This window comes from Gossypium arboreum, chromosome 8 (assembly GCF_025698485.1).
Source record: "Gossypium arboreum isolate Shixiya-1 chromosome 8, ASM2569848v2, whole genome shotgun sequence".
Classification (NCBI taxonomy): domain Eukaryota; kingdom Viridiplantae; phylum Streptophyta; class Magnoliopsida; order Malvales; family Malvaceae; genus Gossypium; species Gossypium arboreum.
Window position 1 is genome coordinate 7,781,484 of NC_069077.1, and position 72,089 is coordinate 7,853,572.

The window sequence follows — 72,089 nt, forward strand, 5'->3', positions numbered from 1 at the left end:
TTTTAAAATTGAATTATTTTATAATTTCTCAAGCAAGTTTGTGATCAACTCGTGAGTCGTGACACCAGCTCTGTTAAAATTATAATAATAGTATAAAATGCAACAAAAATATATTTATATATCAATGTAAAATTCAATTTAATATATTTGTATAAGTTTTATACGATTATTATTGTTACATATTGATTATTGAATGCAATTATAGTTATTGTGTATAGACCTCTTTATGGGTCAAATAGTTCACTTGGCCCAAGTTTGAGCAAATGCTTTTCACATTAATTTTGCATGGTTCGACCTAAATTTGATTTAAATAATAAAAATTTAAATTTAAAATTAATTTTAAAACATATAAAAATAATATAAATTATATTGTTTCAATAATTTATTAATATATTAATAGTGAAATAGGCCATCAAATCTCGAGTTGCAATATAATTCGACACATAAAAGATTTAATTGTAGGATAAAATTTTGGATTGATTTGGAAATTTTAATAATGTTTATATGTTAATATGAAAACACATGATACCACATGGAATGGTAGAAAAGGCCTCTGAAATTACAAGGATGGAATATTAATTAAGAGATTTGCTTGAGATTGATGGAATTGAAATTAATCAAAAATTGAGATTTTTTCCCCTAAATATATTCACATTGTTTTGCACCAAACTTTCATGTGATGTTAAATATAGTCAATTATTCTGTTATTGACCAACTATTAATTAATTAAATTGTTCTTTATTAAGGGAAATTAGGATGATGGGAAGTTTAGTTTAAAGAAAAAAATGGTACAATCAAAGTTTCTTCCTCTCAATCTCGTGTGATGGTCTGATAGTCAGGGTGTTCATTGCCTCAAGTGTGGTTTGCGTTTGAGTCGCACTAGTCACGTTCTTGTTAGAACTTTATCTTCCTCTTATAAGTCAAAAAAAAAAAAAAAAATCTCCCCCCTTTCTCCATATATAAAAATTCAAAGTAAAAGTGTTTATCAATCGAGTTTATGCTTAGTATGGTAAATTATATGTAGTTATTAAAATTTGACCCGTTTAGTTCAATCTATATTATTTTATTCTTATAAATATGATTATTTCAATTATTATTTATTAAATGTAATTTTACTATCGTTATATTTTTTATTGAATTTTTAAACATAAGTAACTTAGTATATTTTTTTAATATTTACATTATAGTAATATATTTTTCTATATTTTAATATATTTAATTTTCATATGGTATAAGCTACATAATATATAAACTTGAAAATGGAATGGTTTAAGCCAAGATCGAATTTAAATATTAGAGTCCGAATCTAGTTCATATTTTAAATAGGTCTAATATTTCTTTATCAATTTCAATTTTTGAGCTCAATATTATTTTCGATAAATTTTTGAAATTGGACAAATAACTCATACCGTTGAACAAATTTAATTCAAAACTTACATTAATCGATTTAAAAAGAGAGGACGTTAGCACCCGAACTCAAACCCCAATTATTGAGATGTCAACACTGAATTTTTAACCATTAATTTATTTGAGTTTGAATCATCCATTCATAACATTGTAAAATTTTTAAATAGAGTTACGAACAAAATTTTATTATTATTATTATTTTAATTTATAAATAAAATTACCCATGAAAATATTAAGCAATTTAAAGTTAATTATTTTAGACTTAAGTTATGAGTACTTAAATTATTATTTTATTTTAATTTATCTCAAAAATAAAAAATCAATAATAATATGATACGTGGTACATTCTTATTAAATGTCAATATTTTTAAGATTAAAATAAGATAAAAATGATAATTTAAATAATAAAAATTTTGAAATTGTAAACAACACATAACCCCATTCTTAAAGTAGAGAATACAAGCGTTCAATGACAAAAACATAATAAGAGGACCCTCCAAAATATGAAAAATTGTCATCAACACTTCCAAAATTTTCAATTAGGTTCTCAAATCTTTTGAAAATTTTAATTGAGCTATCTAAAAAGTTTTGAAAATTTTAATTAAATCCTCTAAAAATTTAAAAATCACACTATTTCTCTCAAATTTTTTAAAATTTTCAATTAAACTCATTAAAATATTTTAAATTTTTAATGAACTTTCAAAAATTTTGGAAATGATTCAATTAGTAGCCATCCAATTTTGAAAATAGTTTGATTGTGCCAATTTAGAAAGTTGTAGGTGAAACTGTGGTCCAAAAATCTTTATCATCAGTCAGCACTATCCATAACTCAATTTTCCAAGACAAATAGGGCAGCTAGATATGAAAGTAACTATTTTGACTTGATTGACTGCGAATTTATTTATTTATTTGATTTGTTTAATTAAATTGATTTTTCAATTTTCCGACTCTTTCAAAATCTTTAATTTAAACTTTTTAGTACCTATAAATGGTTACATGATAAATGTGGATAACATTTTTTTTTTAAATGATTCGTTTAATTAAATTTATCGAGAGAAATAAATTAAAATTACTTTTTTAGTATCCATAAATCTTTTGAGATTTTGTTAATATCAAACTTTTCTTTACGAATTTGAACTTACATTTTCACAATAATGCACTCTCCACGTGATATATACCAAATAAGAAGTATATAATGAATAGAGAATGTCCTATAATATTAACCACCGGTTTCACCTAAAAATTTTAGAGTTAGATTTGTAGCTAAATTGATTAAACTATCGGTCTGTCAGCCTGACCGATTCAATCGATTCAACTGATTTTTAACTTAGACCAATTCGTTTAATACATTTTTTCGAATCGATTCTCTCATTAATTTTTAATCTAATAGACCCGTGCGACTCCTAATGAAAGTGAGAGACAAGACCCTATAAAAGCCAATGGGCCAACGCTAAACTCTAGAGAGATGAGTTTAATAAATGGGTTACAACAAAAAAACACTTAGAAAGAAACAATGGCGATGATCAAAATGTGAATGGGGGACCAATTTGACCAAATTCAAAACCCAACCCTTTCTTCATTATCCACATTCTGATTCTGTTTGTAATAATGTATACAAGAAACTGGAAATCTCTAACCATTGGCAGCTTAGATTGAGGGAATTTTTTTTGCACTCGATATCATAGAGGGTGGTCCGGTTGCGGTCCATGGCCTATAGCCTAAAATGCCTCGATAGGTTTATACCTTACCTCCAAGGCAGAAGCTATTCCATGAGGATTTCACATGGACTGCCAACTCCCCCTAATCATTGCTTTTTCATTTCATATATAGTTGTCGCTTTTTCATCGATAATCTTTTTTTTTATTTGATAATTTATTTAAGGGTTAACTTCTATTTTGGGTTTATAGTCCTTGACATTGGGGCTTAAATATTTTTTTTTCAAATTATAAACTAGGCAAATTTTTTTATATTAGAATTTGAATTTGGTAATTATTCTAATATTTGGACTTGAACTTTAAAGCTTTCAAAAAAAAAATCAAGAATTAACTTAGACAAAAAAAAGTTTAAATTCTAATTGGGAGTAGTTGCTAAGTCTAAGCCAAAAAAATAATTTTTAACCCTTCATTTAAATTAGATTTTGTTGCATCCAAAGTTGTTTAAGCCAAATGTTTTAGATTGGCCAATCAGATCAATTTGATAGGGAATTGGCCAATATACCTATCCAAAGCAAGGTAAAAAAAGAAAATCATCGATCTACGAATCAATAAAAATTAATTGAATTGAATTAAAAATAAATTAAATCGAGTTTTATAATTTTTTATATTTATTTTAAAATTTATTTAAACTTTTAAAAAAACTATTTAATTTGAACAAAATAAATAGTCAATCAATTACCAATTCAATCCCAAAAACATTGATTACATCTATTACAGAATTGTCCCGAGTAAAAAACTATGTAGATGAATATCTGGCGCTCTTGAATGTGACATCCCTTGGTTCTGTAAGTTGGTATATTTGGGAATTACGTAATTTGTGTGGGCTAGCAATGTAATTTTTCAAAACATTTTGGGTGTATAGGATATAAGGTGTTTTTATTCAATGTTTTCTAGGAAGACAATGGAATAACATAGCATGGGATTACAAAATTCATTGCTTAAAGTCCAAAAGATTCCCTCTCTATCTCGGAATATATAGTCAGGGCCAAATTTAGATGAGATTAGCAATAGAAAATTTTTATTTAGATATTTTATAACTTATAAAATTTTAAATTAATAATAAAATTACATTTTAATCTTCTTAAAAATAATAAATATTTTATTTAATCCTCTAAAAATTATAAATATATAAACTATTAAAATGATAAAATTATATTTTTACTATTATAAAAATATATAGTTTAATTCAAACCCCTCACGGCGAAGAAAGGTTGAATCGTGAGTTTTTTTTGCAAAATTTTAGCTTCTTCATATCATAATGTTGATGTTAAGATTACTCAATTTAATGATCCATCTGTTGCTCTTCTAAGACTTTTACAAAATGATTTGTTAGATGTGATAATGTGTGTATTACTTTTTTATTATAGAAAAGATCAACACAAAACGGTTACAAACTTAAAAAACTATTAACTTAGAAAAGAGTACTATGCTCAAGTAACAATATATTTCTAACGGCATCTAGAGGCTCCCAAAACAGTTATACATCACCCATTTCACTTGAATTTATTTTGGCCATATGATCCAACAACCTTATTCTAAAATATCAGAATGTGACGAAATCTTATTTTAAGGGTAAAGAAAAATTAGGATAAACTACTTAAATTATCATTCAACTATTAAAATTTTCAGTTTATTCAAATTAATTTTTAATTATTATTAATATAATTATATTTATTTAATATTAATATAAATTTTAAATTTATTATTATATTTCTTTGAAAATATTTATGTATTTTTATACATTTCTTTTTTTAGAATTAGGATATATTGAGACTATTTGTAAATTTTGAGGGTTAATTTTTTAAATTTTGAATTGTTATCATACCAAAATTTTTAATTGCCACGTCAGCTTTCTGTTTGTGATTTTAACAGGAGAAAAGACCATACTATGTAACATGGTGATTAAATTACAAACTTTCTATTTTGAGTGCCTAAAATGAAAGTTTTTGATAATTGGACAACTATTTGTGTAGTTTACCTGAAAAATTATCTTAATCACATTCATCAATTATAGGGTTTTACTAGAATTATCCATAATCCCTCCCCAACCTTTAAATAAGAGGATAAACGCACTTCAATGCATTTTAATTTACATCCTCCTCCACTAGCAACAATATCAATACCAACCAAGTTAAAATTCAATCGACTGGATTTTTATTTATTGACAAAAAATTCTTATGTAAATTTTTTGGCTTATTGGGATTGAATTATACTATCATGTTGAAGTTATTCAATTTAATAATTAACATGTTGCTCTCATAGGAATTTCATAGAATAATTTGTTATATATGACTCATCCTAAATTATGTGTTACTTAAGCAAATGTTCCTTACCTATATATATATATATTATCAATCACATTCCTCTTGCTTAGCATTCAATTTCATTTATTCATATCATGAAATTTGGGATTTTAGGATTACATGTACCCAATTATGTTATTTTGATTTTTGATATTTATGTTCAACACTCAAATATGAATAAAAAATATAAATATTTTTTCAAATATATAAATAAAATTTAATACTCTAATATTTATATTTAAATATTTTATTAAATTAGTGTCATCTTTAATCATATCGTTAACTTAATTACGAAAATATAAATTTTTTTAAAAAATTAAAATTAATATTTATAATAACATTTTCATATTTTCATACTTTTATATCATTTTAAAAATAAAACTACAAATCCAAAGATAAAAACAAGTATTTAATGATATTAGAATACAAATTTGTTATCACTTCTATCTTTCTCTCATTGAGTGCAATAAAGTTTAATAAAATTAAATATATTCATACCCAATACATCATCTACCCATAATATAAGTAAAAACTATTTATATATTAAATATATTTATAAAAATTGATATAAAAATAAATCAAGAAATGATTAAGTCAATATTTATTATTTTATATAAAAATAAATCTATAACTTTATATAAAAAGAAGAAACATAGAGTAATGAAGAAGTGTGGGTTAGAGCTGGAAGGAAAGAAAGAGGGAAAAAAGGTATAATTATCTATCAATCCCTTATACTTTTCATACTTTTAAAATTTAGTCCCTTTACTTTTACTTTTAAAAATTTTATCTTTTACTGGCTTCTAATTTCAAGAATGTAGTCCATCTACTTCTTTTATTTAATAAAGAAAGTTTAATTGACAACATTGTTAATTGATATCTATTAAATTATATTTAATCTATACACTTAGTGGCTTTCTTTCTTTTTCTTAGTTTTGGGTTTTAGGAGGAGAGAAAAAGGTATAATTATCTATCAATCCCTTATACTTTTCAAAATTTTGAAACTTAATCCTTTTACTTGCTTCTAAGTTAAAAATGGACACTTCCTTTTATTTAATAAATTATTTAATTTAATTGACAACATTGTTAATTGATCTCTTAAATTATATTTAATTTATAAAAAATATTAAAATAATTATTATTTTTTGGTAGAAAAGGACAAGATTAAGCAATTATATTAGATAAAATCATAATCAAGAGTAAATAGACATGTGTGCGATCTCTTCTAACAAATTTGACCAAAATCGATAGAGATCTAAATAAATGTATCAAAGAGCTACTTGTATCAAACATGCCTCATAAATCATCATAACAATTATTATTTTTTAAACAATTTTGCTTAAATCATGCACTTAAAATGACTGTCTCAAACATGCCTCAGAAATCATCTTAACAAATTAAAGTAACCGTAAATTATTATCATAAATTTAATTTTCATAATTTAAAAATTAAGAATATTAATACCAAATAAATTATGGAAAAGATTATAAATTCTTATGCGTAAATGGGAACATAAAGGCTAGTTTTAGTAAATTTTCACATCAAATTAAATAGTGGCATCAACTCAGCCAAATTTATTAATATTTTATTTCTCATATTTCCATCACAACTCTTCTTTGCAGCAAACAAGCATGCAAATACATAGCAACCCACAATAAATCATAAGAACTTTGAATTTTCAATGAAAATAAAGATGGAGGTGAAAGGCTGAAATAGAAAAAAAAATCAAGCATGGTAATAAATTTTTTCAACTATATAAAATATATATTTATATATGCATGTACGTTTCCATAATATGGGGTTGCTTTATACAATAAAAACCCAGGCCCCATATGGCAAAAGAATAACCAATATAAAATAAAATTTAAAAAGAAAAAAAATCAAACCAAAATCGTTGAAAATGCCAAAGAAAAAAAAGCAATAGAAAATTTAATGGATGTAATGGGAAAAAAAAATTATATATCAAGGGTGATAGATGAAATGAAAAATGAATTTACAACAATCATTTTAGTTGGCAATAGGGTTTTTAAGTCTCCATTGCCACAAGAAATAGGGGACGGATCGATTCAAAGCTTCCTTAGCCTTACTCGAGTAAAAATTCGAAGGCTGGATTCTGAAGAAGTTCGTCTGCTGGTTTGACTTCCGAGAATTCTATCTCTTGGAGCGATTTGGAAAGATCGTCAACTGAGAAGGGAATGCTGTATTAAGAAGGACTGATTAGTTCATTACTTTGTTTCTACAATGTAGATATCGAATGCTAGATATGGCTACAAAGTTGTTTTGTGTGTTACGTAATACGAGCTACGAAGAAATGTTGAATTCTTTGCGAATTCACATTTATGTAGAACCGGGCATCGTATGTAGGCAATATGAAGGGATTTTTACCTGGAATTGTCGTCCAATAAAAAGGAACTACTAACCGCATCATTGGAATCCTCTGTCATTAATACCCTCATGCTGGAAATAACCTGGTAACGAAGTGCGGGTTTGCCTATTAATCATATCAGCTTTACGAACTTTGTAAGCAATCAAGAAGAAAGATTGGTATTTGAAACTTACATCTGGAGAAACACTTCGAGTATTATAGTTGTCGTCCCAATACAGGGTACATATTCTGTACAATTGCTGTACACTAAGAATCTGAAGAAACAAAAAGTAAATGTCAAAGAGAATGAGAAAAATGCAATGTTTTCAGAAATGGACTGGTGGTCGAACCAGTCAAGGCACTAGTTAGCTGATCCAACCAGTTCAACAAAATAAATCATTAAAAAATCATAAAAGATAGAAAAAATATTAAAAATCCGGTTCAACCGCCCAGTTCAACAGGTCTGTACCAGTTCCCAGGTCAACCAGTTCAATGCCCTTCTCCGAACCAGCACCCCGGCCAATTTCCGGTCCAACTGGCCGTTCAAACAACCTTGGAAAAATGGGGAGGGAAAAGAGAGAGAGAAAAAAAAAAGGCCTTACAGGGCAGAGATCATTTGTAATGTCATCATATGAAATTCTGTACTTCTGATGTATAACCTGTATAGGATTTAATACGATTCAAGTTAGAAGCAGAACTTTATATTTACTGCTATTAAATATCTAGAGAGATAAGCTGGAAACTAATGTCTTTCTTCAAGTAGTAAAAATAATTTTCTGGATAAAACGACATTTCTAATTAACAACACTCAAAAGGAAATAACGAAGCAATGGTAAATCCAGTCCTTCTAGATTCCCACACTTCCCACATCTGCTCTCCTGAATTGTCATGATTTGGGAAGTCAAAAGTTAAAGCTTTCACTTTCCTATCTAAAATTATTAAATTCAAACTCATATTGGTTTTGCGGAATGGGGCATTTGAGAACTATTAATAATAAATATGATAATGTTTAACTCAAACTATATGCAGTGTCAAACATATTAACAAAATTGAGTTCGAACGACTGCAAGCTGATAGGACTTCAGAAACAAACATACACGAACAACCCATCACATTATCTATATTGTCAAAGAGTGCCTGACATACCAAGAAACCAACAGCCTGTCTAATGTGCTTAAGTTCATCCCAGGACGATCCTGCATACTGCAGCTCAAGGCAAGTGAGGTATAGAATCAGCACAATATGGGCCTTAATTAAGCCAATAAAAGGAAGTAAATAGTCCAGCAAATATGTAGCAACAACTACGTGTACAAACACGGATGAGAAGAAAAATAAAAAAATAAAAACCTTACCTCTTCTTTCACTTGGCAACTCCAGAGCTCTAACTCCGCTAACCCAGCTTTAACATATTCTCCGTTGCTAAACGTACAACACTCACGGCGTAAAAGAAGGCTGGAAAATTATAACAAATTCTAATAAGTACAAAACGAAACCTTTTGAATTAAAACCACAAAGGAACTATCTAAAAGCCACAAAAGATTACCTATTAAACAATTGTACATTTATGTACGAAAATGTTTGAGTAAATATCTTCTGGATAAGAACTTGTGGCACCTGAAAACCAAGCAACCGTAAACATCTCTATATATATATAACTGGATATCAAGATGCAATGACTTTATGAAGAACAGTGAGAGGAAAAAAAAAAAAAAAAAGGCTCCTTACAAAATTTTCTTTCAAAGTACTGAGGAGGGTGTTGAGGCTATCAATAATGCCCTGCCAATGAGTTGAAGGAGAATCTTTGCCAAAGGACCGTCCAGATCTTAGTACATTTCCCTTAGATGTTCTAGGTGCCTAAAATTAATCATGACCAATTGGGAAAAAGAAACACGAAGGAATCAAGTTAAACTTAATTATAGCTGCCTACCAAACAGTTGACGTGCAGCTTCAAACTCTTGACCAGAAACTAAATGAATCACAAGCTACCTGGATGCATAGAGAAAGCAAAGATGATATCTCTTTCTTCAAATTGTCTCTAATAATTCCATAGATCTTTTCCACATATGCTGCAAGCTGCTGCTTGAAAAGCAACGCAGGGTATTTTCCCTCTACCTTGCGAACTACTGCAAGTGCAGCAGCTGCAGCAAGGTTGTTGGATGAAGGGGAAGAGCGAAAACTCTGAATTAAGAGAAAAAAGACTGTAAAATTAGTCTTATTCTTCCTTAAAATTGAAAATTTTAGAAGGGAAAGAAAGAATTTCAGATACCATTGTCATCCTTCCAAACAGAGAGGTTGGAGTGGGTGGTTTCCGACTTGGAGTTGCACCATTTGCACCAGAAACCTTTAGAGTCTTTTGGAGCAAGAACAATAATGCTGATGTGTTGGACAACCAATAAGCCATATGACCATTGTCTTCTTCATTCTACAACCAAAGAAGCTTTCATCACTTGTTAATGAACCCTCGTACTTATTTTACTATAGCTTAAAGAAACAGAAGAAAGTGTGGGCTTCTAAAGAAAGTATTTTACAATTACACAAGCAGGACAACCTAAGAAAAGGGCAGCAAATTATGCAAGTAAAAAAAAATTTTCAACAGTCATGTCTCAAACCAATCACAAGCAAGAACAGTAACTCGCCTTATAAGGACTGCATTTAGGAATTAAATACTATAAAAATAAATACAATCAAAATCCGCAGAAAATAGAAGTCATGCAAGAGGAAGAATAATAAAGGAAAATGAAGGAGATACTCCACAAACAATGACCATGAATTATAATTTTTTTTACCTCAATTGCAGTGCCAATCATCTGAATGAGACGGTCAAACACATTGGTCCTTTCTGCTTCAAAAGATTTCCAGTGAAGAAGACATTTATAAATGGTAAGCGCAGCAACAGGCTTTCCATGACTGAACCCAATGTCCTTTGTAACGCAATTGATCAGTGCATTGACGCTCTCCTGTTTGAAAGAATGATACAAAACAATATCTGACACACTGCACAAAATTATGAGGCTTGAAAATGCATAAGCCAATTATAGCAAACACATACATGTTGGCGTTCAAGATTGGATTTTTGCAACTTGCCATTAGATTCTATGCCGACCTTCTTCACTGGAGTCACACTCTGTGGTTCCTGCACAAACAGGTCATCAATGGCCATACCATAGAAACAACAGAAGTATGATCATATGTTAACAATTATGTAACATACATTTGATTTGTTTGCTTCATCTATATGGTGACCATTTTCCAGATTCTGCAAATTTACAAAGAAAAAGGATAATAGGAAATATCAACATGATGACAAAAGAGGCAGGAAGATTTTAGAAAAAAAAAAATCTAAGTTATATTTTACCGGAGTGACTGGAATCTGTAGATGCTCTGAAATCTTCTTAACAGGTGTACTTAACAGAGTTTGCTGCCTCAGAACTTGGTTTTCAGATTCCATGTCCAAAATTTTTTCTTCAAGCCTGCAAACAAAAGATACAATGAGGACCAGGAGAAGAGAAAAAGGAAAGTGAAAACCAAGAATAACTACAGCTTCACAAATATGCACGCAAAGGTCCATCTAAGATTCTGAAAATTAATAGTACGAATCTATCTCAAAATCTTTGCCCAGTAATGGCACAAGCTAACCTGTGCATAACAGTCTTCAACTGAACTATTTTTGATTCTGCCTCCAAAGCTTGTTTCAACCTTTCTTCACTGATCTTGTTTGTCTCTTCAAACTTTTCCTCCGTTTCACCAATTTTCTTTTCCAATGAACTCACCATTGCCTGTGGATAATCAGCGCACAAGATAAGTACTATGAAACTAGTATTCTACCAAGCTTAGGAAAAAACTCCAGGTTATCCTAAATTATCATATGTTCACCATATCTTTATGCAAAACATAGATACTAGATTCAGCTTCCCCACCTTCAGTTTTTCATTCTCACTTGTAAGCTTCTCCAGCATCACATTGTCCACCACTGGAACCTCCTGAATTACAGGGACCACCTCAGCTGCCCTTCTGGCAGCCTCGCGTTCCTTGGCAAGCAATTCTTTGGTTTCTTTAAACTGAAGTTGCATGTCTTGCAAAGCAGACTGTAATTTTGCGTTTTCTTTTGTTTTAGCCTCTTCCATGTCAACCTACAGGGTAAGAAAAGAATGCATAATTAGGAGAGAAGAAAATTATAGATGCAGTGCCCCACCTGTAAGACCATTATATTATTAAAACTGATTTAGAGGAAGAGACAATGAATACACAATTTTAACATCCTTTCTCAAACTAACATGGCACATTGAATAAAAAAAATAGATTGACACATGCCAAGCACATAAAATGCCTCAGTTCATACGTTTCTCCAGTCAATTTATTAGCATGCTTACCCAACTAGCTTCAGTCAATTTATTATCATGCTTACCCTCATACGTTTCTCCAGCTGTAATCTCCATGTCAGTTCCTCAACTTGCTTTTCCAGTTTGTTCTTGGCAGCTTGCAGGGCTCCAGTTTCCCTAGCAGCCTGCAAATAAAAAGAATAGCGGAAAATCTGAGTGATACATTCATGAAACAAGATATCAGCATACACAGGGTTTAGATATACTAAATTGTTTCAGAGAACAAAATTAGCAGATAGAGAAGAAAAAGGTGTAGGGTTTCTTTATTTCCCCCCATTATGTAAGCTGATAGGATTACATATTGTTATTTTAATAGATAGGATTGCATTTCATTGATTGTTGATAAGAAAGATTTTTCCAGAGATAGGCTTGAGATGACTTCAGCAGTCAAACTCAAATTTGAAGAACTCCTAAATTACTTAGCAAGGACACAACTTTTTACTGTTTTGATATCAAATTTAAGCAAAGAAGAGGACCACATAAAGCAACCATTCCAACCACAAATCATTTTCAAAGATCTAGAAGCAGAAGACAATAGAGATTTCCTAATGAAATTTATGACAAAGTTTTGCCAGAAATGCAAAATATGATAAAGATGGGAATACCATCTTAAGCTTCCGCAGTTCCTTTCGAGCAACTCTTCCTCTCCATGCGCATTGTGTTGCAATTGCTGCTTTCTTCAACTTCATATATTGCAACTGGGCCAAGAACTTGCGGCATTGGCTCTGGTAAGTACAATAGAAGTGATTCCAAGTTAAAGAAAGTAACTAATATAAAACAAAAGGAGGTTCAGCCTCTCAAAGAAAAATTGAAGATTATGACATCTTTTCTAAAAAAATTATCGCATGTGCAGTATGTTATAAGAACAATTTAAAAACTTTGACCAACCTGAACTATAATTGATGCTCTGGTCTGCCTTCTGATGCATAGCTCATTGCGAGCAGCCATCCCCCTCATGACCGTCTGAATGGAAACAGCAGAGGAACACAATTCTTTATAAGCTTTCCTAGCAAGATGCATACGCAAATGTCTCTGGATCCTCAAACTTGCAGCTTCTCTTCTCATGCCACTGTAAACATTGCGAGCAAGTTGTCCTGAAATCATCACAGACAAAAAGTATCACTATCAACATGTGTACATAATACCAAAAGCCTTAGTAGAGAGTAAAGGTTAGTTAAATTACACCAGACACACACAGAAAGGTATAAATGTACCTCTGCAAACAGATTGAATCCGTAGTGCAGACCGACGAAGCATGATAAAACTTCTGCGAGCTAAATAAGAACGGATTTTCCTCTGGATAACACTAGCAGATCTTCCTAAGACCTCACTCCTATGGGTATCTAGTTCAGCCATCTGACCAGCCCTGAGAAAAACCTTTGTCTTACCAATCTGCCAAAGATAAACTGGCATCAGTATGATATTTCCCAGAATTCAACTAGAAGTCAGATTTGTAGAACATTTGAGTGAACAATCATAAAACAGCAGAAGAATATACAATTTGACAAAAGGAATGAACTCCCATTTGGAAGCAGCAGGTACCATTTCCATTTGCACTTATGCTACATGTTGCTCGCAACCACAAGCAAGAAAAGTAAAGCTAATAACATTAGCCAATATAGACCACTTATGACATCAAGTTTGTAGCATGAATCCAACTTCTTAGATTCTGTACATGACAAGTGCTTTGCTCTTTGCTTGCAGTTGCCGGCTTCCAGTAATTTCTCGTCTTGGGGCCTAGTTTCTAGGGTTGTTTCCTAACCTAATCCAAATTTGGGCACTTCCGGTAACATGTTAATGGTCTTCACCCTATAAACAGAAGAGTAGAGTGGGATCTCCTCAGGTTATTATTGCCAGTTGGCATAAACCAAAGGCCAAACATAAATATTTGCCAATTGAATGTCTATGGTAAATTTTATTGACATCTTGATGACATGGTTTCTTGCATAAGATGTATCCTAATGATTCGAGAGGAAATCTAGTATTGGCAAGGAAACTAAATTGACTAAGAAAAGATTGTTTGAATAACCGTCAGACATTTACCTGATAGCCTTGAAGTTTCACCTTCTCTAGAAGTTTCTTGCAAGCATTAACCTCATCAGAACTAACATGTATAGTAAACAGGTCAGAGTAACGTTTTGAAGAAACCTTTAGAGAGCCAAGAAAATTATTAACTGTACCTTCCATCCAAAACTTCAGGTGCAAGGAGGCCAAATCGGTCTACAAATTCAACAAATGGTTTTTTAGTAGGGTATCCAGCACAACTAATCCTAATTGCCTCCATAACTCCCTGAAATGAAATAAACGTGGATAAAATAAGCAAGCAGAACTAATTAAAAAAAAAATTCATATTTCAGCTAAACCTCATAGAACGTCATCATTCTTACCCCACACTGTAGTTGTTGTAGAACATTTTTATTCTCAAATATTGAAGGCTTAAGAAGATTATTGGGCTTTACACAACGTATGTAATGTGGCTCTGTGGAACTCAGGGTTTCAAGTAATGCTTGTAATTGTTGCTGTATAATACCAAAAAGAGCACCACTTTCTAACTCATTAGACTGGAAAGAAAAGGTAACAATCAGCATTTAAGAAATAGAAATACCAGCACACCTTAAATCGAGAACCTATTGAGGAGAACTTTGATGATTTGGAGGACTCCTGAGCTAAAGGTGGAAACAAACCAGAAACAAAGGAGCATTTGGAAGCAGTCAAAAGGGCCTGATGTTCAGCAACAACATAATCTTTGTTCTTGTCCAGGAATAATTGAGTTTGATAAGTGACCTGCAGAGAACATATATTTTCTGTTTGAGTACATAAATAGAAATTCATTCACTTCTTAGTTTAGTTCTCCAGCATTTACTTACGAAAAAGAGAAAACAAACTCACATCACCAGCATAATGGCAGATTGTAAAGTCGCTACGGGACAATTTGGGTTTGCTGAAGCGCTTATGGTTTTTAAACATCTGGTACAGCTTCTGAGCAAATGTTTCATGTGTTGATCTTGGAAACATGCTTTTAAAATTTAATAACGGTCAGATATTATTATTAATATATGGTAGAGTAACTGGAAGAAACCTAAATCAAGTTTTGAGATGTCAAAAATAAGTAAAAAGCTAACTACATCTTACCAAGCCTCATCTAGAAGAGCAATTATTCCACCTGGTTTCTGGAAATCAAAAACAGGGAAACTTTTAAATATATATAATAAATGCAATGACCACAATAAAAATGCACGGAGCATTTAGCACTTTTAATTTGTCTATTTGTTTACTCAAAGTCCATCACCATACAGGGCCACATTAGGTAACAATGTTCAATAAATAAAATAAAAAAATTTTACGATCAAGAATATATTTCCTTGTCTAAAGGAAAAGACAAAAATACAAGCACACAGGAATTCATGGAAAGAAAAATTACAGGCATAATGCTAATCAAGTAGTTCACACCAGAAATTCCCAAAGGGAGGTCCAACAATAACTAATAAATCAGTAAGAACAATCCAACATGAATGACACTAATATAAGATTTAGAACTCAGTTAATATAGCAAACAAATTAATAATTACATAGAATTTATCAACTAAACCATCACTCTTATATAATTTCCACAGCAATTTGATAGAAGCAGGCAGTACTTTCTGGCACTGCTTGCACAAGAAACTCATCTTGGATTTGTTATTATGAAATGAAACTAATATGATTTGGTCTGGTTATAATTCAACAGCTTTGTATTATGCTAGACAACAGCTGGTGGCTTTATAACTATTTCAAGACCTAACAATTAATCCATCTTCTCTCTTCACATTCCTCTTTTCCTATCTTTCTTCCACCAAATTGCTTATCTTGTTTTCAAGCTGAGCATTTTATGACACAATCCTCATCAATCAGGTTTTTAGCATGTTTTAAAATTTTCAATGAGAATAAAGCATAAATGTGCCACTACCACTTAATCTTCTATATAGCATGAAAAATAACTACATAGTTCACGTAACATCTAACATAAAATAGAGAGAACAGTTTGGCACTTTGGCTTGTCAAAAGTAGGCAATTTCATTTGCAACCACAACATTACATAGACTGTCCATTCACCACAGCCTTCCCAAATGTGTTCCATGAAAACAGAGAATGCCAAATGGATGCAACTAAAACTGGAACCACAGGACAAAAAGGAAACAATATCAAATATTTAGAAGCAAGAGTGCATAGTAATAGTAGCCTCTATCATAAATTTCTTTTACTAAAGATATACAGTTAACAACACAAACCAACTCCGGATGATACAATACTAAAACAGTCTGTAAGAAACCAGCCAAATAAATTGCAGAGGTAGATCCGACAGACCTTTTCAATGAGGTCCAGAACATCCTGATTATCAACAAACTCAATGTAGCTCCAATTAATTTCTTCTTTTGTATACTCTTCTTGCTCCATTTTGAAGACATGCTGAGGAGCCAGAGGTTTAAGCATTACAAACTACAAAACAGATAATGAGATATCTTAAGAATGATATAAGCATGTTTGCAGACACAAACCTGGTTGAAATGCTGCTGCAGTTTCTCATTTGTCAAATTAATGCAGAATTGCTCAAAACTGCAAAACAAAGTGGCGCGTCAAGCATCAGATGAACAGAAGCAAATAGCAAACATCCAAAAAGGTCACAATATCTCCAAATTTATTTATCCAAGAGAAGCAAAATTGGAACTAACTTTATCTATCAAAAAGAAGCACAATTGAAACTAACTTTATCTGTCATAGAGAAGCACAATTGGAACTATCACTGCTGAACTCCCAAATCACTACCACACCTTAAAAAGGCAATTTGGAGAAAGAATAGGCTTCCTCTAATCATTGCTTCTTTTAGTATCAATTAATACATGACTGCCACGGTATTCAAAACGTGCCTCTTTAAGACACAACTTCTATTTACATCCATTGGTTTCAGAAAACCAACTTCAGTCAATCATAAAAATAACAGGCATACCAGTTAAGCACCTGTTTGTCTTGAAACTCTCAAATCCATAAATATCCAACACCCCAATTAAGAACTTTGAGTCAGGATCTTGACCAATTGAACTATTGATTTTATCCACAATCCTGTGAAAAATAAAAAAAAGAAACCCACTGTCTCAAAAAAATGTCCACAACTGAACAAAAAACAAAATAATAAGCACAGTAAACTCTGACATATCATATTCAAACAGCAAGATTGAACCATACCAGTCAAACAATCTTGAGTACACAATTTTAGCCAAAGCATCTCTACTAAGTGCAGCAGATTCTGGATCCAACCATTTTGTAATGGTTTCATCACGAGTTACGATTATACGCTTGCATAGGGAATCTTCTAATAACTTCCCATCGCACCTAAACAAAAGTGGGGATTAAAAATGATCCCTTTCTTATCTTACAAAGCATATGAAGTGAACAAATATCAAAGAAGTACGTGTTTCAGTATATGCTAGTGCAAGTCTCAGATTGTCCACCTACATGAGAAGCTCAGCAGCAGTTCTTAGATGGAACCATGATTTTTCATCTTTGGGCACAGATGAGTCTATTTCTTTCCCTTTAGCAAATTCAATGTTCCCAAGATGGAGAATTGCAGCCACAACGCAGAATATTGCATCCTGAAGAGGGGCAAATGCAAAAACCAAAAAGATGACACAGAAATTTCATAAAACATTATATTAAGAATTGTCTAGCAAGTTCATATTTCATTAAAATACCTGCTCCTCAGGACTTATTCCAACGACTTCCATTGCCCTTCTTGTCGCAGTATATTCCTTAGAATCATCAATTCCATCCAATTCGTAGCAATTAGATTGGTTCAGATAGTGAAATGTTCTTGGATTTCCCAGTTTGTACCGCTGAATATCCTGAAAAGTAAAATGGAGAAAAAAAAGGAAGCAGAGGAAGACAAATATCAGAGAATTGATTTTCTGAAGCATTACAGTCTCATGTGTGATAAATTTGCTCTCATTTTTTCAAAGAAATGTGAACAACAAACTACATACTATCCATAACTGATGATATAGGCCAAGAAAATTTTCCTACTCTTTCATTACAGAGAAGTTAAACAAAAGGCTAAAAACTGGGTTTCTAGAAACAAGAAACTGCCTCATATTTGATGTTCTATACCACAACTATTACAAGCTGTGAATGTCTCTTGGGACCACTCGCATGCTAGGAAATCTTATACAAAATCACTAGACACTAAACTTGGAGGATAATAGATTGTATACACCAATGCAGCTTTAGAACCCAAATTAATGATTGGAATTAAAAGAAGGTGAACTAGGTAGGAGCCATAAATGACTCATGTCTATAATCACATCACATGGAAGCCATCACACAATCACAAATAATGCTATCTCAGGGCCTCCAATGTACATCCTAAAAGACCCCAGTTCAACAATAGTAAATTTGGCAAAGAGAATGTTAAAGTGAAACACTTTAACTTGTAAGTTGGTCTTCTGTTGGCTAAGAGAATGACACCAATAAATAAATCAAAGATAAGAGGGAGATGGAAAATCAAATAGAAAAGGGCAATAGATAAGAATGAGAGATAATAAAAATTATCATAGTTCAACCCAAATTACAACCTTCAAGCATTAAGCATATCAGATATATTGAAATCTCAAACTAAAAATATGGGAAAGATCATTTTCACAATAGAACTTCCCGACCCAAATCATTTTCTAGACAGAACATTTTGGTACTAAGATAATCTAGAAATCATTAAAAGTAAACATGGAAAATGCTTAATGGGGGAAAGACTATAAAAGAACACATTGTATCAAATAATTTATAAGCAACTTGATTAAAGCAATCAAAAACTACATACTTCTGGTGGTGCCGCACAAAGCATGTAGAAACAGTGATAATTTCTCTCAGGATCAGACACTTGACAAACACGTGATCTTTCTAATAAATAAGTCCTGATGGCAGCTCCTGAAATCCTTCCCCTCCGGTCAAATTGAATCTCCACAAACTTACCAAAACGACTACATCATTCAAAACATGCATGTAAAGGTAAAAAAAAACGATTATAACATAGAATCTACTACATGCAGGGTGTAAAACTTGTTAAAACAAAATACACTCACCTTGAGTTATTATTCCTAACAGTCTTTGCATTACCAAATGCTTCTAAAACAGGGTTGGACTGCAGATTAGCAGAAAACAAAAATAAATGTTGTTAAACATGGTTACTCAGATGACGGATTCAAACTATCAACATTAAATTTAATGTCACACAAATCTAAATTCATAGCCATGTTTACCTCCAGAACTTGCTGCTCAACTGTTCTCCCCTCAGCAGCTGCTCTCCCTCCCATGTAAGCAAGATACTGCATTAGCAATTTTGTACTTTCTGTTTTACCAGCCCCACTTTCACCACTAACCAAAATCGACTGACTTATTCCCTCATTGATCATTAGTCTGCATTAATGAAAATCGTTTCATTGTCAAACAAGTAATCATATTAAATGAACTTCTGGTCAGAGTAACAGGTACCTGTATGCAGCATCAGCTACAGCAAAGGGGTGTGGACTCAACTCACCAAAGGCTGCCCCTTTATATTGTGCCATCATATGGCTATCATAAAGATGAGGTAGTTTTCTGAATGGGTTCACAGCAATCAATATATTTCCTGTATATGTCTGGAAGCACCAATTGGGGCAATTGCCACCTTGAATCAGTATATATTGAAAAAATGATGAAACATAAAGATCTCACCAACATTCATCGATGCAATATATGTTACCGCAAAGAAGGTAAAACATACATCCATTTCAGCAAAAAAGTATATAGAAAAGGACAGAAATAATGCCGATACATTGAAAGAATAAGATGAATATCTGTTTGAAATCTTACATATATTTCATTCATATCATATCTTGATCTTAAATTTTGAAGGACTCCAGGTTCATGCAAGTAAGCCAGCTTTGTCATATCATCAACTCCACATGGTGGGGCCTCGGCATCTTTAGGATATAAATTTGAAGCCTTAACAACAACCTGTTGCAAAAGTTGTGAAATAAGCAAGTCAAATTAAGCAACTAGCTCATCCAAGATTTTTTATGTTCCCAATGAATTCCAATAGTACCATACTGGACTTGCATGACATGTAAAAGGGGCAGGGAAGATTATAGCAAGAGAATTAGCAGAATATATTTAACATTCACCAAAAGAAAAATGAGATTATTACTCACATAAAATAATCCAATTAAATTTTATAAAGCAACTCACCGTCTTCCCTGAAGTGCACAGAACTTTAATATCTTCACCATTAACCTGCACAACTTCGCCATCTATCCAGGCAATGTCAGGATCCTCCACCCAGACGAGAGATCCAACTGCAAGACTGGTCATGGTAGCCTACAAAAGCCATGAGGGCCCAGGATTCACCAATCCATTTGAATCTTTTATAGACACTTTTCACTCAAGATTCAAGCATTAACGCAAAACCATGTAGATAATAACTTCTTGCTTTTCAGTCTCGGAATGACTTTGAATAGGTATTAGGATAGCACGGAGAACAAGTAAACATGCAAAAGTAAAATAAGGATGGTAGGCAACCACTGTTCCAACTTCATTACAGATTTAATAACAAAATAAAAAAAACTAGGTTCGGATCACAGAGGTGGTTACTCTATTTTTTGTTTAAAAAACAATAACTTAGATGAGGGATTTTTTACAGTAACATGACCCATCTTAAACCCTCATTCTTATCAAATTGGAATATCTTTGAGGGATAAATTTATCTAGTGCATGTTGCCATTCTGGCTTCATTGGAGATATGGAGTCCATTAAGTAACACTAAATCTCTAAACTGGAAAGTCTATGAAGGCCTAAGCACCAGAAATTTCAATTTCATAGCTCTATTATCACATGAGCAAAAAAAGACATTCTAGTTTTCATGCTCCAAAGATAGTTACAACAATAGATAAATCACCAGACCAATCACAGTATCACAACCCAGCATGAAACCTCCACTAATCAAATATAAGCACAAAATCGCAAAACAATGCTCAAAGGCACATTACTTCATATTAGAGTGAAATGTACAACTTCAAGTTCTAGATAACGGCAATATGACTGTCAAAACACCTTAATTTCAACTATTTTCAACTAACATAGCAAACAAAACAGTTAAAACCTTGAAAGGTGGATCTCAACAAACAAAAAAATTTGAACATATCCAAGCAGAATAATAGTTAGCTTCAACACCAGTCCAGATCAGTCAACAACAACAATAACTCCTCAAAATTACCAGAAACAATTTTTTTAAGTCACATAAAATGAAATCAACACATTCCAAAGCGAATAAATATCAGAAATAACGAAAATAACGCAATGCAATGAAAAATCCAAACATATCATCGATAAATTACCATCTGTTTTACCAAAGATTGATCGGATCAGAAACCTGTGTTGCTTCTCGATCTACTCCCAATGCGTTGAACAACAATCACTCAATCCAATCCTTTTAAACAAATGAAACTATTTGAACTGGTCTAATTCGCAATAATAAGCAAAACAAAGCCAATAATAATCGATTAACACTAAAAAGTAATTCCGAAAAAAAGTTGAATCAAAAAATGAGAAGCTTAAACCTCTTCAACAGAAGTTTTTTTAAAAAATAAATTATCTTGAAGGAGAGATTAAGCCTCTTTTGCTATGCTTATGAAAGCAGTTTGGTTGTAGTTTTTTAGTTTTTGTATTTTCTACGTTTTTCTAATTCTTTTCATTTCTTCTTCTTCCCTCTTCTTAGGGCTGGTCTTAATACTATGAAACTCTTTATTTTTAATGTTTATTAATATTATAATTCATTAATTATTAATTATTAATTTGTTTTTAAGTAAACCGTAACCTGGAAAGTCGAATTCCGAAAATACCCTAGATCTGGGAACATAATTACGAACTTTGACGATAACTCAGATTCTTTTGAGGGGCCAGTACGACAACTCAGATTAATTTTTTAAAGGAAAAAGCGCGTCCGGTTTGCGTCCGGTTCTCCCCGAAACAAAATGGATGAGCGGTAAATAATGGTTCGATTTAGTGACGGTAATACATAAATACGTAAATTAAGTCAAATTTATGAATATAACAAAATTTTGAAATTCGTTTATTAAATAAATAAAATGTGAATAAATTTTAATTGGTTTATTTATGTTCATAAATAATTTTTTATATTTTTTAATAGAGCATGTTGATATTCGATTATTATGTATTAATAATATTATTGTTATTTATGTGCTTCTTTCATTTATTTATAATATAATTATTGAAATTTATAAATAATTATTTTTAAATCTAAAAAGTATATATGTTTATTTATTGTATGTTTATAACTCAATTTTTGTCCATAATTTTGATGTTTTTGAGTAGTTAGTGCTTTATGAATTGATCATGTGAGCTTAAAAGTATTAAATTTTGGTAGCTACTAGCTATGATTGGTGCTTTTGTGGTAAGTTTGTTGAATACCTTTTGTTAAAAAGACATGAGAAGTGTTTGATTACTCCATTGTCTGTATTATGAGTCAAAGTGAAAGGCTCAACTGAGTAATTGAGGACAGGTGATTGAGTTGTCATTTGTCTTCGTGTCAAAAGATTTGATATTTCTTAATATATTTTGCTTATATAGATACTAATAAAGTCAAAGGTTGTTTATGTAACACCTTACACTCCGCTTGAAAGACAATCAAATATCAAGTGTCACACCAATTGTCAAAGTTACTCAAAATGAATGTATAAATAATTATAATTAGACAATTTTGAATGTAAAACATGTTATCTAATGCATAGAAATCTTACAAATCAATATAGGTGAAAATTGAATTCAAATGGGTGCACATACAATGATTCGGGGTCAAATATGGTCAAATACGATACTAGATTACAAATTTTAAACAAAAATATCAAAGTGCAATGCTATGTCTTGAGACATGATTTCTCTATTTTAGAATTTTAACTTTGATGTTTTATGCCGTAAGGCATGCACATGAGAATGCTTGAGGAAACAATTTTATTTTTCTCATCTCGAGATATGTTCAAACTTAGAATTGTAGAAAATTAACACTTAAACTATACAAACATGTCCCTAACATATCAAACATATTACCAAAGTTATGTAAGCAAATACGGTATGTCAAAACATGAAAATCCATAACCATAAACTCATTAAATCAATAAATGATTATGCAAGTAAAATGAAAAGCTAAAACATATTGTATACATATAAGATCGTCAACACAAAGTCAATATAAAAGTGTCCAATGTTACCACATAGCATTAACATGCTCTAAAACCTCAAAATAACTAAAATCAACGTCAAGTTCATAATAGAATACTCCAATATCAAACTTTAAAACTTAAGTACATGGCATACACTACTAGAAATATAAAAGAATATATAATAACAGTTGAGCAGATAAGATCCCACAAGATGATGCAATCCAACACTTGAACTACTTCCAGTTCATCTATTGTTAGAATTAAGTGACCCAAATTCTTATTTAAATAAAATACGACGGAAAATAAAATAAAAGTAAAATCCATATAGAACTAGACTTCTTTTATTTTATTTTAGAATAAGGTTTTAAACCTTATTAAACTCCATCTATTTTATATTGATTAGGATAAGGTGTTTCAATCCTACTAGAATATGGCTTTGCAAGCCTATAAATAGACATAGTCTATTCCTCTTGTATGTGAGTAAAAATTTTTCGACATAGTGAATTTTCTTCTCCTCTCCCGTGGTTTTTTTCCGAAAGGGTTTCACGTAAAATTTATGTGTTCTTTATTTTTATTTATTTTATTCTATTTTATTTTTCACAAATTGGTATCGAGCTTAGGGTTATTCATCTCGATCACGGTAATGGCGTCTTTGAAGTATGAAATTCATTGTTGGATCGCAACACCGATTTGCGTTGTGGCAAATTAAGATGCAAGCGCTTCTTGCACGATGGATCTAGAGGATGCCTGCTAGGATAGATAAGATGCCTTGACATTAACAGATGAAGAGAAGAAGCGTAAGGATCGAAAGGCATTAACACAATTACATCTGCATTTGTCCAACGAAATTTTGCAGGATGTGATGAAAGAGAAAGCCGCCATTGCATTATGGAAGAGGCTAGAACAAATATGTATGTCGAAAACTCTAACAAGCAAGTTGCATATGAAGCGGCGTCTTTATGCTCATCGTTTGGAGGAAGGTGCGTCAGACACGAACACTTAACAGGTGTTTAAAGAAATTCTCTCAAACTTGGAGGCCATGGAGGTTCAAGATGATAAGGAAGATCTAGGGTTGATTCTACTTTGTTCGTTGCCCGTCTTATTCAACCTTTAGAGACACGATTTTATATAGCAGCGAGTCTCTCACGGTTGATGAGGTTTATGATTCTTTAACCTCGTATGATAAGATGAAGCATCTTGTGGTTAAACCCAACTCTCGGGAGAGGGTCTCATTGTTCGTGGGAGACAAGACCGGGATGTTGATGATGATCGTGGTAGAACACAGAACGGAATCCTCGTGGTAAATCTAAGGGTAGATCGAAATCTTCAAACAGAGGTAAAACTTGCAACTTCAGAAGAAGAAAGGGCACATTAAATCGAGTGCTATAAGCTACAAAATAAGATTAAAAGGAGGTGCGAATCAAAAGGAAAACAACCGAAAAATTCGGTGAAGTCGATGTTGTAGAAGACTATAGCGATGGTGAACTTCTAGTTGCTTCATCAATGATTCTAAAGTGGCGAGGAGTGGATACTTGATTCAGTGCACCTTCCACATGAGTCCCAATCGGGATTGGTTTACAACTTATGAAACGATGTCTGAAGGTGTTGTTTTGATGGGAAATAATGCTTCATGTAAAATCGCGGTGTTGGAACAATTAAAGTTAAGATGTTTGATGGAGTTGTCGAACACTTAGTGACGTGCGGCATGTTCGAATTGAAAAGAAATTTAATTTCGTTGAGTACTCTTGATTCAAAAGGGCAGATACACAAATGAAAGTGGGGTTTTAAAGATTTCAAAGGGTCCTTGTTGTGATGAAAGGGCAAAGAAAGATTGCCAAGTTATATGTTTTACTGTGGTTCTCTTTCATTCTTGGTGATGCAATTGTCGCTTCCTCTTCCTTGTCGATGATGATATTACTAAACTTTGGCATATCGCCTAGGGCATATGAGTGAGAATGGCATGGCGAATTAAGCAAAGAGGACTTCTTAATGGGCAAGGAATTTGCAAACCAATTTCTGTGAGCCTTGTGTTTTTGGGAAGCAAAGAGAGTTCGATTCACTAGAGGAATCCATAACACGAAGGAAGCGTTGGAGTATATCCATTACGATCTGTGGGGCCGTCCGAGTGCCTTCGAGAGGTGGAGCTAATTATATGCTAACCTTTATTGATGATTTTTCCGAAAAGTTTGGGCATTCTTCACGAAGCGAAAAAGCGATGTGTTTTCCACATTTAAGTCTTGGAAAATTATGATTGAAAAAGCAGACGGAAAAGCAGATAAAATACCTCCGTCTGAGACAATGGCTTAGAGTTACGTTCGATGAGTTTAATAGATTGTGCAAGTCGGAAGGATCATGAGACACTTGACGATTCGTCATACTCTACAACAAAGCGGCGTTGCGAGCGAATGAACAGAACGATCATGGAGAAGGTTCGATGTATGTTGTCAAATGCCAACTTACAAAGTCATTTTGGGCGAAGACCTCTCATCATGTTTTTGATCAACCGATCTCCATCCGTTGCCATTGAGAAAAAGACTCCACAAGAGGTATGGTCTGGTAATCCTGCTAATTATTTTGATTTAAAGATTTTTGGGTGTCCTGCGTATGCTCATGTTGATAATGGAAAATTGGAACCGAGATCCATTAAATGCGTTTTCTTGGTTATAAAGTGGTGTAAAGGCTATAAGTTATGGTGTCCTGAAAATAGAAAAGTTGTGATTAGCAGAGATGTTGTTTTTGATGAAACCGCTATGCTACCTAACTTATCTCTTAAAGACTCTTCCAATAAAGAAAACCAAAAGCGGTGGAGCATCGAGTTAATACTGAAATCAACTCCTCAAGCCAAGACAAAATTGAGAATAGAGTTGCTTCTTCACCGCAATACTCTATCGCCAAAAACAGGACAAGAAGAGAAATTAAACCTCCAAAGAAGTATGCCGAGGTTGATCTAGTTGCTTATGCTTTAAATGTGGTGAAGATATAGATGCGAATCAAGAGCCATTTAATTATTCTGAGGCGATTAGCTGTGAAGACTCAGAAAAGTGGATGTTTGCTATGCAAGAGGAGATGGAATCACTCCACAAAAATAGAACATGGGATCTTGTAAAACTTCCTAAAAGTAAAAAGGCTGTTCATTGTAAATGGGTGTTTAAAAAGAAAGAAGGGACTCAGGAGTTGAAGAACCCGGATATAAAGCAAGGCTTGTTGCAAAGGGTTACAGATCAAATTCGAGTGGACTTCACAGATGTGTTCTCTCCGGTTGTTAAGCATAGTTCGATTCGAGCTTTGCTTGGTATTGTTGCCATGCATGATTTGGAGCTTGAGCGGTTAGATGTAAAAGCGCATTTTGCATGGAGAACTTGAGGAAGATATTTACATGCAACAACGAGAGGGTTTTATAGTCTCGAAAAAGAGGACTATGTTTGCTTCTTGAAAAAGTCCCTTTACGGTTTGAAACAATCACCAAGACAAAGGTACAAGAGGTTTGATTCCTTTATGACTTCTCATGATTTCAAAAGAAGTAGTTTTGACAGTTGTGTCTACTTTAAGAAAAATGGTGATGGTTCTTTTGTGTATCTACTTCTTTATGTTGATGACATGTTGATAGCGACAAAAGATAAAGAGAGATAAGAAAGGTTAAAGCCCAACTAAGTGAAGAATTTGAGATGAAAGATTTAGGACCAGCAAAGAAGATACTTGGTATGGAGATTCTCGGAGATAGAAAAGCAAGTAAATTGTACCTAAGTCGGAAGGGGTACATTGAGAAAGTTCTTTGCGAGTTCAATATGCAGAGTGCTAAGCTGTTAGTACTCCTTTAGCGACCATTTCAGACTTTCATCGGCCTTATCTCCTCAATCGATAATGAGATTGAGTACATGTCACATGTTCCATACTCTAGTGCGAGAGGATCTCTCATGTATGCTATGGTTTGTTCACGTCCGATTTATCATATGCATCGGTCAGTTAGCGGATACATGGCGAATCTGGTAAAGAACACTGAAAGCGATTCGATGGATTTTAAGATACTTACGAGGCACTACTAATGTTTGCTTACAGTTTGGAAGAACTAAAGATGGAGTTATAGGGTATGTTGATGCTGATTTTCTTGGAGACCTTGATAGAAGAAGATCTCTCACAGTTACGTCTTTACAATCGGAGGTTGTGCAATTAGTTGGAAAGCCACTTTGCAAACTACATCGCTTTGTCTACCAACGGTGAGTACATGGCGATTCTTGAGGCTTGTAAAGAAGCTATTTGGTTGAAGGACTATTTAGTGAACTCAATGAAGACCTTCAAATCAGCACATATTTTGTGACGATCAGTGCCATCTTTCTTACAAAAGATCAAATGTTTCATGAGAGAACAAAACACATTGATATTCGGTATCATTTTGTTCGTGATATTATTGCTCGTGGTGATATTGTTGTGAGCAAAATTAGCACTCATGAAAATCCTGCAGATATGATGACTAAGTCACTTCCTATAACCAAGTTTGAGCATTGCTTAGACTTGGTTGGTGTTCATTGTTGAAGTTAAACCCTTAAGGGTTTTTGGAAGAGGTGAAGAACTTGTTTATTGAAAGTTCGCGATGAAGAACTTGTTCATTGAGAATTTGTGTCAAGGTGGAGATTGTTAGAATTAAGTGACCCAAATTCTTATTTAAATAAAATACGATGGAAAATAAAATAAAAGTAAAATCCATATAGAACTAGACTTCTTTTATTTTATTTTAGAATAAGGTTTTAAACCTTATTAAACTCCATCTATTTTATATTGATTAGGATAAGGTGTTTCAATCCTACTAGAATATGGCTTTGCAAGCCTATAAATAGACATAGTCTATTCCTCTTGTATGTGAGTAAAAATTTTTCGACATAGTGAATTTTCTTCTCCTCTGCCTGTGGTTTTTTTCCCGAAAGGGTTTCCACGTAAAATTTATGTGTTCTTTATTTTTATTTATTTTATTCTATTTTATTTTTCACATCTATAGCCTACGGACAAAATTTTACACAATGAGCTTTCCCTAAAGTTCAGTGGTGCTTTACAAGCTTTGAATTACATCATACACCAATTAAGTCAAGTGCATACTAAATGGACATAAAGGCAAAATTTAAGCATATCAACATAACAATTATAGTGCCCAAAAAATTCTAGAGACGAAAAGCTTGGAAAATGTTGATAATTCTTAAATCAAGCCATTCCATGAAATAAAATTAAGAGATTTCTAGGAATGAGTTCGGGTAGATGGTATGTGTTATTATATAGTTAGTAATTGTTATTAAGTTGCTTCCCTTAGTTTTAACTATTTGGTTAGAATTTTAAGAAATGTACTTTATTGTAAGAGAGATCAATGTTTTATAACTATACATATGGATTAGATTTAGAGGAGGTCCTTAAGTAGTAATTTGACTTAGGTTATGAGAGCAATTTTACCTATTTGAAAAATTAGTTGAGTGAACCATTTCTTCTTGTCATTTACACGATTTCATCAAATTTTCTACATAAAATTATTTTGTTTCTTCATCAAATCTTGACTTCTTGTTATTTTATCATAAAATAATATTAATTTATAATATAATTTATGTCATTTTAATTATTATTTAATTGCATAATAAATAATAAAATAATCTAATATAGTCGTTTGGGTTTTAACTCGGTTAACATTGGCAATGATATAAAAAAGTAATTTAATATAACAAAACTTTTATTGTTTCAATAACCAACTTTGTTGATTTGAACAATTATGACTATATACAAGTTTTAATATTATTATTCTCTTGTTTAGACTTAAAAAAAAAATTTATAAGTATTCATCTCTTCCTCTACTCTCCGGTTTCTATTCATTTTTAACTTTTTCTTTGCTTTTAACACATAAAAAATCTTAACCTCTCAAATTTGAGACATATTCCTTTTTTGTGTTCTTAAGCAATCTTTTTCTAATAAGAAACTAAAACTCTTAAAAACACACAACCATTATTGTCTTTCTTTGTTTAGGCAATTCATTCTTTTTGTTTCTTCTTTCTTGTTACCAACTTGTAAATCCATTCTCTACGTCTTCCTCTGTTTCAAATATAAGAAAGTGTTGAGGTTTTTTTTCTTGATTTATGTGTTATTATGTTGAATTGATGAATGAATTTTTGTTGATTAATCTTAGAAAATAATTTTTCCTGTTATTTTCTTTTCGAAGAATAGCAATTTAGTGCCAATAGCATCTCATTTTTGCCACTATTCCTGCAAACCTTACGGTACAAGGTAAATTGAAGGAGGAATTGGTGCATGCCCTTAAATTAGATAAAGGTGGAATTAATGTTAGAACCTATCTATAAAGAATACCCAAAATAAATCGAATAAGTTGATGTGTATCTAATTCAACAAGAGTCTTTGGTTGTTCATAAAGTGCAAGAAAGATTGAAGGAAAGTGACAGAACAAATGTGATGTAATCTTTCCAAGAAAAACTACTTGCATTCAACATGAAAAATAGTAGAAAAACAAGTTGCAATCAATCATCAATGTTGACTTGTTCACTAAACTTTAAAATATATTAAAATATATGTAGAAAAATAGTTAAAATATTATATTAATATATATAAGTTGTATGTTTGTTTGTTTTTATTTTGGTTTTAAGTCTATCGTATATGGGTTTTGTTCAAATTTATTCTATTTTAAATTCAAATATATTTTAATTATTAATCTCGTCACATTTTTGTAATGGTTAATTTGGTAATAATTATTTGATGTATATTGTTTCAACTGAAAATTATAATTATATGTGTAATTCAACAAAAAAAAGAAAAATAATATTTTGAACATGATACAATAATTTCAATTTTAAATAATATAAACTTCTAATATATATATGTAAAGTACTTCAAATGAATTTACTGAAACCATAAAATATATTAACATAAATTCATGAATTATCTTTGTTATAACACAAAGCTTCAGGTGGCTTATTATGACAATTTACACATTAAAGGGACAAAAATGAGGGGCAGTTCACACCACAAAAAATGCAAAAGTCCGAAGGAAGCTTAGGGGATGGAGTTTTTTAGCAAAGTAAAGTCTATATATTCTTCTTGTCTTTTACTTCAGTGTTGATGTTGTATTTACAGAGAGAGGAACTAGACATAGGTTCCATCCTTTGAGTTTTCTGCTCCGGTCAATGTCATAATAAGATTGCAGATGTCAACTTAGGGTACTAGTGGAGTCAACCTGAAAGGACTGAATAAGACATCTATCGAATGTGATGGATTGAAGGATACCATAAGAGATCCTTCCCAATATATTTTTTGTGTATTGTGTGAGCTCGCTAGTAAGATGATTAGAAGAAGCCACGAGATTAAGTTCTCCTAATGAAGTTATGATGAAATTGTATATTTTTAAATTCTTTTAACAATTAATTATTTTAATAAATGTCATGAAATTTTCTTATAATGTACAAGTGATCACAGTTGCTCACAATTAATATAGTAGTAAATATTAGAGTTATTATCTCCACAGTGACTAATTTTAAAACAATAATTGCAAAATTAATAACGACAATTAGGAAAGTAAATAAAAACCTGAGTGAATGCAAAGAAATATACGAAACAAGCTAAAAACAGTAACACAAAAAATATCAATGAGATGAAGCGTCGGAACAATTAGTTCCCCCTAATATGCAACTATTTGTAGCGATGTCATAGCAATGTTGCGGCAATATGACAATTTATTAATTCGAAATCAATAAGTTGTAGGCTACTCTCGAAGTCACTACGTTCAAACTTTTATCAATTTAACATATGTCTATCCCAAGTTAATATCAATATTACAATTGCTAGCACCGTTCTTACAAGATTATGCACGGTAACAATATATGTCTATACCATTACAAATTTAACATCAAAGAGATTTAATATGCACCATTCAGGCTTTATGCCCATTAATCACAACCCTTTTAGATTTAGTAATGAACCCACTAATGTTGATTAGGCAATAGCAAGCATTAAACATGAAAATCACTTGAATGAATAAACATCAAATTGCACCAAGCATCCTTCGCAAAGTACCAATAATCCCATATTAGGGTTCAATAATCATTCTAGTTAAATAACTTTTAGCCCATAACCATCAAACTAAAAACACTCAAACAAATTTCAACCATGGTTTCAAACAATAGAGAAACGAAATAACAGATAAAGAGAAAGGTGAAGAGATATTGAGCCAAACGTCGGTGGTTCTCCTCAAGTCGTTCACGTCTCATTCTTCCTCCTCTTCTCAACTTCTTTTCTAGTGCTTTTACTCTGAAAGTTCCGTTCTATGCCCAACAACTACTCGTCTCCTTGATAAAAAATATGGTATGTGTATCCCTTCAAGCAAGATAGTCTAGGTCAACGACTTTCCTTTCTATTCTTGTCCTCTTGAAAGTGATTTGGGCTTTCACATTCTTGTCTAGCCTATTTTTTGAGGTCCTTGATTGTTATCAGCACTTGATTAGGGGGTAATTTAAGCCCAAAAGATGATATGGCATTCTTTAGATGTAAAGTTTTCAATTGTTCTTGTTGGGTACCATGCTACAGCATTGAGCTTCAATTTGTGAATTTTGGCAAATTCTTTTCTCCACATCTTTAATGTTTCACTAGACACCTTCAAGGATAAAAATTTATATTTTTAGCATAGAAATTAGCCAAAATACATTATTAAAATGCAAGCTTCAAATATTAATACAAGCTTCAAATATTAACTACTTAACAAAAACATAATTAAAACAACTACTAAAATACTCTCAATCACTCTTAATTTGAATAAAATATAAGCTTAAAATAATAAAATAACTCTATATCCCAGAGTTATCAACAAGAAAGATTTAACACGAAAGTGTAACAGTTATATTTACCTGTAAAGGCCGAAAATAAATAAAAATCCAATTATAAGTTGGTTGAATCTGAGCAATTCTCCTTTACTATTCGTAAGAAAACAAAAATGAGTTTACACAAAAGGTTAATTAGCTTCTCTAGCTAAGTAGTTAAAACATGAAACTCTAACATAATTATTTCCAAATTTTGCATGGTTTAATGTTGAAGTTAATAGAAAAATAAAATGCAATACATAGATTATTTTTATTATTTTTATTTATTTTTCGCTTTTGGTAGTGGACCTACCCCAAGCTTTATGTGCTTCTCCATTAATGTTGGAATCTTCTTTAATTGCACCCATGTGGATTGCCTGGTCACACCCAAAGTATTAATCCTTTAATAGCATAATAAACTATTAATTCTGAGTTAATAGTAAATGGTATTGCAACCAAATAGCTTTGAATTTAACCGAGTTGGGGTTTGGGAAAATTTTTGTATATCAATGGTGCTTGAATTATTATTTACGTAATAAAATTTCTTTATTTAATTTAATTAAAAGTTTTAATATTTATACTATATATTAAGTTTTTCGATAAACTATATTAATAGTCACTTAAGTATTAGTATTTTTTTTATGACTCAACTATGAAAAATTATAAAATGGTCATCCAACTATTAATAAATTTATTTTTAGTCATCGATTATGAAAAGTGACAAAATAATCACTTAATTATTCAATTTTACTAATAGTTTAGTGACTATTTTATAACTTTTCGTACTTGAATAATCAAAAAGAAATTTACTAATTATTAAGTGACTACTAATATAATTTACTCTAGATAATTAATCAAATTGATATTATAAGTCAATTGAATATTAATTTAATATTAATTACTTAAAAACTTATTTTTAACAAAGCAAATTATAACAACAGTGTAAATTAAATTGAAGCAAAATAAAATAAAATTGAAGAGGCCAAAATCCATGAAAATGGGTGATGAGCATTTCTTTTAAAGTTAAAATGATAAGTTATTATTAGTATGTTTAAAATAGTTTTGAGATGTTTAAATTTAACTAGAAATTTTATTATATGTGTACAAATCACGTATCTAGAATATGAGAGTGTTTAAGAATAACATTCAAAAAATAGTAAAATGTATGGTTTAAAATTAATTAATAATAAAGATACATGCAATATGTATTATGCTAAAATGAGAAAAAAATGATTAAATTGTGAGTAAAACGAAATTTAAATACGTAAATACATCAAATTAAGAATATTAATTACACTCCTATCATTAATTTTAAGTTGATGTCGAGTTAACTTGTGACACTAACTCAATCAATAACATTATCAATATATACAAAAAAAATTAAGTACGTAAAAATAATATAACTTATTCTAAATATGAAAAGAGGTTTTCTTAATTCTTCTAATCAAATTAGTGCTTATTAATATAGAAGAAATTATATATTTTTAAATGAAGAATTATGTAATTGATGCTTGGATATGGGGAAATCATTTGTACATTTCAACGATTGTGAAATAGGAAAAAAATCAGTAGGACAAATATTTATATAAAAAAAACAATATACTACGATGCGGTCATCTTTAAATATATAGATTGAGTCATGCACGTAGATTGATTGATTCCGTGAGTCATGGACCCACGGCCACGCACGAATTCTTCGCTCCTATTATTATTATTAGCTCTATCATTTCATTTCATCGCAAGAAAATTTGTTTGACGAGGGATGAGTAATTTATTATTTTAGTAATTTATATTTTTATAATTTTTAAAGGATTAAGTTAAAATTTTATATTTTTAGAGGTTAAAATATAATTTTTATTATTATTTAAAATTTTATAAATTATAAAAATTTAAATAAAAATTTTTATTTTAGGGGTTGGAGTACCAGCCCTGATTTCGCCGCTAAATGTATTAAATTAAAATTAAATTATTATTTTAATACCTACACTATTTTTATTAATTTAGCCTCTCTCTATTATCCGAATTTAAAACAATATTAAATCAGTGACACACTCTTACTTATAAAAAAAGTTAGTAAAAATTTAAAATTTTAGAAAGCATGAGAAATTCTTCTAGAAATCATTAAAAATATGAAATATCAAAAATAAATAAATTTGAAATTTATAAAACATATTTTAAAATTATAACTACGCTAAACTTCAAAAATCTTTTATATAAAGAAATTTTAGATTCTTTTTACAAGTGATAATATTTGATTGGATAAAAAATTTTAATGAAAAATATTGATAGAATATCGAGTATACGAATAAAAGCACAGGAGCTAAATTGATTGAAAAATAGTACAAATATTAAAGTGATAATTTAACTATAATTCGAAGCTAAAAAGTATTAAGCCTTATTATTAATTAATTATGAAAATAATTTGGTGGGAAAATTATATATAAAAATGATTCGTTTGTTATAATACCAGTAGGTGTCACTTGACCAACCGATGACACCACCCCACTTTTCCTCCTAATCATGACTCAATCATCAGTGTTAAAAAAAATTGGTGTCGTTACTATGTCAGGTGGCATTTGTATGTCTTTTTCGAAATACATGTGAAAAAATATAAGTATTCACGGTGAAGAAAAAAAAGGGAAAAATATACTTTAATGGGTGTCACCGGTTTGTTTGGTGGCACTAGTCAATTTTTTTTTAAAGTGTGTCAATAATAAAAGGAAAAAAAAATTTAATTGTTGTCGCTTGTATGTCAAGCGGCACATGTGAATTTTTTTATTTAGTGTCACCGGTATGTCAAGTAACACTAATGGAAAGTTAACAGGAAAAAAATTTAATGAATATCGCTGGTGTGTCAAGTAACATCAATATTTTTTTTAAAAGAAATTATTAGTGGTGTCGCCTAACCCCACCCCGACCAAAAATTTGTATATGTTTAATATTTTGATTTTTGTTTTAAGTTTTTTGTATCTACTTAAGAGAAAAAAAAAAGACGGGAAGATTTGTGTTTTAAATTTTAAAAATCAAGTTCGAGTTTATAAGATTAGTTTGTAATTATTTGTATGAAATTATATATTTTTCTAATAGGAGCTACTATTTTTTAAATAAAATCTATTTTTTTATTTTTATTTATTTTACAGATATTATATCGAAGATGAATAAGCAATTCTTTTTATACGTTCATTTCGAAAGGATAATTTTACAAACAACAATTGATTATATATTTGAATCTCATCAGCAAATAGGAACGGATTTTAATAAGAATGTAAAAGTCGAAAATACAAAACAAAATATTAGTGCAAAAATAGCTCGATGTTGTGGGAAGAGGATGTTCAAACTATTTTACAAATTTTCAGTTTCATCAAATCTGTGTAAATATAAAGAGATGAAACTTGTAGATGATGAAGACATGAAGACTTTGATCTCACTTTATTGTTGATGTTTCGATGCCCAATTATTTGCGTCTTTTACCCTCTTATTAATTTCATGGAAACTGTCAAAGTTAGGTGAAATGTCCGAAACATCTTGTTTGCACCCAAAGTGTCGCAGAACTCGATCCCCGTTGTACCACTTAACAGTTGAAAATTTCAACAAGGGTGTGTTAATGTATCACACGAGTGAATCGTTGTGAGCCCATAGGGGAATGATAGTCACAACATCCAGCACAATATATGATATTCATACAAACTACATAATTAATAACATTGTTATAGTGATATAAGTCAAATAACATAAACAAAGTAATTACATGGTATAAATAAAATTTTGTTTTGAAAAAATATTTACCTTCTCCACGATATATGCCTCAATCATTTGTCGGTATACGGCAAGGGTTTTGAACTTCGATATTTGAACAAATAAACCATCTAAAGATAAACCAAACTTGTTAGAATATATTTTCAAAAGAAAAAATTTATTGATTGAAGTTTTAAATTTTTTTTACTTATTTACAAGTGGGAACACGTGATTAATAACTCACTAACGCCAAAAATAACATCATGTACAATGCCCAGAACTATAGCAGTATCAGACACCTATCTATATCTTATGTATCATGCTTTTGTCGCCCGACAAAGTTCATGATACAATGTCGCTAATACTACTGAGCCCCAATTGTACAAACATGTAACATGCAAATAAGTCAATAGAGACAAGTACTTCATGTGGACTTTATTATTTGCGTCTGGCATAAGTACCCCCTATCAATTGCAGTATATACACTCAAGCAGTGCACATCTTTTCCCACTCAATGACACTACTCAATAAGGTTTTGAATTTTTTTTAACCAGGAAAATTTCAAACTGGTAAACCTAGTTTCACCATCACTGGGCAAGCATCCAAGCAGGTGGTAGCAGAATGTCGCAGGTTCGAACACTTTATTTAAACTCATGACCATTTCACTGTCAACTGGGAGTTCGAGTTGCAACGTGAAGTCTTTTAGGATAAAAAATTATTTTTTTCCTTTTTTCATTGGTAGCATTTTTTTTAAAATTCGATTGGTGCCGCCTTACAGACTAACGACACCCATTAAAAAATATTTTTCCCTTTTTTCTCCACTACGGATACTTATTTTTTTTATAGGTATTTGAAAAAAACATACGGATTCCACTTAACATAGTAACGATACCGGAAAAAATATTTTAAATATTGATGATTGGGTTGTGATTAGGGAGAAAAGTGGGGTCGTGCTGCCGGTTAGTCAGACGATACCAGCTAATACTATAACAAACTGATCGTTTTCGTATATAATTTTTTCTCTAAATTATTTTCATAATTAATTAATATTTTTAGATTATTTTATATAAAACATCTTTATTATTATTGACTGAAGATGTCTCAAAAGCATAGCCCAACCATTAAGCCCAAGGAATCGCCTCCACCTTATAAAATGATCACGTGTCCGCCTCTCAAACATTCCAAGAGCTTAGCTCCTTTGATATTGGCGATTCCTTCGGCTTTAAAAAAATTTAATATTAAAAGGTAATAAAAAAATTGAATAAAACTCTATTCAATTTGAAATATGTTTAAATTTTGAGTTAATCAAATTAAATTATTCAAGTCAACTCGAATAAGTAATTTAAGTTTGAGTGAAGTTAAATTTTACAATTCAAATAACTCAAATAACATCCTTTAGTCCCTAACAATTTTGAAAATGAACAAATTACTCTCTCTCAACAAAAAATATAAAAAAATTAAAATACTTTTTAAAATTCAACATGTTTATAAGAATTTCAAATTTTATATATTTTTAAAAAATTATAATATATAAAGAAAGTTAAAATTTTTCAAAACTTCTAAAATAATAATTTTGAGACCAAAATAAGTTAATTTATAATTCAAATTTATATGGTTTTAAATTTATGTACTTTAATATAGAATAAGTTATACTCTAACAAGATTTTAATTTAAAAAAATTACCCATTTATTTAGCAAGAGAAAAGGCTTAGAGTTTCATCTATATTTTGTCTCGAGATTTTAAAATGAAACTCTTTTGCTTTATATGATACAAGTCATGTAAATTGATATATTTCTCAGTTCATTTAGTTATTCAAACATATAATGTTAGTGTAGTGTACGTATAAAGTTCATCATCTTCTTAGTTTAACCAAATTTGAATTCCACCTGAATTAAAAACAGTTCCAAATCCTAACCTGATTTAGTTTGCATTGCTACATAAAAAGATCAAAAAAAGGAATGATATTTTGTTTGCAAGAGCGATTAACCTAATTCAACCCCATTGTTTGTAGCAAAAAAATTCAGCATTGGATCATAAGAAATTGAACTCTTTTTTCTTGCCAATAAACATAAAAACAGTCGAGAAGTTTTCAACTTACATCTCCATTTTTTTTTTTTTGTATGGTAAGGAATCAAGACTTTTAAAAATAAAGTAGCTAAGGTCGGGTCTCTCTCCTTGATGAACATGGAAACACTCCGGAATCCCCGAAATTCTGCTACCCATCAACCATGCCCTGGCCTTTTCGATCTCTGTACAATTCAAAAAGAAAAAATAGTTGGGAAAACAAATGCTCAAACCCAATTGGAGTCGCTCCAAATTCGTCTCGGAAGGAGTCCCCCATGCTCACTCATGCTCCCTCTTAATGTATAAAAGCTTGGCTTGCTTCGGATCGTTCTCAATGGACCTGATCTGTTACCGTGTCTAATTGGTAACGATGTTCGATCTCCAAACAAACTTGAAGTTGAGAACGGTCGATTTTCCATTTCGTCCAGTTGACCAGAACTATAGTCCATTGTGACGAAAGGATAGGATCGTCCATAAGTTAATCCAGGGGTAACTGCACCAGCATTCCACCAACTGCTATCAGAAGGGGCAAAATCTCCTTTAAAGTCGGATTCAGGGGCAGAGGACTCCTTTTGACTACAACAATCCCCGCCAGTTTCGTCAGTGTCGTTGTATATAAGCTTCAGAGCCTGCACAACTTCACCCATAAAAGGTCTGTGAGTCACCTCAGGGTGAACACACATGGATGCTATGGCTGCCACCTTAGCCATGTCGTCAAAGTTATATGTCCCAGCCAAGGAAGGATCTACCAACTGTTCTACACCTTCCCGACTGCTTAGTAGAGGCCGTGCCCAAGTTACAAGATTTTCCTGTCCCTGAGGTTGGGACATATCCACAGGTTTTCTTCCGGTTAAAAGCTCAAGAAGCACGACCCCAAAACTGTAAACATCACTCTTAACAAGTAGATGCCCCGTCATAGCATACTCGGGAGCAACATATCTGAAATTCACAAATTTCACCTTTAACAATATTCTGAAGAGCGAAAGTGTTTTTATCGATCAATTCATAAAATTCGCATGAATTAACTTTTGATACTTATTATTCTCCCTTCTCCAGTAAGTTGGAAGACATGTAGAAGTATGTAATACGTTTCAAGGAAATTTAATGCTAACATATGATAATTAACGCAAAAATGAATAATTACCCAAAAGTTCCCATGACTCGGGTAGAAATGTGCTGGCTTCCTTCAGTTGCCTCCCTTGCTAAACCAAAATCTGAGACCTTTGGGGTAAAGTCATCTTCTAATAGAACATTACTAGCCTTAAAATCTCGGTGAATCACTCGAGGGTTAGAATCTTCATGAAGATAAGCTAATCCTCTAGCAGCTCCAAGGGCAATCTTCAGCCGTGCATCCCAATCGAGAGGTCCTTTGTTTTTGTCAACACCTAAACCAACAATATAAAGGAAACATGGATTAAAGGTCAATCCATCTTTATCAAACTAGAATTGCATATTTATATACATATATATTGGATAGCATTGCAACAGTCATGAACTAGGCAACATATTTCAGGATAATTGAACAAGCAATCAGTCCAATAAACAAAACAGACAAATTTGATAAGGAAATCATACCATGCAAGTGTGATTCCACACTTCCATTTGGAACAAGTTCATACACCAAGCAGCGTATGCGTCCTTCAATACATATACCGACAAGTTTGACAAGATTGCGGTGGTGCAATCGGCTTAGCATCTCCACTTCCGCTATAAATTCACGGTCTCCATTCTGATTATCTCTTGTAAGTAACTTAACAGCTACCTCACTTCCATCTTCCATAACACCACGGTAAACACGTCCAAATCCTCCTTCACCAAGTATCCTCTTTGAACTGAAGTTGCTTGTTGCCATCTCAAGCTCAACAAGTGTAAATGTTTTAACCGGGAGAGCACAAGTAGCCATGGTGGAAATGAGTGACATTGATGGAGAGCTTGTTATACTGCTTGACAGCATAGAACCAATGCCTGCATTAACACAAAGGAGAGATTATCATATATTCCAACTTCACAGGCATCAAATTAGTCCATCCAAACAAGGAAATGTAACTAGCTTAGATCCAGGCATCAAAATTCCAATTATTGCATATTCAAACTTCACAGCTTTAAGAGAAATGAACCATTAAAATACATAAAGATATACCAGCTTAGGATTGTGTGTGTGTGTGTGTGTGTGTGTGTGTGTGCCTAAACAGCAATAGTGGAAAACCAGTTACCAGCATCACATTACATTGCAATTCCATGCAACAGAATCTAAATGTCAAACATAAAGCCAACTAGTAAACCTACCAGATCTTTTGTTCAATGAGGAAGGAAAAGCTGGACCAACAGCATTGGACGGTCTTCTAACCTTCCTCCATTTTATGAGGACAGAGATTGTTCCAGCTAAAACCAATAAGAGCACAAAAGCAGATAAAACGATAATGGCAATAATCCTGATGTTCATCTTTTGGTTCTTGTTAACAAAATTAGCTGTGATTGGGAGATCTCCAGTACTTCCAGTTGGACCACTCCCGAAAATATTACCATATGGCGGTGAAGGAGGAACCCCTGATAACATGTTTTCAAGTTATAAACATGACATAACAACAAAATAGCATGAAGTTAAGTTATCTAAAAAAAAAAAAACAGATCAGTACCTGGATAACTGATGGATACCACATCATATGTTCCAAAAAGAGTTGAATTTAGAGACAGTCTTTTGTGCAAAAGCCGGTCAGATGTAAGTATTGCAGTTGTATTATCAAACTTCTCTCCAAGTGGAACCAAGTTAATCTCCACCAATGTTCTCCCTTGATCTTGAGCATCAGCAGTAGCACCCATTATTTTCACTTGACTTTGTTGTAAGTATAGGCCTGCAGCAACCTCAATCTCTAGCTCATTCATCACAGGGAAAACAGCATAAGGAGCTACAGATAGAAGAAGTTTGACTTTCATAGGGAACACACAACCACAAGGTGAACCAAAAGGGGTTGCAGTAAGTGGGTCCACGCATTTTTGATCACAACCTGACAAGTTTAATAATCAAAAACCACAAAGAAGCAAAAGAAACTATACATGTATTTAAACAAAGTAAATCAACATCACCATAATCCCCTAGACTAGCAATATGTTTGTAGTTCCCACAATTAAGGTTAAAATTTAAACAGTAATTTCTTTCTCTTTCGGGACAAAAGAAAAACCGAGCATTAGAGGTCATCTCCTCTAGATACTGCTTAAGGACCATAGCAAGTTACCTTGCTCTGAAGGAGATGGAGCATCTGTTCGGGGTTTAACATGATGACGATGATGGTGACCACCATGACGATGTCTGGGTACCAAGTGCCTACTGGGACTAGCAACAGGAGCTGCAATGCAATATGCATCAGCCACATGATAGCATTAATGTAGTAGCAAGGTGCTGGAAATGGATTGCAATAAGTACCTTGATAGATAGGAGAAGGTGCAGGCGCAGTGGCTGGTCCAAAGGAAGGATTAACATGATCTTGGGGTGATCTTGGTTGAGAAAATAACACACGCATTGAAATCAACCTAGCTGCTAGGAGTGGAGCAACCTTATTGGTAATCCATGTGAAAAGCAATAATGCACAGTAATGAAAGGGAAGTTAGAATGCCTTTAAAAATCACCCATTAACCAGCCCCAAACATCAAATTGATAAATATAACAAGTTGACCTTGTCCTGTTTGCCTTCTGTTAGTTATGAATTTAGCATATTGGGTTATATGCCCAAACAACTAACAGGAGGATCAACAAAGCGCTTCCGCTTGAGCTTTCTAAAGATCAGATACACTGAGGGGAGAGAACCAGATAGCATAAACGAACAAGAAGAGCATATCTGATAACTACCACATGCTTCATAAATAGACAGGTAAGAGTTTCTCTTCCAAACAAAACTCAGAAGAGGCAAATCGTCTTATGATATCATTTTTTTGGCTAAAACAATTAGTGAGAAGAACATATACAACTGTATAACAGAAATCCTAAACTAGTAAAAAAATTACAACAATTTTTCAGCAGGTACATGCCACTCCATCAACAAGAAGTAGACACAATATGCCTCTTTGAATATTTTCAGTCATTTGTTATACTTGCCAAATATGTGGTGTTTATGAAGACACATGGCTAAGGGCAAGTTCAGTAGCTTAAGGCATAGTAAAGCACTTCAGGACAATAATAGCTTAGGCCACAAGAAAACACATATTACTCTAAAATTCCATTTCTTTAAAGACCTTCAGTTAACATTCTTCATGATACTGCATTTCTACATCAAGCTCCACCTATTTGGATATAAATGGTTAAGTTCTTTCAAGTATAGACAGGAGGCAAAATAAAAAGAATTTTATTTGACTACAATAACATTTATATAAATGAAAATAAATCATTACCATGGTCAACTATTGTTTCCACAACAGACAACCGGTGCACTGGTTGTAAAGGATACGAGAATACTTGCAGCTCTGAAAATACAGAAAAATAAAATGGCAATGATATCAATCTTCCATCATGAACCATAGTTAACTCTAATCACTGCACTGATACATGTTCATGCCTTTATTTCAGCTACAGCTATCATTACCGGCCAATAAGTATTGGTTCTGAAGAAAAACAATCTTACAATATTATTTTATTTTAGTATAACCTTTTTATTCGTTTAACTAATTACTAATGTTTTTCACTCATGATTATTTTTATTTTCATAATTTCACTCAAATATCAAATATATTCATTAAATTAGACTAATGAACCTGATTAATAATACTTTACTATTTTTCTAATATTTTATGTTCTTTTATTTATTAGATCTTCATAATTTTGAAAATTTACATTTATATAGATATAACGGATAAAGATAAATTTGCATCTACATATAATATATATTTTAGTAGAAAACTTGAAAATGGACTATATATGAAATATTTAACAGATGCTGACAAAACCCGAAACGGTATATCGATTTGCTAAGTACCAATAACAAAACAAAAACGGTATGCCTACAAGGTAACGACCACCTTTATTAGCATGGATCATGTAACAATTGTATATTACAAGTTTACAAAAATATGTAACAGTTCCAAAAGTGACTGATTTTGATCCTTTACTCATAAAGGATATACCCAAAAGAAAATGCTAAAAACATTCTTTAATAAGATATTCAACGCTCATACTTCCTTTTAAACGACACCATAACGAAATAAATCATATATGTTTATACACGAAACATGGTATAAGCACACTTAACCACAAATTTTTCAGTTAACCAGCATAAAACTAACACGGAACGACATGTTGCTGAGTGGCTAAAATACTAATAAATTATCTAACATATTTTTTTCCCTCATTTTTTTTCAAATTCGCTATTCTTTTCCTAATACTATATGGAACTATAAAATAGAAGACGGAACAATTACTCAAACAGCAAAGCATCTGTTTTTTTTTTTTTCATTTTTTTTTTCGGCGAAGGCCAGAGAATGGGCACTGAGCCACTGAGCTAAAGGGAGAACTTTATAGTGGAAAAAATAAGTAGCCATAGGAGGGCCAATCAGCAAAGTCTACTTAGCTTAATAAAGCATGTTTAGTTTTTATTTGTTTCCAAATAAAATTAAAGCTTAACTCGAACTCGATTTTACTCCATATTTCTTCCGTTTTGCTACTATATTTTCCAGTAACCAAAGTAGATTAAAAATAAATTTAACTAAAAGAAAAAGAGCAAGTATCCAGAAAGAACAATACCTAAACAAGAACAAGAGAGAAAGCTGAGTAAGTAAACAAGAAGCAACTGAAGCAGAACCAAAGCAGGCATCTTATCTCGCCGAACCAGAGTCCAAAACAACCATCGTCAAACACAGATACCAACTCGAACCTCGTCAGAGAACAACCGGTGAGTCCTAAAGCTCCATTGCACCATTCTCCGCCGTCCAAACTCTCCGTCCAAAACAACACACCTCATAACCAAACAAAAACTGAAGCTCCACTGCTCCACCAAGCGACAAAAATTAAAAAAAAAACTAGAAAAAAAAACCTAGAAAAAAATAAAATATTAAGACAATGTAGCTCGCCGCGATTGTAGATCCATGAAATGCGGCAAAGATCTACCGCAAAATTGCAGAAAACAAAAAAGAAAATTTCTTTTCGTTTCTTTTCTTTTTCCTTTCCAGAGAGAAAAAAAAAAGGGAAAAAGCAAAAGAGGGATCTAAAAGAGAGAAAGTGAGGAAAATTGAAAGGACGAAAAGGATATCTGGAATTGAGAGTATATAAAATTTAAAGAGAAAAAATATACGAAAATTTTTTTGAGAGTGGGGGAAGGTGGGAGGTGCTTTTATTGCTTGAGTGTAGCTACAGCAAAGAGGCAAACGCGAATAGTAATACTGATTCTTTTTTGTATTAAAAAAATAAGAAAAAGAATTTACTAAACAGTGTACTTGTAGATTATAAAATTAGTTTCTTCATTATTTTATTAAAAATAGGGTAAATTGTATTAGTAGTCATTCAATTATTAGTATTTTTTCATTCAATTACAAAAAGATACAAAATGGTTTAACAATTTAACTTTTTCCTTTTTTGGTCACCCAACTATTCGAATTTTTCTTTTTTGGTCACCAATCGTTAAATTACTAACAAAAATATAACATGGTAGCTTTTAAATTTTGTATAGTAACAACTTTGACTCTCAACATTTATATATTATGTCAATTTAGTATTGATTTAAAAAATTAACTCTAGACATTTACACATTATGACAATTTAGTCATTTTTTTCTGTTTTACTTTTATTTATAACATTAAGGATTAATTTTAAAAATATGAGAAAATACAAAATAATTATCTTGGATTGTTAGATGTTTCCATTTTTGTATATTTCCAATCAAATTTATTTGATAGGCTTTTTTAGCTTTTAGTTAAAATGATTACAAAAAAAGTAAATTGAAAAAGAAAAACCAAATTACACAATGTGTAAATGTTGAGGGTTAAATTTTTAGAACCAAAACTAAATTAATACAATATATAAATGTTGAGGGTTAAAGTTGCTATTATTCCAATTTAAAAGTTGTCACATCATTTTTCTATCGACCAATAAATAAAAAAAATCGAATAATTGGGTAAAAAGGGAAACTAACCAAAAGTGGGTGACTACGATTGTAGTTTACCCATTGTTAAAAAATATGCATGCTTAACAAAATCCAGAAAATAATAAAATAAATATTGTTTGGGGGAAATTGATGGTGGTTGTCGACCACGATCCTTTTAATCAGCGCGTGGTTGTGACGCACCGACGAAAACGACAAACCTTAGAGCCGTTTGTTGCCGTCACTTGGAAACTGTTCGGATTTTTTTATTATTATCTTCTATACTATTAAACTAATAGCTTAATTCATAAATTAGTACCTAAACTATATCATTTTTTTCATTTTGATACTTAAAGTTTTTTTTTCACAAGTGATACCCAAATTATTCTTTTTCCAATTAGGTACTTCCTTTACTCTATTTGTTAGCCAAACCTTTAAGTTTGGTTTTTTTTTTTTTAAAGCTTAACGTATAAATTGGTACATAAATTATGTATTTTTTCCCATTTGGTATCTAAATATTTTTATCAAAAGTAGTACATAATCTTTTTTTTCTCATGTTGATACCTCTACTAGTTGTCAGTTAAACCGTTAAGTCTATTTTTTTAATTACTGAGTAAAAATTGTTATGCAATAAAAACAAAAAGATGAAATATATTATATTCTCTTTATAAATATTTATGTCTTTTTACTCTTTTTTTCCCTTCTTCTTCCTATTAGGATTTCTTCTACAAGTGCGAGTATTATGGGCTTCATCATTTTGATGAAGGTTTTCATAATGAATTGACTGGTTAGACTATCAGTTCACAATTTGATCGATTTGTCTAGTTCGACCAACTTATTTATTAAAAATTATAAAAATATATTTTTTTATAAATAGAGAAAATAGATTCAATTGATTTTTTTGGATCGATTCAATTGATTTGTATCGATTCAATTGATTTTGTATCAATTCACAAGTTATTCGGTTTAACCCTATCTTTAAATCAATATCTCATTTGAATCTTAGTTGAATTAGTCCAACCAATCAAACTGGTTCTAAAAACACTGATTTTGATCGAATAAATAATTTTGGTCTCGTCAGGTTGAGCAAACAGGTGGTAAAGTTCAAAGACATAATTAATTGCCAGCATCTCTACCTCCAAAAGTCAAATTTCAATTATTTTTGGCAATGCTAAACATCATAAAGGATGAACAAATAAAAATTTGAAAAACTTTAAGAGAGAGAAGTAATGTAAAAAAATTAAAATTAAAAATATTTTTAAAAAGGATCATATGATGTGGCATTTAATATTGGTTGAATTTTTTAATGGATATAACATTTTAGTGCAAAATGAGTATCGGAAAAATAATTTAGATAGCACTTGTGACCAAAAAAAATTTAGGTATCAACTTAGGAAAAAGAATATAATTTAAGTACTAATTTGTAAGTTAAGCTTTTTTTAATTGACTTATGACTAATAGTTAGATTAACATAGTTATCAAGTTGGGAAAACAATATAATTTAGGTACCAATTATAATAAAAAAATGACAATATGGAATATATATATATATACTTTAAGTACTGAGGGTTAAGTCTAATTAAAGCTATCAATAAGGTAGGTAGTAAAAAGTAAAATATATTAGTTTTGGGATAAAGTAATTTATTTTTTAAGGGTAAACTACAACATTAGTTACTTAACTATGGATAAGTTTACGTTTTAGTCGTTTAACTAAAAAAAGTTACAAATTGGTCACTAATATTTTTGAAATTAGTTTTTTTGGTCACCCGACCATTAAGGGCCAGTTCTGCATTGCTTTTCAAAAGCACTTCTAGCTCCAAAAGCACTTACGGAAGAAAAGTCATGCGAAACAATTCGCTTTAATTTGAATTTTTAGCTTTTCCTCTCCCAAAAGCACTTTTAATGCTTAATTACTTTTCACCCCTCCAATAACATAGTATTTTCTTTTTTTTTCTTTTGGTACTTAATTACAAATGTGTTAAAATCATTAATTAAAAATAAAAAATATTTTTAAAATACTAATTACAAATATTTAATAGTTATATTTAAATATTTAAAATATAGTTTATATATTCTAATTAAATTTTATAAATAATTAATATTTATTGCTTAAAAATATTTAAAATTTATATTTTATATATTAAAATATTAACAAGAAGTTATAATAATTTTTTATATTCTTACTAAAATATAATAATATTAACTAATTTAAATATTATTTAAATGCATATTTGTTACTTTATAATAACATGTCTAAAATTGACATTTTATTTCTCAATAGCATTTTTAATAGCAATGCTAAACACTCAAATTTTAAACCAAACTTTTCAAAAGCATTTTTTCACAGCACTTTTCAAAAGCATTGCCAAACTAGCCCTAAGTGGCTAACTGTGGCATTTTTTATTTATATAATAACAATTTTATCCTCAGCTTTTATACTTTCTATCAATTTGACACGGTTCTATATAAAATGATAAAAAAATTGATCTTTTTAAATTTTAGAAATATATAAAAAATAGAAAATATAAAAATTAAATGAAAATTTCAAAAATAGATAAAGTGAGAAAAAATGAGTGAATTTCATTGTAATAAAAGAAAAAGAAAAAGATTCAAAATATAATTTGTTTTTACGATTTGATATTTGAAAAATAATTTAAATGCATTGAGTTTGAAAAAGAAATTTCTATGGTATATTTTGTATATTTTTGCTATTAAAATTGATTTCACAAATCTCTATAATATCGGTTTCACTAAAAGTCTTTCAATAACATGGAACTTAACTTGAAGATATTACCGACTTAGTTTTATTTCGTTTTTAATTTGTTATTTGATTATATTGAATGACCATTTTCGTTCTTATGCCTCAATATGAGACAATCTTGAGTTTTATTACATGACCATTAGTTTTTAATCATATTTAAGCTTTATATCAGATGAATATTATGTTAAGAGATCGATATTGATCTATTTTTTAATCGACTTTCATGATTTTATGACAAAGCTGAGGATTTGTTGTTGCAATAACTTGGATTTTTATATAGAAATTTCTAATTTTAAATAAATTTGAGTTGTTTGTAATTTTATATAGAATTGAGGTTAAATTGATAGAAATTATAAAAGTTGAGGACTAAAAATATTATTATGCCTACTAAAAGTGCCACCATTGCCCTTAGCAGTCAAGTGAAAAAAAAATTAAATACATTAGTGATCAATTTGTAACTTTTTTAGTTAGGTAGTCAAAATAAAATTTACCCAAAATTGAGAGACTAATAGAATAGTTTACCTATTTTTAAATTTTTGTTATCCTCTCATGTATTTTTTAATTTGTTCTTATTTTTTATCAAAATAATTTGGATTTTTATTTTTATTAATAAATGTTGATTTCTAAAATATTAAATTATGGCTATAAAAATAAACATATTAAAATATAAAAGTTATCATTATAATAATACATCTTACGTTGTAAAAGTATAAATATTTTTTTAATTGAATTGGTATGGCGTTTGACTTCTAACGTAAAATTTAATCAAAATTTTAATATAATATAAAATCATAATAATAAAATTTATTTTGTAAAATATATAAACTTTTTACTCATTAATCATCATTTAAATATGTAAAATTTATCTATAAATTATGAAAGTTATATTTGTATTTAATAATTAAACTTGCATTATATCAATGAATAAAATCACAATAAATCAATATGTACTGAATGCAATTGTAACGACCCAAAATCCGTGGGCACCGGAAAAGTATATTATCGGGCCTCGACGTAGTGAACCGGGTTTAAAAATAATTATTAGAAATATTTATGAGTTTAGTGGTGTGTCTAATTAGATTTTAATTAGGTGAATTCAACTTAATTTAGAGTAATTAGGAAAAAGGACTAAATTAAATAAGAGGTAAAATTTTAAATCTAAAGCAATGGAAAATAAAAAAGGCCAAAATGACAAATATGCCATTTAGTAATGGTTGAGGCGGCAGAAATGTATTAAAACTCTAAGATTTTATTTAGATTATATATATATATGTATATTATATAATTGATTATTATAATTATTAATTGTTATGGTTTTATATTATTATTAGTATTATTATTAAATAAATTAAATAGTAGAGAATTGTTTGGTAATAAAAATATTGGTACATTTGTAAGTTAAATACTTAAATTACTTATAATTTAAGTATAAAGATATTTGTTAATTAAATAATTAAATTATGATATTTTTGTACAATAAACAAATTGAATAATGACAATTGTAATAAAATATTGGTACATTTGTAATAAATAGATACATGTGCACTTGTTATAAAATAATTTATTGACTTAATATTAAAGTAATAGATAATTAGATTAAATTATATCATTGATAATTAAATAATTAGATTTTGTGTAAATAAAATAAAAATAAAATAAATGATGACAAGTGTATGATATTGGTGGTGTACATTTGTATGTATTTGATTAAATACTTAATAGTATTTAAAATAAATATATTATAATATATACTAATTAAATAAATAAAGTAAATAAAAGATAATAGATAAAAGAAAAGAAACAAACAGAATAGAAACAGAAGGCATTCGAAAACAGGGGAGAAAAAAGAGAAAAAAAAAAAGGAAAAGAAAAAACTAGAGATTTGAAGTTTGAAGTTTTGATTGCTAATATCAAGTCTGAAGCATCGGTTCAAAAAGGAAAATAAAATATCATTGAGGATTAAATCCGAAGAGAATTCTGGTTTGTATCACTATAACTCAAGCTTTATAATTAATATGTGTTTAATTTAATATGTATGTGTGGTAAGTATTTTAAGGTAAGTATTTAATGAACTGATAAACTTTGTGATTGGGTATTAAAATTGAGATTGATACTGAACTGAATTATGGGATACTGAATATTGTTTTGAATACTGAATTGAACTATGAAATTACTGAATATTGTTACGTATACTGCATTGAACTGTAAAATTTCTAATGAAACGAACTACTGTATTACTGTGAAAATTGATTGAAATAATAAATTATAATTATTATTGAATCGAAATGGAAATTGTACTGAAAAATGACTTGGATACCCTATTAACTAGTCGGACTAGTCGAATATAGTTGGCATGCCATAGGATATGGAAGAGTACGGGTTTTTGCCAGCTTACTAATCAGGCACTTATGTGTCGACTCATCGTTATCATATCGATTCGACACTTTGTGTGTCGAATCTTCATCATCATCTTATTCTGATTTAGCATGTTGTAGGCCAATTTTAGCCCATTTACATCAAAACCCAATTTAGCCTTACCTAACCCACCAAAATTAAACCCAAAACCCAAAATCTTAACTACCCAAAGCCTAATTTACATCAAAACCCCAATGGCCCAAACCTTAAGCCCAAATTAAAATAAAAAACCTAGCCCACAACTTAAACTTTTCTCAACTAGCCACACCTTTTCTACCACCAACTCCACTAGCCACACCTTTTCCACCACCAACTGCACTAGCCACTCTTTTTCCACCACCAACTCTACTAGCCACACCTTTTCCACCACCAACTCCACTAGCCACTCTTTTTCCACCACCAACTCTACTAGCCACACCTTCTCCTCCACCACTTGTACCTACAAATGAAGACATAAACAATAAAAAAATATTTTGTAAATGGTTATATAAGCCTTCTCATATTTTGTATATGGGGGGGGATTTTTTTTGGAGAGTTTTTGGAAGAGAAAGTTATTGTAAAGGATTTTTGGAGAGGTTTCTTTTTAAAGTAATCAATGAGAAGAGTTATTGTGAAGGCTAGTTTTTTGAGAAGCTAGTTTTTTTTTGAAGATTAATCAAATATCAAATCAAAAGAGGTTTCTTTGTCTATTCTCATTTTAAGTTCTTTGTTTACTTATTGTTTTCCTTTCAATCTTATTTTGTTTCTTTTATGCGAAAGTAAAAAAATAAAAATAAAAGGAGGAAGCTTACTCATTTTTACCGAAAAAGTTTTTTTGAGGTCCGGCTGCCGTGTACGGTGGCGCCGGCGGCGGTCCGGCGACCGGACGATGGCCGACCTTGTGGCCGAAAATCATCCACCCTCTCCCTCTCTCTCCTTTTTTGTTATTATTATATTTCTTAATATTATATTATATATATTCTTTTAATACATTAGGTATATTTTAAATTCTATATTACGTATATATACATATATATATATTATACTATTTTATGTATATATCTTTAATATTATATTATTTATATATATATATTTACATGTTATCTTATGTATATATCTTAACTATATTATGTATGTATTTTTAACACTATATTATGTACATATTTTAATATTATCACGTATTTATTTTTTATATATGTACATATTGATGTAGTATTATTAATAGTATTGATTTTTAAACATCATTATTATTTCTAATATATATATATATATATTATGTACATTTTTTATTTCTATTTTAGTTTTTATTTGTCAATATTAATTATTATTATTCTAATATTTTGATATTTTAATATTTTATATTTTATATATTTTATTATTCACATCATTATTCGCATTTTTTGACAATAATATTCTTGGATTTTTTTACTATCATTTTAAAACTTTTTACATTTTAATTTTAAGAATAAGGCAATGTACCGATTTTAATATTAAGTCATCGATTTCATCGCTATGTTGGGTGAAATTAATCGGCTCGTGTTAAAAGCGGACGTCCTTCTAAAAACAAAAAACTTGCAACTTCTCATTTCCTTCAATCGGATCACACTTAAATGTCAAATTGAATTCGTATTTTTGAAAATCAAGACAACATGTGTTTAATAAGATACCAATTTTGGGTGTCGCGAGGGTGCTAATACCTTCTTCGCACGTAACCGACTCCCGAACCTTAAATTTTCTCTGGATTTTAACGTAGACCTAAACTCAGCCTTTTATTTGTTTTAATAAGAGATCTAATAGGTGTCCGATCACACCTAGGAAAAAGATCGTGGCGACTCCTGTTTATTTCAAAAATCAAACGTCAAATTTCAAACTTTTTTTCAATAAATCGCCACAATTAGCGACCAAGCTAAGCTAAATTTTTTACGTCGCTACAGCTGGCGACTCCACTGGGGACCTCCATTTTTTAGAGTCGAGTTGAATTAAACGCGTGTTGTCAAAATTTTCAAATTTCCGTGTTCAAATTAATATTTAATCATGATCCTTAAGTTTTGTTTTTTAAAAAAATCATACATACGTATCTCCTAATTTGTTTTATCTTTCGTTTTAGTTTTGTAGTTTTAAAATAAATGGAAGGATTGCAAGTTTCTCCCACACACCGTGCACTTGCATTTTGCATAACATAAGCTCTCTACCCGGGCTCTGTCCGTTTAAGTGAAAGTAAACGCTATGCCTTCGTGAGTTAACTCGTCCCTCCATACAAAGCTAGTGAATACTTTCGGTTACATATGACTTATGCTTTCGTGAGTTAACTTGTCCCTCCGCATAGGTATAAGTAAATGTAATCCCTCGAATTGAACTCGTGAGCCTGTGATGGGTTATGACCGAGGCTTCGTGCTAATCTTAGCAGATGATAGTATGAGCAATTCGAGTACCTATCTAGAACCAAAACCGCATATAGTGAACCATACGAGCCACCCAACTAGAGCCATGCTGAACCTCCGCTCGTTTAGTAGTCACCGAAATAAGTACACGGGAAAAGCACATCTTACCTTCTATTTCTTTTACAATTGTGCTTTCTAAGCAAGGGAATCGAGTCCACTGGACCAAGTAGCTTAATTTGTTAGATTTTCCACAGTTTTTCTCTGTTTATATGTGTTGCGCTAACCAGGGTCATTTGTCTGTATTTTTATTTTTCATCATGCATCGAAGGCATCTTATTAGGAAGGTGTTGATTAGAGATTGGTTGCCAAAAACGAGTTTCTAATGAAGGAGTCAATTATACGAGTGACCGAAACGTTGTGTTATACTCCTTTGATTAAGGAAATGCCTAAATAGGGGCTATCTTGAAATTAACACCAAATTTTTGCATATTCATTCATGACTGACATTCATTTGACATTCATGCATTCATTCATGCATTCATTCATACATTGCATATCCCATACTCGGTCGCTGAAGATAAAATATATAATTCGTAGTTGTAATACCACAAAACTGGAACCACGTCATCCGTATAAAACGCGCCGACAAGCTAGAGTAATGGAAGCTGAATTCAATGAGAGAATTGAAAAGATGGAAAGGGTTCAAAAGGAATTACAAGAGCAACTGGCCAAATCGCAACAAGAGACGAGAGACCTAATGGTGAGATCTCGAGAGGAATCACTCGAGCAAAGAGATCAGATGGCTAAAATGATGGAGATGATGACAACTTTGGTCAAAGGAAAAGGACTCATGTAGAACCCCGATGTTATGAAACTTCGGTCAAGAATTCACCACGATCAGGATCCACTCTATCCCCCGGGATTCACTCCACCGCCCGCGTATACAACACAAAGAGGGTATACTCAAGGGGAACCCACAGGCTTGGAACATCGACCTATGCCACCTGCTCCACCCACTAATTTAGGGCAAGGAATATTCGCGTCGAACCCAGGGGCCAGTCCTGCTGATCCACTAGTTCCAGATCTGGATGACCCAGCAGAGGTAGCCAAGTTGAAATTGGATAACCATGACGCAAAATATAGGAGTCTAGAGGAAAGACTCAAAGCAATAGAAGGCACTGAAGTCTTCTCCGCACTAGGTGCCAAGGAACTCAGTTTGGTACCTGATCTAATTTTGCCTCCAAAGTTCAAAGTGCCTGATTTTGAGAAGTATGATGGGACAAGGTACTCAAAAGAACATCTCATTATGTTCTGTCGAAAAATGACCGGTTATGTGAACGAGGATAAACTACTCATACATTGCTTTCAAGATAGTCTAACAGGGTCAGCTCTTCGGTGGTACAACCAACTTAGTAGAGAAAAGATTCGATCCTGGAAGGACTTGACGTCTGCATTCTGCGAGTAGTACAAGCATGTATCAGACATGGTGCCAGACCGGATGACTTTGCAAATGATGGAGAAAAAGCCATCAGAGGCCTTCAGACAGTATGCGCAGAGATAGAGAGACGTCTTAGCCCAAGTGGAGCCCCCACTAACAAAAACAGAGATAACCGTTCTCTTTATCAACACCTTAAAGGCGCCATTTTATGATAAACTAGTGGGAAGTGCCACGAAAGAGTTTGCGGATATTGTAATATCTGGTGAGCTCATAGAGAATGCCGTCAAGAGCGGTAGAATGGAAAGTTCAGAAGGTTTAAAAAGGGCAGCACTTATGAAGAAGAAAGAACCAGAAGCCCATATGGTGGGAATGGAAAACCGTTATGCCCCTAATCCATATCCAAATCAACCCCAACCTCGAAATTATCCACCTCCAAATTTCTATTATCCTCCTCAAACCCCTTACTACTAAGCACCACATCCGTCCTACCCCGTATACGCCATAAATAACCAAAGACCCGTCACCACTTTTTCACAAAACACTGCACCAGTTCAAAACCAACCCAGAAATGAACCAATACCAACAAGGCCCAACCCCGAGAGGCCACAATTTACTCCTATCCCTGTGTCGTATGGGGAATTGTACCAAAAACTCTTGGAGAAACAATTGATATCTCCCCATTACATGGCCCCCATTAAACCTCCATACCCGAAATGGTACGATCCAAACGCTAGTTGTGCATACCATGCGGGGAACTAGGGGCATTCTACTGAGAACTGTCTTGCTTTCAAAAGGAGAGTTCAAGGGCTCATCGATCGCGGGCTTTGCGATTTGATAATCTTGGCGATGACGACCAGAATCCATTCCCAAACCACACCGAAGGGAATATGAGCGCAGTAGGAGAGGAGGATAAACGACAAAGTAGAAGATGGGTTTCTGAAGTAAGAACACCTCTGCAGAGAATCTCGGAGGTACTAAGTGAGAAAGGGTTGCTCTGTCGTGTTAACGGAGTATCCGAAGGAAAAGATGCAAAAGGTCACAGTTTTTGTGAGTTCCATAGCATTGAAGGGCACGACATTCAATCCTGCGAGGAATTCAGAAATTTACTGCAAAATATGATAGATAACAGGGAGATTGGGATTTTTTGTAAAGCCAAAGAGGCCAACAGTGGAGAAATATGTGCCTCTGACAATCAATCATCTGGTTTTCTGTATAGCACCGACCGACCGTTAATAATTTATTATGATGCGAAGAAAGAGCCGGTGAAGCCAAAAATGATAATCGAAGTACCATCTCCTTTCCCTTATAAGGACAATAAAGCAGTACCGTGGAAGTACAATGTCAATATCATCGCACCTGAAGGGGAAAAGCCCGAAGCCACAACTGAAGACATTGGGGAAGTAGGTCATTTTACCCGCAGTGGGCGTTGTTATTCGAAAGAAGTCGAACCAGTAAAAAAGAATAGCGATTGGAAGTAAAAAGGGAAAGCAGTGATGCACGAAGTCGAAGTCGAGCAAGAAATTCCACCCGTGCAAGAAACCAAAAAGCTTGTGAATGAGGAAGAAGCTCAGGAATTCTTGAAATTTATCAAGCACAGCGGTATAGTGTGGTGGAACAATTGAGTAAGCGACCAAAGACGAATCTCGCTTTATCTCTCTTCATTAAATTGAGCCACACCGAATACTTTATTGAAGGTGTTAAATCAAGCTTATGTGGCCAACAACATATCCGTTGAGAAGCTTGATAGGTGGGTAAATAATCTAAATGCGGACAATTTCATCTTTTTTAGTGATGGTGAGATACCGCCAAATGGTAGGGACTCGGTGAAAGCGCTACATATCACGACTCGCTGCAAGGGTTACATAATACCGAACGTACTCATCGATAATGGGTCAGCGTTAAATGTTATGCCATTAGCCACGCTTTCCAAAATACCGATAGATTTGTCCTACTTAAGGCCCTGTCATTCCACGGTAAGGGCATTCGACGGAACGAGGCGCGAAGTCATGGGAAAGATCGAAATCCCTTTGGAAGTGGGCCCTTACATTTATGATGTCGAGTTCCAAGTCATGGACATTACACCCTCTTATAACTGCCTTTTGAGAAGACCCTGGATCCATTCTGCTGGAGCAGTCCCATCATCCCTCCATCAAAAGGTGAAATTTATCATAGACGGTTGTTTGGTCACTGTCGAGGGAGAAGAAGACATTGTCGCATCTGTCTCTGCCGATGCACTGTACTTGGAAGTGAATAAGAACGCAGTGGAATGTTCCTTCCGATCCCTTAAATTCGTCAATGCCACTTTTGTTATTGAGGGAAACAGAATTCCGATGCCAAAACTATCGAGAAATACTAGAATGGGTGTCAAATTGACCGTAGGAAAAGGAGCTCGAGCGAGAAGAGGTTTAGGGAGATATCTGCAAAGAATAGTCAGGGCTTTAAAGCCAGTGTATCACAGGGCCCGATATGGTTTGGGGTTCCAGCCTGACATGCGTCAAAGAAGAAGACAGTGGAAAAAAGATCAGGAAAGAAGGATTGCAAGAACTTTGGGCCAAGGACCAGAATGGGAACCAATAGAGTACCCTCCTTTGTCAAAAACATTTACATCTGCGGGAATGATATACCCTGGACAAGATGATCCACGAAACATGCTGGGGTTAATTGAAAGAGGTTTTCAGAATGTCAGTATAAATGTCATTGACAAAGGGGCTGGTGCAAGTAAAGATGTCTCGAGGATACGCCATTGCCCTCCTGGTTTCATGATGAACAATTGGACTGCCGAGGAGTTTCTTGTAGTTTATAAGTCTTCAGAGTAATGCTAAACATTAACCTTCTATTATGTCCTTAGATATAATAGAATTCTTTTGTAAGAGCTTGCATTCGCTCTTTATCATTTAAATGAATATCAATGAAGATGCATTTTGTCACGATTTTTTTGCATTATCACTAATTTCATAATCATTTTCTCATTTCATAGCCTATCCTCACATTTGCCTCATTGCCATGACATAACATTTTGTTTGTTGTTTCCAATACTTGGATGTCCCTCTATAGCTTCCTTTCAACTTTCAGGTGCTCAGATATTGACGACATGAATAAGCCCGTTACGAATCTTGAAATTGATTTTGAGAAGGCTGTTTGCTTAGGAGAATTTGAAGCCGAATAAAATGCTGAAGATTATGTCTCATCTCCTGAATTGTTAAGAATGGTGGAACAAGAGAATAAACAGATTTTGCCTCATGAAGAATCTGTGGAAACAATAAATTTGGGCACTGAAGAGAGGAAACAAGAAGTGAAGATTGGGACTTCTATTTCAGAGAGTACCAGACATAGTTTGATCATTTTACTCCGCGAATACAAAGATGTTTTCGCATGGTCATACCAGGACATGCTAGGGCTAGATGAAGATTTAGTGGTCCATAAGCTCCTATTAAAGCCAGAATGCAAGCCCATCCAGCAAAAATTAAGACGGATGAGACCCGAAATGCTGTTGAAAATAAAAGAGGAAGTCAAGAAGTAATTTGATGCTGGCTTCCTACAAGCCTCCAAATATCCAGAATGGGTGGCTAACATAGTCCCGGTACTAAAGAAAGATGGCAAAGTACGAATGTGCGTGGATTACCGTGACCTGAATCGAGCAAGCCCAAAAGATAATTTTCCCTTGCCATATATTGACACGTTGGTGGACAACACAGCAAAACATTCATTGTTTTCTTTCATGGATAGATTCTCGGGGTACAATCAGATCAAAATGGCCCCGGAAGATATGGAGAAAACTACCTTCATAACGATGTAGGGAACATTCTACTACAAGGTGATGCCTTTTGGGTTAAAGAATGCAGGGGCAACATATCAGAGGGCTATGGTGACGTTATTTCATGACATGATGCATAAAGAAATAGAGGTCTACGTCGATGATATGATTTCTAAATCTCGAGGAGAAGAAGAGCATGTAGTGAACCTCAAGAAGTTGTTCGAAAGGCTGAGAAAGTTTCAGCTAAAGCTTAATCCAGCCAAATGTACATTTGAGGCTACCTCGGGAAAGTTGCTAGGCTTCATTGTCAGTGAAAGAGGTATCGAAGTTGATCCAGATAAAATAAAAACCATCCAAGAATTACCACTTCCGCACACGCAAAAGGAAGTTAGAGGATTTTTAGGGAGATTAAACTACATCGCCCGATTTATCGCTCAACTTACCAACTAATGCGATCCAATCTTTCGGCTTCTTCGAAAACATAACCCGGGAGAATGGAACGAGGAATGCCAGGTGGCCTTTGATAAGATAAAACAATATTTGTCCAGTCCTCCAGTGCTAGTACCGCCAACTCCTGGAAGACCATTGATATTGTATTTGACTGTGTTCGAAAGTTCAATGGGTTGCGTACTGGGGCAACACGACGAGTTAGGAAAGAAAGAAAAAGCGATCACTACCTCAGCAAAAAGTTCACTGAATATGAGGTAAAATATTCGTCCATTGAGAAATATTGTTGCGCTCTGGTTTGGGTAGCTCGGAGACTCAGACAATATATGTTGTATCACACGACATGGCTAATTTCAAAGCTGGACCCAATAAAATACATGATGGAATCGCCGGCACTATCAGGAAGAATGGCACAATGGCAGATCCTCCTTTCGGAATATGACATTGCCTATGTAAGTCAGAAGTCGATAAAAGGGAGCGCAATAGCTGATTTCTTAGCAACTCGAACGACAGAGGAATATGAGCCTTTAAGATTCGATTTTTCAGATGAAGACTTAATGTGCATCACAAAAATAGAATCCGAGTCATCAAAAGAGAAGTCATGGAAGATATGCTTTGATGGTGCGTCAAATGCTTTAGGGCATGGAATTGGAGCAATCCTGGTATCACCAGACGAGAATCATTATCCGTTCACTACAAGACTGAACTTTTTCTGTACCAATAATATCACAGAATATGAGGCCTGTATCATGGGGCTTCGTGCAGCTATCGAACGAAACATCAAGATCTTGGAGGTGTACGGGGACTCAGCTCTAGTGATTTACCAAATCCGTGGAGAGTGGGAAGTGAGGGACTCAAAATTGATTAAGTACAGCGATTTAGTGGCTGGATTGATCAAGGAATTCAAAGAAATAACTTTTCATTACTTCCCACGAGAAGAGAACCAACTGGCTGATGTCCTGGCCACTTTGGCTTCAATGTTCAAAGCAAGTAGAGAAGCAGAAATAATGTCCCTCAAAATGAGCATATACGAGGTCTCTGCACACTGTTGTAGCATTGAGAATGAAGTAGACGGACGGCCTTGGTTCTATGATATCTTAGAATATATCAAGAATCAAAGGTATCCCGAACAAGCGAATGAAAACGATAAAAGAACAATTAGAAGAATGGCAGCGGGATTTGTTCTTGATGGGGATATCCTATATAAAAGAGGAAAGGATCAGATGCTTTTGAGATGTGTGGATTATGTTGAAGCCAGAAAAATACTTGAAGAGGTCCATGAGGGAATTTGCGGAACGCATGCCAATGGTTTCAATATGGCCAAAAAGATCATGAGACTCGGTTATTATTGGCTGACAATAGAAAGTGACTGCATCAATTTTGCCAGAAAATGCCACAAATGTCAAATTTACGGCGATAAAATTCATGTAGCCCCTTCACCCCTTCATGTCATGACTTCTCCGTGGCCTTTTTCTATGTGGGGCATAGATGTCATAGGGCCAATTTCTCTAAAAGCTTCAAATGGACATCAATTCATTTTTGTGGTTATCGATTACTTCACAAAATGGATTGAAGCCGCTTCGTTTGCCAATGTGACGAGGACTGCAGTGTGCAAGTTTTTGAAAAAGGAAATCATTTGCCGATATGGTTTGCCTGAAAGAATCATTTCAGATAATACCATGAATCTGAACAATAAGATGATGAAAGAAGTGTGCAAGCAATTCCAAATAAAGCATCATAACTCCTCGCCCTATCGCCCAAAGATGAACGGGGCTGTGGAAGCAGCCAACAAAAATATTAAGAGGATCATTGGGAAAATGACTGAGACATATAAAGATTGGCACGAGAAATTGCCATTTGCTTTGTATGCATATCACACATCTGTGCGAACATCTACAGGAGCAACTCTTTTCTCTCTGGTTTATGGAATGGAAGCTGTGCTACCTATTGAGGTTGAGATCCCCTCTCTGCGAGTCTTAATGGAATCAAAGTTAGAAGAAGCAGAATGGGTACAAGTTCGATATGATCAACTGAACCTCATTGAAGAAAAGCGTCTCAGGGCAATTTGTCATGGACAAATGTACCAGAAAAGAATGATCACAGCCCATGACAAGAAGGTACGGCCAAGAGAATTCCATGAAGGAGAACTCGATCGAGGAAAATTCTCCCAATACAAAAAGACCATGAGGAAAATGGGCACCAAATTGGGAAGGACCATATGTCGTAAAGAAGGCATTCTCGGGAGGAGCTTTGATCCTTACCGAGATGGATGGGAAAGAGTTGTCGAATCCAAGTGAACTCGGATCTCGTGAAGAAATATTATGCTTAAGATGAAAACCCGAAAAGGGCATCTTAAAAAAAAAGGGATCAAGGCGAAAACCGAAAAGGGCGTCTTGATTAGTACAAAAGATTAGGATGAAAACCGAGAGGCGTCCTAATGAAACAAACTGGCGGTCGAACGATAGGTCAAGCAGTGAGGCTATAGTATTTGAAGCATTTCTGAAAGCTCGAAATCTTCTACGCAAGAAGCCGCGCTCGAAAAGATTTTTGATTGAGGAACGAGGAAGAGTTTATGTGTTGAATATCTAGAGCATTTGTATCCATTGAATACAATCCTTTCTTTCTTTTTGACATTTTTTACTCTCATTGTTTAACTTGCTTTGTTTGCCACATTTGAAATAGATGAATATGAAATATCATTTTTGTCCCTATCTGACCTTTTTCATGCATCTCATTATGGGTTCATTTACATGATAAATAGTGAAATGAAATACTCTAAACAAAAAAAATGTTAAGCATTACCCGGGTAAGAATTTGATAAGTACAAGAGCCTCAATGCAAGGACAAAGCTCAACCAGGGGCCAAAGAGTGATATCTGGGAAATACAGATTATTCATGAAGCTTGAGGACGGGTACATAGCCTGAAGAGAAAGTCAAGAATCAAAGCAATGAACACAGATCATCAAAAATCGTGACGAAAAAGGGATATATGACAAACATGCCTAAAGCTCATATCATAATTATGTAGGCATAAACGCATTTAAGACAAACATGTGCATATCATGATAACATCATGCATGACATTTACAGGTACGCCAGTAGAGCAAGAGGATGTGATGATAGCTGAAAAGACACATGAGTTCCTCCAGATAACATGTTTTGGTAATCTAATGTTTTATTTCTATTCCAAAAATCAACTCATATTGCAAGAGGTGAGTTGAGCTTCAGGGCACGCTGAGGTATTTTCGATTTCTGCTTTCCAATTTCTGCTCTTCAAAAAAATCAACTCATATTGCGAGAGGTGTGTTGAGCCTCGGCTCACATGCTGAGGTCTTTTCAATTTCTGTTCTTCAATTTTTGTTCGTAAAAAAAAAATCAACTCATATTGCGAGAGGTGAGTTGAGCCTCAGGACACGCTGAGGTATTTTTAAATTTCTGTTTTTCAAAAAATCAACTCATATTGCGAGAGGTGAGTTGAGCCTCGGGACACGCTGAGGTAATTTCAATTTCTGTTTGTCAAAAATCAACTCATATTGCGATAGGTGAGTTGAGCCTCGGCTCACATGCTGAGGTCTTTTCAATTTCTGTTCTTCAATTTCTGTTTGTAAAAAAAAATTAACTCATATTGCGAGAGGTGAGTTGAGCCTCAAGACACGCTGAGGTATTTTTAAATTTCTATTTTTCAAAAAATCAACTCATATTGCGAGAGATGAGTTGAGCCTCAGGACATGATGAGGTAATTTCAATTTCTGTTTGTCAAGAATCAACTCATATTGCGAGAGGTGGGTTGAACCTTTTAATTTATACTTTTTCAAAATCAGCTCATATTGCGAGAGGTGAGTTGAGCCTCAGGTCACGCTGAGGTATTCTTAATTTTTGTTGTTTCAAAAATCAACTCATGTTGCGAGAAGTGAGTTAAGCCTTTTAATTTCTGTTTGTCAAAAATCAACTCATATTGCGAGAGGTAAGTTGAGCATCGGCTCACATGCTGAGGTCTTTTCAATTTCTGTTCTTCAATTTCTGTTCGTAAAAAAAAAATCAACTCATATTGCGAGAGGTGAGTTCAGCCTTAGGACACGCTGAGGTATTTTTAAATTTCTATTTTTCAAAAAATCAACTCATATTGCGAGAGATGAGTTGAGCCTCAGGACATGATGAGGTAATTTCAAAATCAGCTCATATTGCGAGAGGTGAGTTGAGCCTCAGGTCACGCTGAGGTATTCTTAATTTTTGTTGTTTCAAAAATCAACTCATGTTACGAGAAGTGAGTTAAGCCTTTTAATTTCTGTTTGTCAAAAATCAACTCATATTACGAGAGGTGAGTTGAGCCTCGGCTCACATGCTGAGGTCTTTTCAATTTCTGTTCTTCAATTTCTGTTTGTAAAAAAAAAAATCAAAAAAATCAACTCATATTGCGAAAGGTGAGTTAAGCCCCAGGACACGCTGAGGTATTTTTAAATTTCTGTTTTTCAAAAATCAACTCATATTGCGAGAGGTGAGTTGAGCCTCGGGACACGTTGAGGTAATTTCAATTTCGTTTGTCAAAATTAACTCATATTGCGAGAGGTGAGTTGAGCCTCGGCTCACATGCCGAGGTCTTTTCAATTTCATTCTTCAATTTCGTTCGTAAAAAAATCAACTCATATTGCGAGAGGTGAGTTGAGCCTCGACACGTTGAGGTATTTTTAAATTTCTGTTTTTCAAAAAAATCAACTCATATTGCGAAAGGTGAGTTGAGCCTCAAGACACGCTGAGGTAATTTCAATTTCTGTTTTCAAAATTCAACTCATATTGTGAGAAATGAGTTGAGCCTCAAGACATGCCGAGGTATTTTCAATTTCTTTTTCAAAAAATCAACTCATATTGCGAGAGGTGAGTTGAGCCTCGTGACACGTTGAGGTAATTTCAATTCTGTTGTCAAAAAATCAACTCGTATTGTGAGGCGAGTTGAGCCTCAGTCACACGCCGAGGTATTTTCAATTTCGTTTTCAATTTCTGCCTTTCAAAAAAAAAAAAATCAACTCATATTGCGAGAGGTGAGTTGAGCCTTGGCTCACGCTACTGAGCTATTTTCAATTCGTCTTTCAAAAAATCAACTCATATTGTGAGAGGTGAGTTCACTTCAGATCACACACTGAGGTATTTTTCAATTTATATTTTTCAAAAAATCAACTCACATTGCGAGATGTGAGTTGAGCTTCAGTCACATGTCGAGGTATTTTCAAAATCTTTTCAGATTCTGCTTTCAAAATCAACTCATATTATGAGAAGTGAGTTGAGCCTTGGCTCACGTCTTGAGCTATTTTCAATTTTTTTTTCTTCAAAAAAATTTAACTCATATTGCGAGAGGTGAGTTGAGCTTTTTAATTTCTGCGAGAGTTGAGTGAGTCTTTTAATTTCTGTTTTTCAAAAATCAACTCATATTGCGAGAGGTGAGTTGAACCTTCAGTCACATATCGAGGTATTTTCAAAATCTGCTTTTCAAGTTAAGTTTCAAAAAAATCAACTCATATTGCGAGAGGTGAGTTGAGCCTTTGCTCACGTGCTGAGCTATTTTCAATTTCTACTTTTCAAAAGAATCAACTCATATTGTGAGAGGTGAGTTGAACCTTTGCTCACGTGCTGAGCTATTTTCAATTTCTGCTTTTCAAAAGAATCAACTCATATTGCGAGAGATGAGTTGAGCCTCAGGTCACACGCTGAGGCGTTTTCAATTCTGCTTTCAAAAATCAACTCATATTGCGAGAGGTGAGTTGAGTCTCGAACACACCGAGGTCTTTTCAAATTCATTTTTAATTTCGCTCTTCAATTTCTTTTTTCAATTTATATTTTTCAAAATCAACTCATATTGCGAGATGTGAGTTAAGCCTTGGGTTCACATGTCGAGGTATTTTCAAAATCTACTTTTGCGAGAGGTGAGTTGAGCCTTGGCTCACGTCTTTGAGCTATTTTCAATTCTGTTTTTAATGTCTAGTTTTACTGAGTCAATTCATATTGTGAGAAATGAGTTGAGCTCAGGATCACATGCCGAGTAAAGAATCAATATTAGAGCTGATTGAAGACACCAGATTTTGTCCCCTGAAGTTGCAATGGAGTTGATCGAGGATATCAGATCTTGCCTTTCTAAAGTGGCAGAAGAGAAGACCCAAAACCTTATCTCACTGAAGCGATAGAAGAGTATATTGAATTACATTGGAACAGATTGAAGCTACAAGGCATATCTCCGAATTTGCAGTGGATTGAACCAAAGCTACAAGATGCGATGGACTGGAAAGAGACTACCTGGATGAGAAGAGCACCAAAGAAGTCCATACTTAGCAAGACCGGGCAAAATTGGCTTTTCTTTATATCTTTGCTCTATTCTTGTTACATGATAATAAGCAAAGAGGGGCAGCTTTTGTAGGCCAATTTTAGCCCATTTACATCAAAACCCAATTTAGCCTTACCTAACCCACCAAAATTAAACCCAAAACCCAAAATCTTAACTACCCAAAGCCCAATTTACATCAAAACCCCAATGGCCCAAACCCTAAGCCCAAATTAAAATAAAAAACCTAGCCCACAACTTAAACTTTTCTCAACTAGCCACACCTTTTCCACCACCAACTCCACTAGCCACTCTTTTTCCACAACCAACTCCACTAGCCACACCTTTTCCACCACCAACTCCACTAGCCACTCTTTTTCCACCACCACCACCAACTCCACTAGCCACACCTTCTCCACCACCACTTGTAACTACAAATGAAGACATAAACAATAAAAAAATATTTTGTAAATGGCTATATAAACCTTCTCATATTTTGTATATGGGGGGGATTTTTTTTGGAGAGTTTTTGGAAGAGAAAGTTATTGTAAAGGATTTTTGGAGAGGTTTCTTTTTAAAGTAATCAAGGAGAAGAGTTAATGTGAAGGCTAGTTTTTTGAGAAGCTAGTTTTTTTTTGAAGATTAATCAAAGATCAAAGCAAAAGAGGTTTCTTTGTCTATTCTCATTTTAAGTTCTTTGTTTACTTATTGTTTTCCTTTCAATCTTATTTTGTTTCTTTTATGCGAAAGTAAAAAAAAAATAAAAGGAAGAAGCTTACCCATTTTTATCGAAAAAGTTTTTTGAGGTCCCATTGCAGTATCAGATACGGTATACGTGTGGTCCGGCGACCGAACGATGGCCGACCTTGTGGCCGAAAATCATCCACCCTCTCCCTCTCTCTCTTTTTTGTTATTATTATATTTCTTAATATTATATTATATATATTCTTTTAATACATTAGGTATATTTTAAATTCTATATTACGTATATATATATATATATTATACTATTTTATGTATATATCTTTAATATTATATTATTTATATATATATATATTTACATGTTATCTTATGTATATATCTTAACTATATTATGTATGTATTTTAACACTATATTATGTACATATTTTTAATATTATCACGTATTTATTTTTTTATATATGTACATATTGATGTAGTATTATTAATAGTATTGATTTTTAAACATCATTATTATTTCTAATATATATATATTATGTACATTTTTTTATTTCTATTTTAGTTTTTATTTGTCAATATTAATTATTATTATTCTAATATTTTGATATTTTAATATTTTATATTTTATATATTTTATTATTCACATCATTATTCGCATTTTTTGACAATAATATTCTTGGATTTTTTTACTATCATTTTAAAAACTTTTTACATTTTAATTTTAAGAATAAGGCAATGTACCGATTTTAATATTAAGTCATCGATTTCATCACTATGTTGGGTGAAATTAATCGCTCGTGTTAAAAGCGGGACGTCCTTCTAAAAACAAAAAACTTGCAACTTCTCATTTCCTTCAATCGGATCACACTTAAATGTCAAATTGAATTTGTATTTTGAAAATCAAGACAACATGTGTTTAATAAGATACCAATTTTGGGCGTCGCGGGTGCTAATACCTTCCTCGCACGTAACCGACTCGAACCTTAAATTTTCTCGGATTTTAACGTAGATCTAAACTCACCTTTTATTTGTTTTAATAAGAGATCTAATAGGTGTCCGATCACACCTAGGAAAAAAGATCGGTGGCGACTCCCTGTTTATTTCAAAAATCAAACGTCAAATTTCAAACTTTTTTTCAATAAATCGCCACAATTAGCGACCAAGCTAAGCTAAAATTTTTACGTCACTACATAGCATTTTGTGTGTTGAATACTGTTACTGTTAATGCTACCGTTACTGATTACTGTTTAGGTACTCTGTACCATTAAGGCACAATGTGCTGTACTGGTGTGATGGTTGGAATCCGTGTATTATTAGGGAGAAAACTCAAATTCAAGCATTGAAAATGACATTATTGGGAGGGGTAACTACAAATTTCAAAAGGATTTAATCCTCGTGACAATTGTAAATACATGTTCAAGTAACCACAAAGCAAAATCAAACCAATTAAAGCACGAGTGGACAAAGAATTGAATAATTTGAACTAAAATGGACTCATTGACTAAAACCCACACATAAGAATTACATATAATGAAATTTGAACTTGGATAGTAAAATCTCGAAACCTTAACATTTGTCAACAATGTCAATGTCTAATTGAGGATGTGGGTTAAAGTGTATTGAAACGCATTATCCTCTTATTTAAGAGTTAGGGATGAATTATAAGTAAAGTTTCAAGCATTATATGAAAAAATAAAGACGAGAAATCATGATGTTATACTCGTATGAAAAAAAAGTAAATAAAAAACATTCAAACTTTGCTTTCAAAAAGAAAAAGAAAAAAACCTTATATAATAAAATTAAGATATAACGAGAAATTTAACCCTAATATTTATTATTTTTGTCACTTTGACCTAGAGATGAAAGGGGCAAGCAGAGATTTTAGCTCCCTTTCTCAAATGGGAAAATACTATTAGTAATCATTGTCAAGTATTAATCATTTATTTTATTCAACACCTTTCAATCATTCAAATAAATAAAAATACGTAAATTTGAGCCTTTTTAAAAATTAATTAAATAATCTAAGTATTTTTAGAACACAATTTCTAGCTTTGTTTGTCTAAATTTTTTAGAATTTTACCTTGACCCTCCAAACAAAATTTTTAGGTCTAATCCTATTTTTTTTTCATTACTCTATCCTTTAATCTTCAGTGAAAAAGTTGACCAAATTGTTAAAAGTTCAATATCATTGACATAAAATTTACATGATAATTCATATATATTTTATAAAAATTTAAAAATATTAAATTTATTTAAAAATTCAATAAAATTAAAAAATGATTTTTAAAATTACCCACATCGACAATGAAATATACATAGACTATTATTGTCATATTAATATGGTTAAAATTTTAATAATTAATACAACTTTTTTGTCCCCAAAATTTTGAAGTGATAAAAATGAAAATTAAGTAAAAGAAAAAAGAGTTTAAAATTAAGAATTGAATTTGTTGTTATACGAAAAAATAATTAAAAAAGAAAAACAATAAGAAATAAAAGAGAGACGTTAGACCAAAATTCCATTCACACAAGTAAACGGTAAAAACCCCCCACTACCAACGGCGTCGTTTAATCACTACAAAACGTCAACGCTTTAGCAGATCTGGAAAAAAAAATCACTTGCTTCGTTCTTTCATCTTCGCCACATTTCTTTTTTCATAATATAAAAATTTATGTACTAATATTTTTTTTTCAACAAATCTCTGTCGTCAGTCCCTTCAAAATAACCGCTGCTAAACCCTCTCCCCTTTCCCCCCTAACACCCTTCACCTCATTTTTCTATTTCGTGTTTTTTTTTTTTTTTGCTTCTTATTGCTTTCGTCACAGTTGGGGAACTATTCATTCTCTGTACGTACAACTTAGCATTTTATTGATCTTTTAATTGAATGAATTACTATTTAATGATTCTTTTATTTTTCTTTTTGATATTAATCTTGTTGGGTTGTAATTTTTTTCGGTTTTGGGTAGTTAATTCAATGAGTAGTTTTTTAAGTTGGTTTATTGAATTGAATGAATTTGTGGATTTCCCCCCTTTTTTAATTAATTTGGTTGTTGTTATTATTTGTAAGATTTGATAAAGAAAGAAAATAAATTGGGTTCTTTGTCTTTTGTTTATGGAAGCTTTTTATTTTCCGAAAGTTCAACTTATTGCTTTGGAAAGTATTTGCTTCTTTGCTTCTTGATTTTAGTTTTCTTCCTTTGGCAAATTTTGCTTATGTTCAGAACTGGATTTCTTCTTCTATAATAAACATTAATTCAACATTTGAATTACTTTATATAGTTTCCTCTATTTGGTTTCTAGGTCTTCAACCTTGTTACAATAATTGTGTTATTTATTTATGTATTTGTCATGGGGATTTGAGATTTTTCTTGAATGATTTTTCGACTAATTGGATTTTATTTATGATATAGGAAACTGATGGCAAGTGAAAGAAATGGGCATCTTTGATTTTAGAAGGCAAGACGGTTTATCCAAACAGTTTAAAGTTTCCCTCAACACAGCTCGATGGAGAATTCGCCTACCACGCTAGGCTCTAAAGGTTTAATAAATAAGCATGAATTTTTAAGAGTTATAATTCAATGCTTATACTCTCTTGGATACAAAAAGTCTGCTTCTTGTTTGGAAATAGAGTCCGGTGTTAGGTACAAATCCATAGAATTTGATTTGTTGGAATCGCAAATCCTTAGTGGCGATTGGGATGATTGTATTGATACCTTGAATAAAATTAAGGATGTGAAGGATGATACACGATCTTCAGTTTTGTTTCTTGTGTTCAAGCAGTGTTTTTTGGAGTATTTGAATCGAGGTGATGATTCTTTGGCTTTGTCAGTTTTGCAAAAACGGGTTCCCACTTTACATATGAGCAACGAAACAGTTCATAAATTAGCTTATAGTATACTTGCATTGAAAGAGATGGAGTTGGGTAAGCTAGATGAAGATGTTATTAGTGAACTGCGAAAAAGGTTAGTGATGGAGCTAGGGAAACAGCTTCCTCCGCCAATTGTATTGCCTGAGAGACGTTTGGAACATCTAGTTGAAACTAGTGTAACAGCTCAAATTGATTCATGTATATATCATAATTCCCAGGACGCAGTCTTGCTTTATGAAGATCATTGCTGCGGCAGAGATCAGATACCTACAGAAACAGTTCAGGTGTGCTTCTTGTTGCAGTCAATACTGTTATTCATACGATAAATCATAGTTTATAAAATGAACATAGGCCTTTATGAACACAATGTTTTCAGTTTTAATATGATATTTTCTACATTTTATCTTGTGTTTTCGAACACCAACCATTTGTGTGTTCCTCACATTTAGCATTTCTATTTTTATATTTACTGTCTATCTACATTTTCAATAATGTTGCCACAATAAACTTCTGATTTGGTGGAACAAATGCTAGGGTTCAAGTTCCTAAATACTAAAATGAAGCGCCTTGCCGCCTTCAAATGATGTAATTTCAGCCTCCTGCATCCATCTAATGCTACTTAATCTTCATTCGCTCATCTTGGTATAAACTATGAGGTGGTGATGAATTTCCATGTTGTTATTCATAACTTGTTTATTTTTACTGAGAATGTTCTTTGTCAATTTGAACCCACATATCAAGACAATATTGCTTGTATTCAATGAAGCCAATGGCTTGGAGCGGTGGAAAAAGTTTGTCCAGATTTCCATTTATCATTTTGAACCAAATAAGAAATTTAAAGTTCTTTTTTTTTTATGGTATGCAGGAACAATAGAGATAAACTAAATAAAACATAATTTTGCAATATGAATTATATAGCTGACTTGTGTGGTAGAAGTCTTGCCCTCATCATGTTGTAAAACTTGCTTATACTTTCACGGAACAAAAACTCCTTTTATGTTTATATTTCCTGCAGTTCATGGATGATCTTATCTTTTTTAATACATTATTAGTACAACTTCCTCTCAATTCATGCTATTTTTCTTTGGCTGACATGAAGGGAGTCATCACAATATGTTTTTATAGTTCTAGAATTTCATATTATGCTTGCTGGAGGCAGGGCATGAAAACCATTGAGCTATGCAACACCATGAAATTAGAAAGTTGAATCACCCTTTAGTAAAAAGCTTAAAGAAAATTATGTTCAGTAGTTTTTTTAAAATAATAACTTCAGTGTGTGCCTTTCACTAAAATATCTTCCAAATTTTCAGTCTAAAACCTGATATATAGCTTACATGATCTTTCTTCAAGATGATTTCTCCCACCTTATGATGAGAATGTTTAACGAGTTGTTCCATTCACTTTGTGCTGATTTATACAGGAGGAACATGCAATTTTTGAATTTTCTTGTTCAACTGCCTAAATTGTGGCTTGTTTATCATGAATGTTTAAGGTGTATTGTAGCCCCTTTTGTTTCCTATGACTGCAGATTTTGACTGAACATAGCAATGAAGTTTGGTTCATTCAATTTTCAAATAATGGAGAGTACTTAGCCTCTTCATCAAGTGACTGTACAGCTATTATATGGAAGGTATAACTTCATTCTTTTTTGCTTATGCATACGGACAGATACACACTTTTTTTTTTTTAAGAATATGTGCATGCATGTGTCTCTGCTGCTTCATCTAGAAGATTTGGAATATTGTTTTTGTTGTAACATGTTGTCAGTGAGATATGATAAATTAGAATCGCATCACAGGAGTTACACATAGTGGCTCAATTAGGGGTGCATCTTAACTCTTAATGCCTCCCTTTTCCCACTTTTTTCTTTTTTATATTTGGTCGGGAGGGGTTTGCAAATAAGGTCTAGTTTGTTGTTATTCTAAAAACTGAAACAAACAAGAAATGACCAATTTCATGTACGAATTCCTGAATGTCTCTTTCCCAAACTCGAAATAAATGAAATGAAATCAATCAGATGTTGATGTTCTCTTTCTCGTACTGTGTTCTTTTTGTTCTGTTCTTTAATATTGATTCGATTTAGCCTGTTTGATTTTTTCACCGGTAAACTTCCCTCTTAAGAAATGTGGCTCTAAGTGGCTTTTAATGCCGACCATGGGGTGTCTAGATTTAATGTTCTACACCAGACATTATCCTAAGTTTAAGCAGAGGACCTTGTTTTCATGTTGAACACATAATTGCCATAATTATAATCTTGAATATTTATGTACATTTTATATTAAAATTTACGGGTACTGGATTTTGGTCTTGCTCTCTAAGATTTTTTTTTCTGAAGTGTTTGACTTGATTTTTTTCCACTCGCTGAATTTCTTAGGTCATGGATAATGATAAGCTGACAATGAAACACGTGCTTAGAAGCCATCAGAACCCTGTATCCTTTGTGGCTTGGAGCCCGGACGATACAAAGTTACTCACATGTGGAAACTTGGAAGTTCTCAAGCTGTGGGATGTAGAAACAGGCACTTGCAAGCATACATTTGGGGACCACGGCTTCACCGTTAGCTCATGTGCTTGGTTTCCGGACTCAAAGCGAATTGTTTGCGGCAGTTCTGACCCTGAAAAGGGCATCTGCATGTGGGACTGTGATGGGAATGAGATGAAAGCTTGGAGGGGCATGAGGATGCCCAAGGTTTTGGATCTTGCTGTTACATCAGATGGTGAAAACCTTATCAGCATATTCTCTGACAAAGAAATTCGGATATTAAATTTGAGGACAAATGCTGAGCAAGTAATCTTTGAGGAGCATTCAATCACATCTCTTTCTGTTTCCATCGACAGTAAGTTCTTTATTGTCAACCTAAATAGCCAAGAGATACATTTGAGAGATGTTGCCGGAAAATGGGCAAAGCCTTTAAAGTACACAGGACACAAGCAAAACAAGTACGTC

General features: G+C 32.6%; 3 protein-coding genes across 4 annotated transcripts in view; 1 reads left to right on the forward strand and 2 right to left on the reverse strand.

Moving 5' to 3' along the window:
- Nucleotides 1-7,350: 7,350 nt before the first annotated feature.
- On the reverse strand, nt 7,351-21,995 carry LOC108469702 (myosin-6). Its single transcript, XM_017770700.2, has 39 exons — nt 21,562-21,995; nt 20,417-20,545; nt 20,042-20,185; nt 19,682-19,827; nt 19,450-19,606; nt 19,273-19,331; nt 19,011-19,170; nt 17,893-18,042; nt 17,657-17,793; nt 17,387-17,533; nt 17,162-17,263; nt 16,702-16,759; nt 16,511-16,612; nt 15,299-15,336; nt 15,056-15,182; nt 14,780-14,950; nt 14,554-14,685; nt 14,347-14,456; nt 14,210-14,270; nt 13,381-13,558; nt 13,055-13,260; nt 12,772-12,891; nt 12,193-12,291; nt 11,705-11,917; nt 11,424-11,563; nt 11,143-11,257; nt 10,999-11,043; nt 10,837-10,920; nt 10,574-10,744; nt 10,054-10,209; nt 9,774-9,965; nt 9,513-9,641; nt 9,331-9,401; nt 9,140-9,239; nt 8,934-8,990; nt 8,390-8,446; nt 7,982-8,062; nt 7,808-7,890; nt 7,351-7,620 (listed from the first exon to the last, which is right to left on the reverse strand). Exons 1-39 carry the CDS (start codon nt 21,562-21,564, stop codon nt 7,506-7,508), a joined length of 4,545 nt encoding a protein of 1,514 aa, XP_017626189.1. The 5' UTR covers nt 21,565-21,995; the 3' UTR covers nt 7,351-7,505.
- A 15,936-nt stretch (nt 21,996-37,931) lies between these two features.
- On the reverse strand, nt 37,932-44,371 carry LOC108470091 (receptor-like serine/threonine-protein kinase ALE2). 2 transcript variants are annotated; one of them, XM_017771298.2, is made up of 9 exons: nt 43,760-44,371; nt 42,415-42,486; nt 41,453-41,563; nt 41,265-41,375; nt 40,668-41,036; nt 40,318-40,578; nt 39,607-39,996; nt 39,176-39,416; nt 37,932-38,970 (listed from the first exon to the last, which is right to left on the reverse strand). In XM_017771298.2, the coding sequence occupies exons 1-9, from the start codon at nt 43,827-43,829 to the stop codon at nt 38,259-38,261; spliced, it is 2,337 nt and encodes a 778-aa protein (XP_017626787.1). In that variant the 5' UTR covers nt 43,830-44,371; the 3' UTR covers nt 37,932-38,258. The 2 variants fall into 2 exon arrangements, with proteins under 2 accessions (XP_017626787.1, XP_052873962.1); XM_053018002.1 differs by having other exon boundaries at nt 41,453-41,566.
- A 23,485-nt stretch (nt 44,372-67,856) lies between these two features.
- Nucleotides 67,857-72,089, forward strand: part of LOC108470309 (WD repeat-containing protein WDS homolog) — a 5,584-nt gene continuing 1,351 nt past the window's right edge. The window contains exons 1-4 of the mRNA XM_017771613.2: nt 67,857-68,120; nt 68,685-69,426; nt 70,671-70,772; nt 71,517-72,089. The exon at nt 71,517-72,089 is cut by the window's right edge and continues 63 nt beyond it. Coding sequence (XP_017627102.1) covers nt 68,779-69,426; nt 70,671-70,772; nt 71,517-72,089 — 1,323 coding nt within the window. The 5' untranslated portion in view covers nt 67,857-68,120; nt 68,685-68,778. The remainder of the gene's footprint in view (nt 68,121-68,684; nt 69,427-70,670; nt 70,773-71,516) is intronic.

What these genes read in the sequence shown, in the direction of transcription:
- LOC108469702 (XM_017770700.2), bottom strand. An exon ending in TACAACAACTACAGTGTGGG is followed by an intron (nt 14,457 to 14,553) that starts GTAAGAATGATG and finishes ATTTCATTTCAG; the next exon opens with GGAGTTATGGAGGCAATTAG. An exon ending in TACAGATTCCAGTCACTCCG is followed by an intron (nt 11,044 to 11,142) that starts GTAAAATATAAC and finishes GTAAATTTGCAG; the next exon opens with AATCTGGAAAATGGTCACCA.
- LOC108470091 (XM_053018002.1), bottom strand. Translation starts at nt 43,829, where the DNA reads ATGCCTGCTTTGGTTCTGCTTCAGTTGCTTCTTGTTTACTTACTCAGC. An exon ending in TCCATCTCCTTCAGAGCAAG is followed by an intron (nt 41,037 to 41,264) that starts GTAACTTGCTAT and finishes TAAACTTGTCAG; the next exon opens with GTTGTGATCAAAAATGCGTG. An exon ending in CTCATTGAACAAAAGATCTG is followed by an intron (nt 39,997 to 40,317) that starts GTAGGTTTACTA and finishes GTGTTAATGCAG; the next exon opens with GCATTGGTTCTATGCTGTCA.